This window comes from Rosa rugosa, chromosome 5 (assembly GCF_958449725.1).
Source record: "Rosa rugosa chromosome 5, drRosRugo1.1, whole genome shotgun sequence".
Classification (NCBI taxonomy): Eukaryota; Viridiplantae; Streptophyta; class Magnoliopsida; order Rosales; family Rosaceae; genus Rosa; species Rosa rugosa.
In genome coordinates this window covers 33,611,865-33,683,791 of record NC_084824.1, presented here as the reverse complement: position 1 = coordinate 33,683,791, position 71,927 = coordinate 33,611,865, and the positions used below count along the sequence as shown (strand labels likewise).

The 71,927-nt window shown below is 37.9% G+C and overlaps 4 protein-coding genes, 2 long non-coding RNA genes and 1 pseudogene across 8 annotated transcripts in view; 3 read left to right on the top strand and 4 right to left on the bottom strand.

The window, feature by feature from the left end:
• The first annotated feature begins 18,406 nt into the window (after nucleotides 1-18,406).
• LOC133708334 (uncharacterized) lies at nucleotides 18,407-19,795 on the top strand. Its single transcript, XR_009845760.1, has 3 exons — nucleotides 18,407-18,577; nucleotides 18,718-19,097; nucleotides 19,761-19,795. It is a non-coding gene; the product is annotated as an uncharacterized LOC133708334 (long non-coding RNA).
• A 1,701-nt stretch (nucleotides 19,796-21,496) lies between these two features.
• Nucleotides 21,497-22,218, top strand: LOC133708433 (uncharacterized). The gene is made up of 2 exons (XR_009845834.1): nucleotides 21,497-21,834; nucleotides 21,964-22,218. It is a non-coding gene; the product is annotated as an uncharacterized LOC133708433 (long non-coding RNA).
• Nucleotides 22,219-26,865: 4,647 nt separating this feature from the next.
• LOC133708365 (stromal processing peptidase, chloroplastic-like) lies at nucleotides 26,866-41,394 on the bottom strand. 2 transcript variants are annotated; one of them, XM_062133822.1, is made up of 26 exons: nucleotides 40,960-41,394; nucleotides 39,150-39,297; nucleotides 38,499-38,763; nucleotides 37,803-38,044; nucleotides 37,476-37,674; nucleotides 36,615-36,662; nucleotides 36,310-36,417; nucleotides 36,025-36,213; nucleotides 35,638-35,931; nucleotides 35,384-35,485; nucleotides 35,104-35,238; nucleotides 34,290-34,514; nucleotides 33,088-33,291; nucleotides 32,805-32,975; nucleotides 32,312-32,461; nucleotides 31,120-31,257; nucleotides 30,711-30,938; nucleotides 30,465-30,614; nucleotides 30,256-30,382; nucleotides 30,041-30,173; nucleotides 29,129-29,249; nucleotides 28,963-29,043; nucleotides 28,753-28,854; nucleotides 28,433-28,583; nucleotides 28,023-28,155; nucleotides 26,866-27,529 (listed from the first exon to the last, which is right to left on the bottom strand). In XM_062133822.1, exons 2-25 carry the CDS (start codon nucleotides 39,293-39,295, stop codon nucleotides 28,076-28,078), a joined length of 3,789 nt encoding a protein of 1,262 aa, XP_061989806.1. In that variant the 5' UTR covers nucleotides 39,296-39,297; nucleotides 40,960-41,394; the 3' UTR covers nucleotides 26,866-27,529; nucleotides 28,023-28,075. The 2 variants fall into 2 exon arrangements, with proteins under 2 accessions (XP_061989806.1, XP_061989805.1); XM_062133821.1 differs by having other exon boundaries at nucleotides 28,023-28,158; nucleotides 40,960-41,393.
• Nucleotides 41,395-43,569: 2,175 nt separating this feature from the next.
• Nucleotides 43,570-45,254, bottom strand: LOC133709490 (WD repeat-containing protein VIP3-like; annotated as a pseudogene).
• A 15,155-nt stretch (nucleotides 45,255-60,409) lies between these two features.
• On the bottom strand, nucleotides 60,410-64,109 carry LOC133712019 (protein FAR1-RELATED SEQUENCE 5-like). Its single transcript, XM_062138095.1, has 3 exons — nucleotides 63,826-64,109; nucleotides 60,722-62,906; nucleotides 60,410-60,614 (listed from the first exon to the last, which is right to left on the bottom strand). Exons 2-3 carry the CDS (start codon nucleotides 62,902-62,904, stop codon nucleotides 60,545-60,547), a joined length of 2,253 nt encoding a protein of 750 aa, XP_061994079.1. The 5' UTR covers nucleotides 62,905-62,906; nucleotides 63,826-64,109; the 3' UTR covers nucleotides 60,410-60,544.
• Nucleotides 64,110-69,427: 5,318 nt separating this feature from the next.
• On the top strand, nucleotides 69,428-70,108 carry LOC133713191 (non-specific lipid-transfer protein 2-like). The gene has a single exon (XM_062139313.1). It carries the CDS (start codon nucleotides 69,505-69,507, stop codon nucleotides 69,856-69,858), a length of 354 nt encoding a protein of 117 aa, XP_061995297.1. The 5' UTR covers nucleotides 69,428-69,504; the 3' UTR covers nucleotides 69,859-70,108.
• Nucleotides 70,109-70,854: 746 nt separating this feature from the next.
• LOC133712722 (uncharacterized) overlaps nucleotides 70,855-71,927 on the bottom strand; it is a 9,060-nt gene continuing 7,987 nt past the window's right edge. Inside the window, exons 12-13 of one of the 2 annotated variants that reach the window (XM_062138823.1) lie at nucleotides 71,474-71,641; nucleotides 70,855-71,344 (exon numbers count right to left, since the gene is read on the bottom strand). In XM_062138823.1, coding sequence (XP_061994807.1) covers nucleotides 71,574-71,641 — 68 coding nt within the window. In that variant the 3' untranslated portion in view covers nucleotides 70,855-71,344; nucleotides 71,474-71,573. The remainder of the gene's footprint in view (nucleotides 71,345-71,473; nucleotides 71,642-71,927) is intronic. The other variant, XM_062138824.1, reaches the window with a different exon arrangement.

Sequence of the window (71,927 nt, the reverse complement as noted above, 5' to 3'; positions counted from 1 at the left end):
CGATCTGACCGTTGGATCATCATTAAAATTAGAATCCGACCGTGGGTTTCCGTATATGTGTGCTTTTGAGTTGTTGGCTAAGTTAAGATCATTATTGGATTAGGTGATCGATGGATTTATTTGGCGGACGATTCGTGAGATTGTTAATGGAGCTGTTAAGAAGACGCAGCTGGAGTAGAGGTGAGTAAACCTCACGTGGTTCATATTACGAACCCAATATATTTAATTGCTTTATTTTGCAATCATATGAACTATTGTTGGTGTATTAGACATTCCTGTGTGAATGTCTGTATATATATTATTACGTGAAATAATATGTATTGTTGGAGTTGTGTTGAGTTTATTGTTGAGAAACAATATATTGTGAGAGGTATTGAGTTTATTGTTGAGAAACAATATATTGTGAGAGGTGTTGAGTTTTATTGTTGAGGAACAATAAATTGTTGTGATCTGTGGAGATCACTAGGTCACGAGGTGACCATGGCATCTATTAGTGAATCACGCTCTCGTACCGGGCTGGTGGTTATTAATAGTATTAAATCGTAATCACGTCTGTGGCCGGACGAGTGGTTACGTTCAGTTAGAGCTCTAGTCTGTCTGCCAAATGTGGAGTGACCTTATGAGTGAAATTGAGAGTAACTCATAAGTGTCAATATATATATGGTAACCTTATGAGGGAAATTGAGAGTAACTCATAAGGGTCTATATATATATATGAGTCTGTCTACCAAATGTTGGGAAATCTTATGAGCGAATTTGAGAGTAACTCATAAGTGTCTATATGTATATATGAGAGTGAGTGATCTTATGAGCTAAATTGAGAGTAACTCATAAGTGTCTACATATATATATGAGAGTGAGTGATCTTATGAGCTAAATTGAGAGTAACTCATAAGTGTCTATATATATATATGAGAGTGAGAAAGTAACGTGGGTTTGTGGTAGTCTTGAAATCTAATAAATCAACAGTTCTTTCTTGTTTACTCATACTGGCTGTAAAAAGCTTACCGGGTTTTGTGTTGTTGCAACTCCCGGTACACTATTCAAATTGTGTAGCGGGTAATCCTACAGGACAGGAGAACCAGGACGGTGATCGTGCGGTTAGAGCAATTGTTAGAGTTTTACAACAATTGTAAGTTGTGAGGTGTGTTATGCTCATTTGAGCTTTATAATATATTGTGAGAGTGAATTGTAATAATGAACTCGAAGTTTCGAGATTTGGTTTTTTTGTAATTGTAATTATTCAGGTTTCGGATTTGAATTTATCATTCAAAATCCGGGGCGTGACAAAAACACAAATACAAGAATGAAACGTAAGAATCAAAGATCAAAACTAAGTTTATAATTGAATTCGACTTAACCTTACAATTGTTCTTCCAAGTCATGTGATAGGAGTTGATTATGTGAAACGTTAGAAAGCAAACGATTTCCCATATTTTACTTTTCAATGCTAATTAATCTAAGTGAAAGCACAAAAACTAATCCTATTGATACGCTCAAAGCAAGCATATAATTTAACCCTATAAATATCATTAGTAATATAAGCAAGTAGGGATCGTTCTATTCCGGGGATTGAGGGTACACCTGTCAATGTAAGACAATTTAAACAATTAAAATAAAACAAAGTATAACATTTACACATATAAACATTATTTACGAAATTAAGGGAGGTTTTAGGGTTTGGTTTTCGAAAATTAAAAGAAAGAATAAAAACTAAGTATAAACAAAAACACAAATACAAGAATGAAACGTAAGAAACAAAGATCAACACTAAATTTATAATTGAATTCGAATTAACCTTACAATTGTTCTTCCAAGTCATGTGAAAGGAGTTGATCATGTGAAACATTTGAAGCAAACGATTTCCCATATTTTACTTTCAACGCTAATTAATCTAAGTGAAAGCACAAAGACTAATCCTATCAAACATGCATTCAAGCTCTAGAAAGCTAGACAATCATAACATGTTCAACGCATGAAACACATAGAAAGGCTATCAACTCAAGTGTGCAACTTAGTATGAAGAAGTCCACCTAATTGCAATCCTTTTCAATTGAATTCGATTTTTGTCCAAAACCTTTACTACTTTCGATTTAAGTTCACAACACAAAAAGTTGAATCATGTTCTTAAATCTAGCACCACTCATACATAAACCCTAAAAGTTTCGAACCAATTAGAATAAACATACAAGAGATATCAATTAAGCAAATTCAATTGAACAATCACACAAAAGCAACGTTGGAATCACAACATAAGAATCGAAATCTTCATTCAATCATAAAATTTCAGAATTTAAACCTTGTTCAAACATCAACGTTAACTAGAACAACTTCTAACGAAATCAAACAAGGAAAACCAAAAGTGATTACAAGAAAGAAGGTTGAATTACACCGTGAATGGAGATGATGATGAAGAACTCGAGTGATGAACTAATGAAACTCGAAAGCAAGCTTCAAACTTCACGGCCTCAAGGGGGAATGGGAGAGGTGCTCACGGCTTCTTCTTGCTTCTTCCTTCCTTGCTTCAAAACGCAGAAGATGAACTAGAGAATGGAGAGAGCTTTCGCGTATAAAGTGATTTCTGAATTAGGGGGTGGTCTTGACGTCTTGGGGAGAGAGATATATATAGGGGACGGCAATACTTGGTCTCCAAGCCGTGATTTTTCTGTTTATTTTCCAAGGAATTAATTTAATAATTCCACATAGCTTCCACCAATGAAAAATTGCCAAGTAAGCCCTAGTATGTCATCCAACCAATCACAAAACTCCAAGATGATTCCCTAATATATTCTTGCCGAAATTCCTTGAATATATTCTGATTTTTTTTTCTTTTATTTCGGCCAAAATACCTAGGGAATATAGGAGTGAATCTAGACACCTTTTCTTTCCTTAAACTCCTCCCTAGAAAATCTCTTGGCGTAATCTTTTATTTTCTTCTTGATTTTCACGCCAACTTCTTTCTCCCCCTTGGTATTTTCACGGCAAACATCCTTAGGGTTTAGGTTTTGCGTCACAAACCCTAATTCCATGGGCTTTTATGGGCCTTGATCCATTTTGCCGAAAATCCAAGTCAATCCATAGAGTTCTTGGGCCTTGTTGCGTCAACTTCAAGCCTTTTCATCCTCCAACGTCATGACACTTCATTTTTCCATTTCTTTTTCATGGTTGCGTTGGAAATTTGCTTGGTAAGCCTTCCTCCTTTTCGCAGGGTTTCCTGGTTGGAACAGGAAAGCTTATTTCTTCATTTCTGCTCATTTGTGTGGCCCTTTGTGTCTCATTTTTTCTCCCCTTAACGTTCGCAAGCTCCTCTTTCCATTCGTGAGTTCATTTCCACTTTTTAGCTCTGAGGTCCTGAAAATAGAAACTATCACTAAAAATAGAAACTTTCCTAAAATGAAAAATAGAAACTTTCTAAAAATGAAAAATAGAAACTTACTAAAAAAAATAGAAACTTTCCTAAACTAAGAATAGAAACTTGCTAAAAATGAGAAATAGAAACTGCAAGAAATGGAAACTTTCTACAATAAGGAACTTTCCCAATCAAAGAATGGAAACTTTCCTAAACAGAGATTTTTCAAGGAAATAACGCAGGAAATGTAGGGAAATGGTAGTTAAAACGTCGCATTAAAATGCTCCTATCACCTATCAACATGCATTCATGCTCTAGAAAGCTAGACAATCATAACATGTTTAACGCATGAAACACATAGAAAGGCTATCAACTCAAGTGTGCAACTTAGTATGAAGAAGTCCACCTAATTGCAATCATTTTCAATTGAATTCGATTTTTGTCTAAAACCTTTACTACTTTCGATTCAAGTTCACAAAACAATAAGTTGAATCATGTTCTTAAATCTAGCACCACTCATACATAAACCCTAAAAGTTTCGAACCAATTAAGATGAACATACAAGAGATATCAATTAAGCAAATTCAATCGAACAATCACACAAAAGCAACGTTGGAATCACAACATAAGAATCGAAATCTTCATTCAATCATAAAATTTCAGATTTAAACTTTGTTCAAACATCAATGTTAACTAGAACAACTTCTAACGAAATCAAACAAGGAAAATCAAAAGTGATTACAAGAAAGAAGGTTGAATTACACCGTGAATGGAGATGGTGATGAAGAACTCGAATGATGAACTAATGAAACTCGAAAGCAAGCTTCAAAACTTCACGGCTTCAAGGTGGAATGGGAGAGATGCTCACGGCTTCTTCTTGCTTCTTCCTTCCTTGCTTTAAAACGCAGAAGATGAACTAGAGAATGGAGAGAGCTTTCGCGTATAAAGTGATTTCTGAATTAGGGGATGATGTCTGAGACATCTAGGATGAAGAGTATATATAGGGGACGGCAATACTTGGTCTCCAAGCCGTGATTTTTCTTTTTATTTTCCAAGGAATTAATTTAATAATTCCACATAGCTTCCACCAATGAAAAATTGCCAAGTAAGCCCTAGTGTGTCATCCAACCAATCACAAAATTCCAAGATGATTCCCTAATATATTCTTGCCGAAATGCATGAATATATTCTGATTTTTTCTCTTTTATTTCGGCCAAAATACCTTTAGGGAATATAGGAATGAATCTAGACGCCTTTTGAGCCGTTTCTTGATGTCCACATTTTTTTCTTTCCATAAACTCCACCCTAGAAAATCTCTTGGCGTAATCTTTTATTTTCTTCTTGATTTTCTCGCCAACTTCTCTCTTCCCCTTGGTATTTCACGGCAAAACCTCTCTAGGGTTTACTCTTTGCGTCACAAACCCTAATTCCATGGGCTTTTATGGGCCTTGATCCATTTTGCCGAAAATCCAAGTCAATCCATAGAGTTCTTGGGCCTTGTTGCGTCAACTTCAAGCCTTTTCATCCTCCAACGTCATGACACTTCATTTTTCCATTTCTTTTTCATGGTTGCGTTGGAAACTTGCTTGGTAAGCCTTCCTCCTTTTCGCAGGGTTTCCTGGTTGGAACAGGAAAGCTTATTTCTTCATTTCTGCTCATTTGTGTGGCCCTTTGTGTCTCATTTTTGTTCCCCTTAACGTTCGCAAGCTCCTCTTTCCATTCGTGAGTTCATTTCCACTTTTTAGCTCCGAGGTCCTGAAAATAGAAACTATCACTAAAAATAGAAACTTTCCTAAAATGAAAAATAGAAACTTTCTAATAATGAAAAATAGAAACTTACTAAAAGTGAAAAATAGAAACTTTCCTAAACTAAAAATGGAAACTTGCTAAAAATGAGAAATAGAAACTACAAAAAATGGAAACTTTCCTAAACAGGGATTTTTCAAGGAAATAACGCAGGAAGTGTAGGGAAATGGCAGTTAAAACGTCGCATTAAAATGCTCCTATCAAATTCCCCCACACTTAGCTTTTGCTAGTCCCTTAGCACAATCATAACACAGACACAACTCAGACTGAACGAAATTTAAAGACTCTACACATAACAGACTCTATTGCCCTTTAACTTTTTGTCTCAGCAATCTCTTACTTTCACAACACCAAGATTAGCACTTCACCAAGAATCAATGTTTAGGTATTCGAGAGTTAATTAAAACACATAAGTTACATATACACAAGTAGGACTTGGTTGGAACAATGGTGATGGTTTCTGTTAAGCATGCTTCAAACAAGTATGATTCAAATCCTCACAAGGTATATCCACTCTTTCTTCTCTCAGATCATGGCAATGCTTAAAAGCTTATACACTCAAGTATATGTGAAAGATAGCAAGTATATCACATATTATATGAAACGAAAGCACATGTATAAATTTTTCTTTTAAAGATCTCATGAAAGATACCAACTACTTGCACAGATGGACCCAAGCCATAGGTTCAACTCTTGTAACTCATCTCCACATCAAGGGCTGTCCCATCTTAAGGATCAAGAAGGTCTTATCAAAGGTTGTAATGGGGCCATGGCTCAAGGTTTTAAAGAAACGAAGAGTAAGGAATTTAACAAAGTGTCCTAAAAACCTAGCAGAGCTCATGCTGGTGTAGAGAGACTTCTAGAAATCCACCAAGTATGCAAAAACGTCATAATCCCATGGGGGCGTTATAAAGGGGCCTAATGTCTTCATGTTGGGCCCAAACTTCACTCTAAACTTCCTTTGATCTCTAGTGAGTTGGACAAAGGCCAAATTTTTCTGTAGTGGGCCTTCAATTTAAAGTAAACTCCAAACTCACCAAGTATGGGAGACTAAAATCCATTGACATTTCTTTCTTTCTTTTTCTTTTTCTAGCCGTGCAATTTTTCTTTTTCACTTTTTTTTTTTTTTTTCGGCTTTTTCATACATTTTTCTTTCATGGACAAGTCTACCCCCATACTTGAACTTTCACCTCTTCTCATCCTTCATTATTGACGCCAAAAATCTTCAAGTAAAGTCTCAATTTAGCTCCACTAAGTTCTTAGAACAAAGGGTAGGGTTATAACTATACTAAGGTTCAAGTTAAAGATTTTAAGGGTGATGAAAGAAAAGGCTTAATGTAGGCTCAAAGGGGTTTATCTAAGGGAGTCCCACGACGGGCACAAATAGGGACACAGGTTCATTTGGCAATGGTGGTAATTCCTAGAGTGCCTCTATCCCTTCCAGAATCAGGGCCATGTATTGGTAAAACGTCTCAACAAGCACAAGAGCGAATTCTAGCATTCTCTAGTCCATCAAACTTAATCTATGGCAAACAGTCAATCAAGATGAAAGAATAATGAGATCATCAAAACATCGCCAAGAAAATAAGAATATATTTTTCCTTTCACTCCAAGAAAAAGGGACATGGGCTCAAATATCTCACATGGGTTTTTATGAATCAAAACTCATCCTAACATGCTCATATTCTGTACCAAAGTCACGAAATCCATATCCACTACAAGGCACATATTTTTCATATATCTCAATTAACCAAAGAATACCATTTAAAATCATCTCAATATTGTGATCCTCTTTTAGCAATAATTTCAGAGATATAGAATCATCCTAGACAGTTGAAAGGGCATCCTAAGACTCAAAACAAAATGACAAAAGACAAAGACTCAATAGACGCCAACTTTGGACTAGGGTTATTTCCTTTCTCCTTTCGGTAACTCCTTTGGGATGTGACCAGGTAAGGAAGGGAACGATTTTGGCGGAGCTCAGCTTACTTGTTTAGCAGGGGACGAGACCCTTTGCTAGAACTTCTCGTATCCAAACAAGACCTAGACATCACACCTTAATAGATGCGCCTACGATGAAGAAATTATTTCACCCAAAACATGACTCAATGACTCAATAAAGCAACGAAAATTTTGTTATTTTTGACATTTTTCAATTTTTTTGTATTTTTCAATGTATATGACTGAAGATAAAAGTATAAATCCCTTCCCCCACACTTAAATATTGCATTGTCCTCAATGTAATCAATCATAAGCATGCAATGAAACAATTAAGCATATAGGGTAGAAATTTACGAAAAGACCTACTAAATTCAAAAAGAAGACATGAAAAGAAAGAGAAATAGGGAAGGAGAAATCAAATCTGCGTGTGTAGACTCCTTCACAGCTACTTCTGAATTGGGTTGCCTCCCAAGCAGCGCTTAATGTTTATAGTCTTTCAGCCTAGACTTGTACCTCCATTTAATCCTCAGGTTGTGGGGCGTTTTGGAGGGGTACATCCTCCACTTCATTGTGGTGACCCGAAAGGGGGGTCCCACAGCGCCGCGACTCCGAGCCAATGAGGAATCGACATGTCACGAATGGCATCTCGATAGCTCATCAACCCGAAACCGCAAGGCCTTTTGAGTTTAGGTTGTTGGTTTACAAAACACTTTCTTGGACAAATCATTCTAGCAACCTAACAACACATTGTCAAAAGCGGAATTCGAAATGGGCTAAGAGTTTTGGGCTTGCAATCGGAGCCCAATTTGGAAAATAAAACGGATCACTAAGTAACTACAAGTATGGGAGACGCGCCCCAGGGTTACGGGTCTCCCGGAATTTTTTTGTAAACGAGTAGGAAATAAATAAAAAGTAAATAAACTAGCTACTACAAAATCCGATTAAGGACCAAAACCTTCTTTTGATAAAACTAAAGAGAAATGCGCCAAGCCGTGCCATGTGCCTCCCCTGTACGCTTCCCGACCACATGCTCGAAACCTACACACTATAGTAGGGGTGAGCTTTCGTCCTCGCATGCCCAGTAGGGGCCGACCCAACCATGCTAGGTTTGAAAAAATAATATACTTGAAAATATTTACTACATAATATTGTGCACGTTTATCGAAAAATGCTTTAAGAAAAGTGGCAACCACAAACATTCGTTTTCTTTCATTAAACATGTGCAGTATGCTTCACACACTTGGAGCTCCGAGATACTTACCTGCCGGCTAAAGTAAAATAAATCAGTGACCGATCTGGTTCGTCCTGAGTAAGAGAACCAGCCAACTACTTTGTAGTCCTTGTGACTACAAGTAGCGAAAGTGTCCATTTCCTGGCTCTGAGTCTCCTATGACTGGTTCACTGTCTGTACTTACCTTTCCCCGACAAACATAGGAGCACAGCCCCCTCCGGAGGTTCACGGTTATCGACACCGTGGGATCCCTAGGAATCAACGCGTCTAGGTCCCATTCACTTTCAGGTCACAAACATACAAAGGGTACAGTATCTCAACATGCAAGTCTAGCCTCGGTTTTCGCAATCAACAATTATCAGCTCTGAAAACACATGTATCACGAGGCATCGACTGATGAACAACCAAAAACGTTCTTGCAGGCAACATACTATCATAGTATAGCATTCCACATATACTGAAAAGCCTCTAACAAGGAAGGGACAGCTCACCCTACCTGGAATTGGAGTGCTTGCCCACATTCGGGTTCGTTCTCGACTTTCAACACTTTGTCCACTTCCAAATGCACACGCTCGGGTCCTTTATAATAAAATTAAACCAATAAGTAACCTGACTTCATTATAACTCAACTAACCGAGCAACCAAAACATTTACTTAATTTCCTTATAGTCCATCGGATTATCCTTTAATCGAAAAATGATCTAGAACTTGTGTTTATAGAATTTTCCTTTAGTTGATAAATTCTATTATCCATTCCCAAACAATCCAAATCCAAATGATATAGCATTTGAATCATTTAGGATATGGTGATTATACTTAGCACCTGCACCTTCATTTCTTTACCTTTTTTACCTTAAGAAAACAAATGGCAATTTCCATTCCCGAACAATTCATTTAACATAGTAAGCTCATTCGGGATATGGTGATCACACTTCTTCCCATACTAAAATTTCGGTCAACCGGTTTGACCTCATTTTATTTAGCCTTTAAACCCTAAGCTATTAAATAGCAACCACCATTCCCGAATAATTTCATTATACAATAATTCCGGGATATGGTAGGTTTGGAATATTTCTATTCACGGACCTTAAATTGAACATTCCACATATTAATTCACTTATCCAAAACCGGTCCATTCTTATTTATAATTTTTCTCATGCAATTAGCCAAATCACCGCTTTCATAATTAAATCAACAAGGACAATTTCCTATCAATTCCAATCCACTCAACAACATATCCATATCACCATTTTAACACTTTCCCATTCATGAGGCTACAAACAACAGATTACAACCACCACAGTTTCACCAACAATAGATTCAAAACCCAGACCCTTACCATTTCTTCTTCTCCAAACTGAGGGCTAAATCCAATTGCTGCAATCCAGCTCCAACAATTGCTTTGGGCACCTAACAGATATGACAAGATCAACAGTCCAACTCTTAACCAAATTCATTCCAAAACCGAGTTCTTGAATCCTTACCTTTCCTCAATACAAATGGAACTGACCCAGCACTTCTCTTCTCCGAAGGCTTACAATTTTGCAGACCTCCCTTCCTCCAAAACCTCCAGAACACATATTCCAAAATCCTCACAGATTTCAAATTAAGAAATCGAGTTAGGGTTCTCAATCTAGATCAAAGTAGAAGCCTCACTAAGAAGAAGGGATAGAATCCAGCTTACCGAACGAAGAGAATAAGCTGGTGGTGCTCACGGTGACGCTAGGTTGGCTCACGTGCCAGCGGTGGCGCGTGAGACGCGTGCGGGGGCTCTGGCCGAAATCGGAGGCTGAGGGTCTATGGCTTTGATGCATCGTGAAGCCTTGATTCCAGCTACGGAGGTTGTTTAGCTCGATCCGAGCTGGAGAGTAGAGAACGAGGGCATGCAGGGCCGAGGCCTCCGACGATGCTGGTACGGCGGTTTCCCGACATCGACGAGTGATGATGCTCACGGGTTTCGCTCTTCCTTGTCCACTGAGTCGGACGGTGGTGTCAGTGTGGCATGGTGATGGTCGGAAATCGACGAAGGAGAAAGGGCAGTGGTGTCGCAGCTTTTGGTGGTCGCGTGTGGAGGCTACCGGCGATGCATGTCGGTGATTCCGGGTGGGTTTTGGTCGGGTTCAGGTGTTGCGTCGACTGGTGGAAGTGATGTGGTGAGATGGTGGCCGGAGATGGAGTCTCCGGTGATGGCAGAGGGAGAACGAGAGAGAGAGAGCGAGAGGTCGGGGGAGAGGGAAGGAGAAGGACGCGGCTGCAAGGGAGAAATGGGACTAGGGCTTCCAATTTTTTTCTATTTATAGTTGTGTGCGTGAAATACCAATTTTGCCCTTGCGACGAATTACGAAACTCTCCTAGCTAATTTCTTTCGGGACTTTTCTTTCATTCGCTTTTCGTCTGAAACTTCCTTAATTAATTCTTGACTTCATCTTAGGCCCAAAACGAGGAACTCTGGCCCACACTTAAATCATGAGGCCCAAATCGTAATCTCGATACCAAAATAATTTCCAAAATAAATTCCTTCACTTAAATTACCTTGCGAAAATCTTATTGGCGAAAAATTACATTCTAAAAATTAAACAAAATTTTCGGGGGCTCACATTCATGCTCCACAAACGCCTCATAGTAAGGCTTCAGGCGATGGCCATTTACTTTGAACTCGTTACCTGTTTGTTCACTCTTTATCTGCACAGCTCCATGAGGGAACACATTAGTAATAATGAACGGTCCAATCCAACGAGAACGAAGCTTACCTGGGAAGAGTTTAAGACGAGAATGGAATAAAAGAACTTTCTGGCCCACAACAAAAGTCTTCCTACGAATCATCTTATCATGGAATGCCTTAGTCTTATCTTTATAGATCTTTGCACTTTCGAAAGCATCATTCCTTATCTCCTCCAACTCTTGCAATTGTAATTTCCTATGTAGCCCAGCCTCATGAAGGTCCATGTTAAACTGCTTCACAGCCCACCAAGCTTTGTGCTCCAACTCCACAGGTAAATGGCAAGGTTTGCCATAGACAATTCGATATGGGGACATACCTATGGGAGTTTTATACGCAGTTCTATAGGCCCACAAAGCATCCTCCAAACGCAAGGATCAATCCTTCCTGTTAGGATTCACAGTCTTCTCCAATATCCCCTTGATCTCACGATTTGAGACTTCAGCTTGCCCACTTGTTTGGGGATGATAAGGTGTAGAAACCTTATGTGTCACATCATATTTCTTCAAGAGAGCCTCAATCGTCCGATTGCAAAAGCGGGAGCCACCATCACTAATAAGAACTCTAGGCATTCCAAACCTGCTAAAGATGTTAGACTTGATAAAATCTGCAACAACCTTAGAGTCATTAGTTCGAGTGGCCTTGGCCTCCACCCATTTCGAAACATAGTCCAGAGCAAGCAAGATATAGAGAAATCCAAAAGATGAAGGAAAAGGGCCCATGAAATCTATACCCCAGACATCAAATATTTCAACAGTTATGATATTGGATAAAGGCATTTGATCTCTAGAACTTAGATTTCCAGTTCTTTGGCATCTATCACAAGTTAAACAATAGGCATATGCATCCTTAAATAACGTTGGCCAATAGAACCCAGACTCTAGCACCTTAAACGCAGTCTTCTTAGACCCAAAGTGACCCCCACATGCTTTAGAATGGCAAAAAGAAAGTATGGCGTTATGTTCATGTTCAGGCACACATCTCCTAATCAGTTGATCAGAGCAATATTTCCACAGATAAGGTTCATCCCAAACATATTGCTTAACAGTGTTCTTAAGCCTATCTCTATGAGCACGTGACATGGTATCAGGAATCTTTCTAGAAACAATGTAATTCACAATGTCTGCATACCATGGTTCACTTACCTGGATTCCAAAGAGCTGCTCATCTGGAAACGTCTCCACCAGAGGGAGAGGATCTTCTGCATGCACCGAACGACTCAAGTGGTCAGCTACCACGTTCTCACTACCCTTCTTGTCCTTGATTTCCACGTCAAACTCTTGTAAGAGTAGGATCCATCTAATAAGCCTTGGTTTCGCCTCCTTCTTGGTCATCAAGTATTTTAAAGCTGCATGGTCAGTATAGATAATAACTTTGGTACCAAGTAAGTAAGAACGAAATTTCTCAAGTGCAAAGACAACTGCAAGGAGCTCTTTTTCAGTCGTGGAGTAGTTCAGTTGTGCATCATTAAGAGTCCTTGAGGCGTAGTAGATGGCATATGGTCGTTTATCCTTCCTTTGCCCCAAAACAGCTCCAACTGCATAGTCAGAGGCATCACACATCAACTCAAAGGGCAAGGACCAATCTGGAGGTAGCATGATAGGGGCAGACGTCAACAACTCCTTTAGCTTGTCAAAAGCTTCTTGACACTCCTTGTCAAAGGTAAACGTCACATCCTTTTGGAGTAGTTGGCATAGAGGTCTTGAAATCTTGGAGAAATCCTTGATAAATCTCCTGTAAAACCCTGCATGGCCAAGAAAAGATCGAATCTCTCTCACAGAAGTGGGAGAGGGTAAGTAACGCACAAGGTCTACTTTACCCTTATCTACCTCTATTCCCCTAGAAGAGACAATATGCCCTAGAACTATACCTTGTCTAACCATAAAATGGCATTTTTCCCAGTTCAACACAAGGTTAGTTTCCACACAACGTTTCAAGATAATTTCAAGATTATTAAGACAATCATCATAACTTTTTCCGAAAACAGAAAAATCATCCATGAATACCTCTATGATTTTCTCAATATAATCTGAAAAAATACTTACCATGCACCTCTGAAAAGTACCTGGGGCGTTGCAAAGTCCAAAAGGCATGCGACGATAAGCAAACGTTCTAAAGGGGCAAGTGAATGTCGTCTTCTCTTGATCTTCATTGGCTATGGCAATCTGATTGTAGCCTGAGTAGCCATCCAAGAAGCAGTAGTAATCATGTCCAGCTAGTCGCTCAAGTATCTGATCAATGAATGGAAGAGGAAAGTGATCCTTCCTTGTTGTTGCGTTGAGCTTCCTGTAGTCAATGCAAACTCTATGGCCAGTAACTGTCCTTTGGGGCACCAGTTCGTTCTCAGCATTCTTGACAACAGTCACTCCTGACTTCTTAGGTACGACTTGAACTGGGGACACCCATTTGGAATCTGAAATGGGGTAGATTACGCCACAATCTAGGAGTTTGATGACCTCCTTCTTTACAACTTCCATCATTGGAGGGTTTAGACGACGTTGAGCCTCTCTAGTGGGTTTGGTCCCCTCCTCAAGAAGTATCCTATGGACGCAAGTTGTAGGGCTTATTCCCTTGATATCCGCCAATGTCCATCCTATGGCGGTCTTGTGTTGCTTTAGCATCTCCACCAATCTCTCCTCTTGTGAAGACGTAAGTGAGGAAGACACAATTACTGGTAAGGTCTCCTTGTCCCCTAAGTAGACGTACTTCAAGTGGTCTGGTAGAGGTTTAAGTTCAAGTTCTGGTGCCTGGACCACTGAAGGTAGACTCTTGTTAGCAGATAATTGAATGGACAAGGGTGGGGTAGACTTACCTACAAAGGGTGATGCCTCAAGGAAGGACACATTTGCAATGATTTTGTCCTCATAAGTTTCCTTAAGCACATCCTCTTGGATTGTGACGCCATCTTTGGTGTAGCCCACTCCTTGCTCGAGTGTAGTGACCAAAGTATCCTCATTCATGATATCAAACATTTTCTGCGCAAGATTATCCAGAATATCAATGGAAAAACAATCATGAACATCAAAAGGATACCTCATGGCTTCAAATATGTTGAAGCCAATAACATCACCATCGAATTCCATGGTGAGAGAGCCAGCATACACATCAATCTTTGTTCTAGCCGTCCTTAAGAAAGGGCGACCCAATAGTAATGGCGTTGAACTCACTGGAGAGTCCTCCATCTCCAACACATAGAAGTCAGCTGGAAAGAAAAGATGGTTGACCTGCACAAGAACATCTTCCAACAAACCTCTAGGGTATGCATTGGACCTGTCAGCTAATTGAATGATAACATTATCAGATTTAAGTTCACCTAGACCTAGGGTTTCATAAACAGAATAGGGCATGACGTTCACAGATGCCCCTAAGTCTAACATGGCATTCTTAAATCTAGAGTTACCAATGGTGCATGGAATGGTGAAACTTCCAGGATCCTTGCATTTGTGGGGTAGTTTCCTCTGAATTAAGGCAGATACGTTCTCACTTACCTTCACCACCTCCTTCTCACGGTTAATCCTCCTTGTGGTACAAAGCTCTTTAAGAAACTTAGCATATCTAGGCACTTGCTTGATGGACTCAAGGAGGGGTAGGTTCACTTGCACCTTCTTGAAAGTTTCCAAGATAGCTTGGTCACTCTCATCCTTCTTAGATTTAGCAAATCTGCGTGGAAAGGGTATACAAGAAGAAGAAGGAGGGTTAGCAATAACCGAATTTGACAAGTTAGAGTTGTTACCTTTAGGTTTCGGATTTGCTTTTGGAGGTGAGGGCGTCCTATCTTCTACCCTGGACGTTGCAGGGTCCTTCTCAAGGTTCAATTTGGACGTTTCTTGGTCTTCCTCGACTTCAATGACTACTTGAGCTTCCTTGGATTTCTTAGGGTGATCCACTAACACTCTTCCACTCCGAGTAGTCACCACAGATGCATTCTCCACATTACCCTTTGGATTTCGTATGGTGTTACTAGGGAGCTTCCCAGTCTCATGAATCTTGCTCATGAAGTCCACAACTTGGCCCATTTGCGTCTTAAGATCTGCAATATCCTTTGTATGGGCCTGTTGTCCTTGTACCAAGGCCTGAGTCGAATTGGTGAGGGCTTCAAACATCTTGTCATAATTAAGATTCGGATTTGAACTCCCTGAAGCATGTTGGTTCTGCATAAAAGGCCTTTGAAAGGATGGTCCTTGAAAGGGTGGTCCTTGAGGACGTTGAAAGTTACCTCCAAGGGGGTTCTGAGTGTTCTCATTGTTTGTCCATTTGAAGTTGGGATGGTCCCTCCATCCAGGGTTGTAGGTATTCGAATAAGGATCATATCTTGGACGTGGGGGACCCCCATGGTTCCCTTGGTATCCTCCAATGGCGTTTAAGGATTCCCATCCTCCATTATCTGTCAGTTGAGGGCATTGGTCAGTCACATGCCCTTGCATAGAGCACACCCCACAAACTTGCTTTGTTCCCTTAGCGCTCACAACTTGGTCCATGAGAAGGGTGAGTTTAGTCAGCTTTTCCTCAAGGCTAGAATTTGTGCCTATCTCATTGACCCTTCGAGTGGTGAGTCCCACACCCTCATATTGGTGGGCGTTTAGGGCACGATTAGCAATAAATTCTTTCCCAGCCGTAGGTGATTTATCAACAAAGGCTCCTCCAGCTGCAGCATCAAGCATGTCACGTTCTAGAGGCAGGAGACCTTTGTAGAAGCAAGTGAGTAGAGTTTCATCCTTCATTTGATGTTGGGGACATTGGGCGATCAAGGACTGAAACCTCTCATAATAAGTGGCATAAGATTCATCTGGTGCTTGTTGTATCCCACTTATCTTCTTCCTGAGCATGATGACATTGGATGTTGGGAAGTATTTTTCCAAGAAGGCCTTCCTCATAGCTTCCCATGACCTAATACGTCCAGCAGGAAGTTCAAATAGCCAGTCCTTGGCTCTGTCAGCTAGTGAGAAGGGAAAAGCCTTCAACTTAAGAATATCTTCATCAGCCCCTTGTGGAATCATGCTTGAACAGACAAATAGAAACTCTTGGAGATGCTTGTTGGCGTCTTCCATAGATAAGCCATGAAACACAGGAAGTCTATGCAACAATCCACTCTTCAACTCAAAATCTGCAGACCTTCCTTCAGCTGCCTCAGGAAACACAATACTCGTAGGAAGTCCTCCTTGAACCCCAGATGAAGAGAGTTCTCTAATGGATGCCATCTTTTCGTCCTCTTTTTCTTCAGGAGGTGGTGAACAAGGTGGTGTAGTCTGAGGTGAAGGTGAGTTGGAGGAGATAACAAGAGATGGAGTTCGTGAAGGAGGAGATGGAGTTGGTGTAGGTGATGCGGACTTCTCAGAAGGAAATAACCTCTTCCCTTGCTGGTTAAATATGTATTCCTTAAATGTCAAAGGAGAGGGTCTTCTGTACTCAAGTTGTGGAGGATTCTTCAAACGAGCAAGTCTTTCTTCAATCTCTTTTACAGTAGGGATTTTAGAAGGCTCGGTCATTCATGGAGATCCTGAACAACATTAAGAGTTAAAGAAGTTAGTAGGTTGTATAGTAAAGTAAATACAACTAAACGTTTTATAAAACGTCACTATTCACGATTTTTACAAGTATAAAGAGAAGTAAAATGTACAAAATGTCCACAAAAATAAAACGTCACATATATGTCCAAATTTTAGTTAGAGTGTAACATAGTTAATAAAAGCTTGAATCCCATTATAAGCCCTTAACCAAAGTTTAGACGTGCGGCCCAAGGGCTCGATCCTTAATACTAGTCGCCCTCCACAATCTTTTGGTAACTCTTTTCACATAGAGCCAGGTAGCAGAGGAACGATTTTGGCGGAGCTCAGCTCACTTGTTTAGCAGGGGACGAGACCCTTTGCTAGCACTTCTCGTATCCAATCAACCTAGACACCCTATGCTACTAAGGTGCGCCACATGAAAGAGAAGGGTGGATGACTAATGTTAAAGACAAAGTCCTTCACCTATTCCATTATGGTCAAAAACTCATAATAAAAGTCATACTCTCATAAACCATTTTTCACTATTTACGAAAATTATGTACAATTCTATCTTTTCTTTTCTTTTATTTACAATTATTTCAACACTTAGGTACGGGAACAGGGAGTCTCGATGTGCAATGGGACTGAAACAACTACCCTTTTCAAGACTATGTTTAATCCAATATACCTTAGTGCATCACAACATTTTCTTTTGTTATAAATATCATTGATATCGAATTAAATTCCAAGCGGTAAATCAAGTGGACGTGCGGCCCAAGTATAGTTGTCTAGACACAAAGTCCCTCCTACATCCTTTGGGCAACCTTACTGAAATGGCCAGGTAGGGGAGGGCGAACACAAGAGGCAGAATCCATTTTGGCATGAGCTACTCCCACAATGTGGTTTAGGCCCATTTGTAAGCACTTCTGGATCCAAAACCTGTCATGAACGTTGTCCCCTTCCTAGACACCATCTCACATAGGCTATACTTACTTAGATGAAAAAGGTCCTAAGTGTGAAGACAGTTCAATGAATGTTAATAAAGACCGCCCTCAACCTTAAAGGACCTGAACTAGATTCCAATAAGGGGTTTAGGTCAATATTAATAAACACGACTTCACCTATTCCTCTTTAATTTACAACTCACAATAAAACTCGTGTTCAATAATATAAATAACAACCTAAGTAATTAACTAAATTTCGAACAATTATAAGATATTTACGAAAACAACAATATAACCAACTATTATTCACACTTCAACAAGTGATTTTTCAATCCCCAGCAACGGCGCCAAAAATTGATACGCTCAAAGCAAGCATATAATTTAACCCTATAAATATCATTAGTAGTATAAGCAAGTAGGGATCGTTCTATTCCGGGGATTGAGGGTACACCTGTCATTGTAAGACAATTAGACAATTAAACAATTAAAATAAAAACAAAGTATAACAATTACACATATAAACACTATTTACGAATTTAGGGGGGTTTTAGGTTTTGAATTTCGAAAATTGAAAGAAAGAATGAAAACTAAGTATAAACAAAAACACAAATACAAGAATGAAACGTAAGAATCAAAGATCAAAACTAAGTTTATAATTGAATTCGACTTAACCTTACAATTGTTCTTCCAAGTCATGTGATAGGAGTTGATTATGTGAAACGTTAGAAAGCAAACGATTTCCCATATTTTACTTTTCAATGCTAATTAATCTAAGTGAAAGCACAACACTACTACAAATATTACCTATAAGGACACCCTACAAGGACATCTTTTAATTGAAGTGTCCTCAAAACCTTTTAAGGACGAGCGGGAAAAAAACAGGGCAACAGAAGCCCCTTTTTGGCCAAAATTAAACTTCCCCACACAAAGGTGCCCTTTTTTTGGGCCAAAAGTTAAACTTTTCACACTCCCGACCTCCTTTCCCTCTCCCTCTCCTTCTTTCTTTGCTCTCATCTGCCATCTCTTCCTCATCGAACAAACCAAATTGTGGAGCTCAGATTCTTTAGCTCTGAGCAAAAAAAATCCACTCACCACGGATGGGTAATTTTCTCTCCTTTCGATCTGTCTATGGCTTTTTCATTGTGCTTTTTCCAAAACAGAAGATTTGGGAAATTTATCAGAGCTGACAGTCTCATCTCTCTCTCTCTCTCTCGTTGATTTTAACACCCGTTGATCTATAGGTTTTTCCAGTCCTTCCCTTCAATTCCAGTGATTCAAAATTTTGTTGTGTGTGTGGCTGTAAATTCGATATAGGGATTTAATTGGGAAGGAGTTGTTGGAGAAGGAGGTGACGAAGGCTGCAGAGCCGCTGTTGTCTCGCACACTAACCCCATGAACCCAAGACACCCATTTCTCCAGAACGCACTCAACTTCTTCTTCACCAATCGTTCGCTGCCGCTTTAGGGCTCGCTGTCCCTTAACGACACTCCGGCCTCCGTCGTTGATTCCAAGAGCGGTGTGTTGTTTCCCTCGGTCTTGGCCAGGACTCGGCGACTTCTGGGAATTGGGTTGAGGAGAAAACGCGTGCTGGGGTTGTAGAACATCGATTTGTATTCATATGGTATCATATTTCTCTTCCCTCCTAAATTTTGTTTCTTTTTGTTGTTGAATTTTTCAAAGTTGTATTGGGTATTTGGGTAAGCTACACTATCAGCTCATTCGCTCAGTGTGTAAAGTAGTCAAATTTTGCTTGCTTATTAGATGTGTGTATATATATATATATGTGTGTGTGTGTGTGTGTGTGTGATTTTAGCTTGTGCTAACTATGTGCGTAATTGGGGAATGTCAGTAGAAATCTGTACTAGCTTTAGATCACTTAAAGTAATGTAATGGGTTGGATCACAAATTGGATCAGAGAGGGTTTTTTTGTTATGTTTGGCTTAGAAATCACAACTTCATGACCAGGAGCTGTCGGATCCATTGAAATTACCAGGAACAAGAAGTCAAATTGATTTATGGTTATTATATTGCAGACCTAAGTACCTCAGAGTTGTAAATAGACTTCAGTTTCAATATTCTCGAATTCACGTATTGTCTGTATGGTTTATTTTTATGTAAATATAGATAAAATGTGTATTGTTTGCTCATAAAATCATAAAAGACGATGAAGATTATATATTTTTATTCTCAAGTTTATATTAACTGTGGTGAATAAGTAACCTCTTAAGAGGATTTATGGGAATTGTATGGATTTTTGATTTTATGTTTATGGATTGATTGACAGGTATCTAAACAGATAGTGAAAGACATGACGACTGCGAAAGGTGGTAATGAACAAGGTGGTACTCAGATTTTTGGCCCATCCCAAAAGTACTCATCAAGGGACATTGCATCCCATACAACTCTAAAACCCAAGTTAGTTTCTGTTGTTTTTATCAGCATTGCTGCATATCATTGATTTTGAGGCACTGCATACAATTTTGAAAGCCATGTTTGCTTAACTATATACAACGCTGCATATGTTTATTCTTCTTTCTTTTTTGAAGATTGCGATATTCTGTCTGAAATGTCATCTTTGTTTCAGTTCATTTGTTAACTTTTGTGCAAGTAAGTTGTCCTTGGATGCTGAGTTTTGAACCTTTCTTTTTGATGGTTTGTACAAACAGAAAGGACCGAAAGGACATCCAGGAAGAACTGCAGAAAAGAAACCTCCAGGAAGAGTTGGAAGACCATGAGAGGAGGCATTTTTCATCAAAGGATAAATATAGTTGTATGATATCTTTCCCTTACCTTTTTTATTTTTGTTGAAGTCATGGATTTTGATCTCAACCCTTTAGTCAGGGTTTGGTGTCAGTTCAATTCTATGAGGATGTGATGTTATTTCTTCATGCTTTCTAATTGTTATGTGCATTGTGCAGATGACAGAGATCGCAGCAGGAGAGGGAGCCAGCTTTTGTTGGAAAGTGTGTATCCCAGCTCCTTAAATCATATTTTAATGTAAAAATTCCTGCAAGTAATTGCTCAGTCTAATAATACTGAAATTGTTACTAAATAGGGATAAGAAGGGACACTGAAGACCGCGTTATACCACGTAATGTAGATGCTGATGATTCTGATCTGGAAGTCAAAAGTGATGATGACAGGTTAGTATTACCAGATATATGTGAATCAGACTTTACACATGTTTCCCCTTGAATTCTTATCTTTGATATTAAATCATCACGTGAAAAAAATCAATTGGTAAATATGTCACTTGTCCTGGTGTTCTCTTCTCTTTAAAAAAACTTTTGATTTCTAAGGTGAATGGCCTTAATCTCAATAACTAGACACCTTGAAGATAATCTGGATGATTGGCTTGCAGAGGGATTGGAGGATTACCTGGATGATGACTACTTAGTTTTTGACTGCCCAGGTATGCATACGAGCATACGTGTTCCATTGTCTGTATCTATTATCATGCATCAGTTGTTGAAAGGTTAGGTATGCAATGCTAGTTGTTACATTGCAACAAAAATACCAAACTACTGGCTGATTGGTAGTTCATATGCTTTCCATAATACCTGGCAAGGGTGGTAACCAGTAACATTATATGCAATTCCTATTTAGCTCAACAGTTTTATTTCCTTTTGATTTTCTTCTTTTGATCTTAATTTCTTTCTCTCGATTTAGATATCTAATGTTTATACTCTAGAGTAGGGTGATTTACAGTACTTCTAGCAACTACAGAATGCTCTTAACTTTTAAATAAAATAAAACTAGTCCTGCGGCATGTGATTGCAATAGGTGTTGCAGATACAAACATTTTCAGTTGTTGTTGCCAGAAGCCTTTTGATTGTTGAAACATTGAATTTACACTTCTTTTTTTTTACACTGCTGAATGTGTCTATTGAGTTTGTGCTCACAAACTTCCACTTTTTTTGCAATGTGTAAATCTATGCCCTTTAACTTTTGATTAATAAAGATCATATTGAAGGATTTCAAAATTTCTCCAAAACCCCCTTTCTCAACTCACAAATATAGATGAAAAAGTGATAATGTGATTTCTTATCCATGTTGTGGATGAAGAGGAGTCATGTGAAGGCTCCTGCTTCTCTTTTATAAGGCAATTGTGTGATGCATAGAAACTTTCGGTGAATGTAATTTTGTTAGAGCTGCTTTGTGTTCGAGAAGTGTGGAAGTAATTATGTTTTGGATATGACTACTCTGACTATTAGGAGGGCTCTTCTAAGAGAGGTAATTATGATTCTATTGTCAAATTGATATGAATTGACATTGTATCTGTCTACCTTTGAACATTCTTGCTTAATTTGACTTGCAGGTTGACCCGGTAGTGTATAATATGCTTCATGAAGATCTAGGTAACGAACATTGCCTTCATTTCTTCTTCAACACTGCTAGATATAAGCTTATGTCCTAAAGATAACTTGTGGCTATTTTTGAGACATGCGTTTGTGGCTTTTTCTTTAATTATGCATATACTTGTGCAGGTTCAAAGTTTGTTAGTACTGATGGCAGTACAGGCAGCAAGGTCTCATCATTTTCAACAAGTCTTCTAGGATGGTACTTTCATTTTGGCATTTGCTTCTGGCAAATCTAAGTTTAGCATTTTCATGTAAACTGTAATTCCTCTTCAGTTCATGATTGACATATAACGTGTGTTCAGACTTTACACTTTAGAAATTTTTTTGGTATATGTATGGATATGATATTCTGGTTAAGTTAATAATGCATTTAGTGGTGTATTTTGAGCTGTGTATAATTGGAGGAAGATTTCTTTTATTAATTTTTTTTTTTGTATTCTTTACAAGTTTTAAGGACACTTTTTTAACGTCCTCTATTACCTTTATTAAGTGTCCTGTTTTAGTTTTAAGGACACATATGAGTAATTTTTTTGTGTCCTCTCAAGGATTTAAGGACACCATTTCTAGAGCTTTTAGGACACAGTTTGTGTGTCCTAGTATAGAAAAGAGGACACAGTTTCTAGAGCTTTTAGGACATTGTTTAGGTGTCCTCTTATGGATTTAAGGACACCATGTCCAGGGTTATTAGGACACATAAATTGTGTCCTCGTATAGATAAGAGGACACATTTTCAGTGTCCTTATTTGAGACTTACGATGACACCCGGATAGAGGACTCTTTTAAAGAGTCCTTGTATGTATTTAAGGACACGGTTTAGGTGTCCTTAAATCATGTTATTGTAGTAGTGAAGACTAATCCTATCAAACATGCATTCATGCTCTAGAAAGCTAGACAATCATAACATGTTTAACGCATGAAACACATAGAAAGGCTATCAACTCAAGTGTGCAACTTAGTATGAAGAAGTCCACCTAATTGCAATCCTTTTCAATTGAATTCGATTTTTGTCTAAAACCTTTACTACTTTCGATTCAAGTTCACAAAACAATAAGTTGAATCATGTTCTTAAATCTAGCACCACTCATACATAAACCCTAAAAGTTTCAAACCAATTAAGATGAACATACAAGAGATATCAATTAAGCAAATACAATCGAACAATCACACAAAAGCAACGTTGGAATCACAACATAAGAATCGAAATCTTCATTCAATCATAAAATTTCAGATTTAAACTTTGTTCAAACATCAATGTTAACTAGAACAACTTCTAACGAAATCAAACAAGGAAAATCAAAAGTGATTACAAGAAAGAAGGTTGAATTACACCGTGAATGGAGATGGTGATGAAGAACTTGAATGATGAACTAATGAAACTCGAAAGCAAGCTTCAAAACTTCACGGCTTCAAGGTGGAATGGGAGAGATGCTCACGGCTTCTTCTTGCTTCTTCATTCCTTGCTTGAAAACGCAGAAGATGAACTAGAGAATGGAGAGAGCTTTTGCGTATAAAGTGATTTCTGAATTAGGGGATGATGTCTGAGACGTCTAGGATGAAGAGTATATATAGGGGACGGCAATACTTTGTCTCCAAGCCGTGATTTTTCTTTTTATTTTCCAAGGAATTAATTTAATAATTCCACATAGCTTCCACCAATGAAAAATTGCCAAGAAAGCCCTAGTGTGTCATCCAACCAATCACAAAATTCCAAGATGATTCCCTAATATATTCTTGCCGAAATTGCATGAATATATTCTGATTTTTTCTCTTTTATTTCGGCCAAAATACCTTTAGGGAATATAGGAATGAATCTAGACGCCTTTTGAGCCGTTTCTTGATGTCCACATTTTTTTCTTTCCATAAACTCCACCCTAGAAAATCTCTTGGCGTAATCTTTTATTTTCTTCTTGATTTTCTCGCCAACTTCTCTCTTCCCCTTGGTATTTCACGGCAAAACCTCTCTAGGGTTTACTCTTTGCGTCACAAACCCTAATTCCATGGGCTTTTATGGGCCTTGATCCATTTTGCCGAAAATCCAAGTCAATCCATAGAGTTCTTGGGCCTTGTTGCGTCAACTTCAAGCCTTTTCATCCTCCAACGTCATGACACTTCATTTTTCCATTTCTTTTTCATGGTTGCGTTGGAAACTTGCTTGGTAAGCCTTCCTCCTTTTCGCAGGGTTTCCTGGTTGGAACAGGAAAGCTTATTTCTTCATTTCTGCTCATTTGTGTGGCCCTTTGTGTCTCATTTTTGTTCCCCTTAACGTTCGCAAGCTCCTCTTTCCATTCGTGAGTTCATTTCCACTTTTTAGCTCCGAGGTCCTGAAAATAGAAACTATCACTAAAAATAGAAACTTTCCTAAAATGAAAAATAGAAACTTTCTAATAATGAAAAATAGAAACTTACTAAAAGTGAAAAATAGAAACTTTCCTAAACTAAAAATGGAAACTTGCTAAAAATGAGAAATAGAAACTACAAAAAATGGAAACTTTCTACAATAAGGAACTTTCCCAATCGAAGAATGGAAACTTTCCTAAACAGGGATTTTTCAAGGAAATAACGCAGGAAGTGTAGGGAAATGGCAGTTAAAACGTCGCATTAAAATGCTCCTATCATAGCTCGCTGCTTAGGCCAATCTAGTCTGTATTATGGATGGCCTTGGTTATTTTGGTAGCAGAAGTTTGTGGTTCAGATAGAGTTTGCTAGGTTTTCATCTGCGTCTTCACTCGTGAATTTGTTGCACGACATCATCGGTCATATCTAGGTTACCAATTAGTCAAGAGTGGAGTTTGTTGTTCTTCTTGGTGGTGGCTTCTTCGATGTTCTATTCATATCACAGATGGTAAAGCAATTCTTTGGCAGTCAACTGTCGAGAGCAAGGGTGGTGTTGCAAGGTGGATTATGACCTTCTTATAGATCCGAGTGATGATCCCGATAGGTGTCTACGACGACACAATTGGCAGTTCCGATGTCAACAGTTCAAGTAAAACACAGTCTCTTTTCCCTTAGAGAAAATGTTGATTTTGGATTCATGTTACCAATATCAATTCTTGATTTAGGAGGAACAATTGACTTTAGGCTCAAGAAACTGGTGTACGATGACTAAATAGGTGTTTCGGTCAATGGCTCAAGCTACCCGCAATATTTTCTCTTAGAAGAAACATTGACTTTGGGGTCAAGTAACCAACATCAATCATTAATCTAAGAAAAACCTTTGATTTTAGGCTAAAAAGAATTTAGGTAATCCTTACCCTACGAGGAATAAATATTTTTTTCCTTGGTTGGCCCATTTCGGCTAAATTAGGCTTAACTTACCTAGATCACTACTTTGAGAGCATCGTTGTTCTGTGTTGAAATTCTTGCTACCTCAACCGCAAAACAGGTTGTTAGTCTCAAGGGTTTCAAAGAACCTTAATTTGGGCTATTGGCCTTTTTTTAATAGGTGACATAATGAAATGACACAAAAAATTACAAGCCTGAGTTCAAGGTTGTTGTAATTGTTGGTTCCAGGATGTATCCTTTCAAATACTAGTTCAATACAGAGTAGCTATAATTACTTAGATTGTCTCTTTCTATCATGTCCTTACTATACTAGTTCAATAGAGAATAACTAAGACAATGTTCACTCCGGATGCAGTATATGTCATGGGAAGGTTTCTAAAGAGAGAAAGGGTCCTCCTTCTCTCTAGAAATTTTCTCAAACCAGACACCATTTGAGAGTCTTACCTCCACCATATCCACCCAACCTTTATCTAGACCATGCACGTTCCCTCTTTCTTTTCCCTCTACTTCTTCCAATTTCCCCATCTACCTACCCTTTGCGACCATCTTGAGTTTTCTCATGGCTGGACGAGCTCTCATTTATACCATCCTCATCGCGTCTCCATCTCTACACTTCTTCACCATAACCCAAGCCCTATCTCATCTCTACATATCATCCATCATTTAGCACATAATTTTCTCTTCTATTGCTTCTGTTCTCTTTTGATGGGTTTGACCTCTTTAGCTTTCAGATCTGCTCCGTTCTCCACCACACCTAAACAAACTTTCGCTCATTGGCGAATTTTCGTTAACTTAAAAGAGGGTGTCTAGATTACCTCAGTAATCACTCTCTCTGCGGTTACTCGGTTTCTTTTGGGCGTTCTTGTCCCCGGCGTGTGTCTCAACCGGTGGAGAAGGTGGTACGTTTTGGTGCTTTGGTGGCGGATTCACGTCAAACGACGACTTGAATGTAAAGGCATAAGTTCTTTGCTGCTGGTGAAGAAGATATGGAGGCTGCGAGGATTTTTAAGGTTTCTCTTTTTTATTTATGGGCTTCTGTCTTGTAATTTTGCCAAGCCCATTATGGGTTTATTTTGTTTATACTGGCCTTTGTGCTCTTATTGTTGGGCGTATGTGCCTCTTATTGTTGGGGCCAATGTGCCACTTTTTGCTATGCTCTTTCGTACCTCTTGTATTGTGGTGGGCATTTTGGATCATTCAATACAATTTATTTTCTTTGACCAAAAAAAAAAAAACTAGACAATGTGTAATATTTGATCTTAATACATTGTTGTATTTCAATGGCAATGTATGTGTATGTTTGACTGGGCTTATGGCCAGCCAAGGATTTAAGGAAAAAAAATATTGTTCCCCAAAAAACAAAAATCATATATGTTAGCTTGTTAAGATACGAGTCGAACGATCATTCGGCTAAATTCTAAAAAACACTCGCAACAAAGATGAAAAAAACTGCCTGTTAATGAGCAACTCTTCTCTCTTGCTCTTCCTCTTTTCTTTTTTTATTTAGCTTAAAAAATGGCCCTATACACATCCTACGTAAACTTTACATCAGTCACTTGTACTTGTTTTGTTGAGAAATCAACATCAAAAATTCGTGGTCTCTTCTATTCATTTCTTTTTTGCGCGGACAAGATAACTAACATATCAAACTAAAAACCCCTTTCGCACCCTACTTCATGTTCATCAAATTGTTGCTCTATGGTTTCTATTTTTCTCATCTTAAACTTCAAATTAACACAATCTAGATGCAATAAAACCATAACATTGATTGAATAGGAAAGTTGGATATCAAAATCTACAATATTACAACCCACACACCAGCACATTTGCTTCGTAATTAACTTCCCCAAGTAAGACTTTTCCCCATCATTAAGGATCCATATACACCACACTTTCCACTAAAAAGTACAAGTTAGGCTTCGGATGGGGGATCCACACTGTCCTGTTCATTTTATGCAATAAAACCTCCATGGGCAGATGCAAATTGAATACTTGGCAGGGACATGAATATATTATCTACCAGTAATATATCAAAAGAGAAAGGCTAGGGTCTAGGTATTGGCCTAGTATTGACAGCATAAGGCAAAATTTTGGATAACTGACAAGAGGCTCATGTATTTACAATATCAAAGAATTGGCCCAGGCACTTGGTATAGCCCGTAATTTTGTACTAGACAAATCATGTTACTGTTTTCTACCTCCCAATGCTCACTGTTGAACTGGGAATGAAGCAAGTATCAGTGGTTTCCAATTGCTCCCAATGGTAATAATATGCAGGAGCATGTCAACCAAGACAGTTGATGACTTCACGTTGAATGGCATGACTATGGTGTGTGCTATAATTTGTTCTGGCGCGACTTTGGCGAGCAGGCCTTTAGCATTATCTGGTCTTAGCTTCTCGCCACTGGACCTGTTTACAAATGTGGAAGTCAGTTCACCTATAATCATAAACAGGGGTAAAGTCAAGTAACTTTTAACTTTTATGAGTCATACATATGATAAGCAAACTAATAAAGTTTCAGTCCTCTAGGCATAGAAATTTCATGAACATGTTCATTTTCTGCAATCAACCAAGGATTTTGATATTGTCCTGACCAGTTCAATACTCTACACAAATGATCTTACACTGATACAATAAGATTTTCCAATATATAATCATTGTAAGGCATGAATCTCTGTATTCATTCCATGATCCTTTTTTTGTTTCTCTAAAACATACAATGCAACAATTATTATTCGATGTCCACAATTTTTTATTGATAAAACATTAATGAAATAATTGGAATCCATTATATAAATGCATTTAATGCAGAAAAGTATAGTGGCAATTATAAAAGAAGATAGTAATGAGAAAATTCTATGCTATATTAAAAGGGAAATGAAACTTCGAGCTTGTGGAATACCTTAATGCTAGATATGTCTTTACTATATGTGAGATGGCACGTATAATCTAAGATCATGCTGTAGGCCGTGTCATTGTAGATAACCCACGCCCAACTGGGAAAACACCTGGAAAACCTTCCTCTGGTTCTTCGACTTCTAAATAAGCAGCAAATTATAGGTTGATCAGATAAAAAAGAGCAAGTAAAACACACTTTATGATGAGGCAGAAGCAGATATAACTAAAGGTACCCCAAATAAAATTAAGCCAGTTTGAAATTCCAGAAAGACAAAGAAAGGCAATATTTTTATGAGGTCTCATGGCCACTCCAACTAGTTCAATACACATCCAGAAAACCTAATCCACTGTATCTTTATAAGTTTCAGGGTATGCAGATTGAAAAAAGTTCAATGCAGCACAATATATCCTCACCAGTCAATTCATCACCAGCTTGAGCCCCAGCAATTCCAATACATGAGTACAAAGAATCGTCATCTATTTTCAATTGATCATATGCAAGGTATACGTCCTCAATAGCAGCAATTTCGTACAAAGTAGTAAGATCTTTGATGCAAGATATATCCTGAACCAAATAGCGCATTATGAGTATCTCAATCTTTACAATGGTTTTCTATGTAACACTTTCAGCATTGATAAAGTGCCAAAAAAAATCTATCCAATATTATTCTCCATGAGTATATCTGTAATCTCTAAATAAACTGGAGGACATCATTAAGAAATTTCTAGTTTACCTTCCTTGGAACAGAAGAAGCTTGCAAGTGAGCTAAAAGTCCAAGCCAGTAGCCATTTGACTTGATCTCAGCTTCATGTCTCATCAGAAGCGTCCGTTTTGCCTACAATTTCAATATTAACAAGTTAATTAGAAAGGTGGTCATGAGAATTCCACTTTATCTAAGAAAAAAAGAATTTCTATTCTAGAAGAAAAAAGCAAAGAAATTAACCCTGTCCAGCTCCCTTTGGGAAATCTTGTTGCTATGCAAACCTCTAAGGACATTCTTGCATGCATCAACAGCTTTGTGAACCTGAATGTTTATTACAGCTAAACCTGTGAGGAGACTGGAAATAACACCAACATATTTTTGCTGTATATGAATCTAAATTACGCACCTTGCCAGGAGTTGATGTTACAGATATGACATACCATCCGAGATTCAGCCTATCAAAAAGGTTCAACTCGAACGAGACATCATATGTCAAGCCAAGTGAATCTCTGACCGTCGTAAAAAGTCTGCAAAGAGCATGGAATATTACAAATAAGCGCATATAAAGAATTAAAATAAATAAATAAACATAAATAAAAGAAAACAATACCAAAAACTCAGATAACCAGAGAGAGGTGATTTGCATGCAAAAATATGTTCAATACTGATACATGTTTATGAAAAGCTAAGGTTACACATGTAATATGACTAATACCATGTCCTACTATCTTGATGCAGGACTCATCATAATGCCCTCAAATCATAGTAATCAAGTAGAGTGTCATTAGACAATCAACCTGCTTGACAAGTCCATTCCCCAAACTCAGTATCATTCACATACCTCCTATCTGTTTCAACCTAAAAGGGCTTTCCAGTTTAACTAAATGGAAGACGAGATGACCAAAAATCACTCTATCCCAGTATCAAATAAAACCTCCAACATGCACGTTCAGATAATGTTGGCTGGTACGAAATGGCTGTAACGAATCAGAGAACCTCCCACTGAAGACTTATTAATATAGGGTAAGATTTATAAATAGTCCTTAGGGTTTGGAGTGATGGTCAAAATTAACCTAGTGGTTTAAAGATGTTTAATTTTACCCCTATGGTTTGCGAAATTAATCAATGTTGGTCCAAATACTATTTTAGACAAAAAAATCCTACATGTGCAAGGATAAATTTGTAACTTTTACCCTATTAATAATAGTCGGTATACAGCATGGAAAAAAAACATATTTTGGGCACACATTGCAGAGCAGGCAGATAATGAATAAGGAAAAGCACATGCAGATAATTATCTACTCATGGAAATAATTACCTGGAATTTATAATCTCAGCCAGGAGCCCCATTGTGATGCCAAAGAAAAGCGGATGACCACGGAGTTTTCTTTGCAGATCCTTCTGAATATCCTTACCCTCCACAACTAGCTCTGCAGATTTCAGCTGCGCATCTGCATAACCAGCTTCAACACATAAAATACATCTCAAAAATATGCAAATCTGATACCTAATTCCAGATTCAATGCAACTCACCATCACTAGAAGAAATATCAGTGATTGACTCAAACAGGTCTTTACCGTCAACAGTAAAACCCCAACGATTTGGTGCAGGACCTGCAATAAATGCACATGCTCTCTCATCTGTATCCTTCAAGAACACCTGTTTGAAAAGAAATAAACTATTAGCATATGCCAAACCGTTATAGACATTCCATCATCCAAACAAATATATTACTACTCACTTGTTGAGACTGCAAATCAGAAGATGGTCGAAACACAACCGGATTATACTTCTGCTCAGTCTCAAAAAATTTTGCCGATTGTACTGTTCCCAAGTAATCAAGAATACAAGACTCGATTTCCTCCTCCGAGAAGTCCCCAACAACACTTACCTAAACATATGTATACAGCTTAAAATGAGAAATGATCATTTTTCTTACAGAAAAAAAAAATAATAAATTAAAAATCAGCAGGTAGGATATGCACACCTCCATGTTATTGCCAACAAATTGGTTCATCACTGCATCCTTCACAGATTGCAAAGTTAAATTTTGCAATGATGTTGGTGTAGGTTCTACAAAACGCTCATCCCCGTCCAACATTGCCAACATGAGTTTGTAAGCAGTTGAGCGCTCCAAGCTTTTAGGGATGGAGCGATAATATGACAAATATAATTGTCTTGCTCTATCAAATGCATCATCCAGCCAGACACTATGCTGCAAGTCAGCAAGCGTTACTGTCAATCATCTGTCCTAAAATTCATATATTCTAATGCATGCCGCTAAAATGGAGATGCCCCGTAGAAGACATAGACCAAACATGCGGACAACACACATAACAAGAAATGCCCCAACATCCAAAAATCAGCACATAGAACATAAGTCACGATGAGTTTACCTCAAGTACCATGTGAAGCAATTGGAAAGCGGCACGCATCCCATTATCTCTTAAAGTGAAACGGAATTCCATAGAAATAAATTCCTCCGTTGACTCCAATGAGCAATTAATCAAGTGATTCACACAGAACAGTTCTACCTGAGAACAATGATGCATATACATGAGGCAGTCTCAGCAGAAATGAGGGAAGCTCAGATATGCATAATATTAAAAAAAGATTACATAATACCATATTTAATGATCTATATTATCAAGTGATGTAAATGAAAACACAAACAGCAACTAAGAGTGGATCTGACACTTAGAGCTAGTTAAGATTACTCCAAACACCGTTGGAGCCTAGATTTCCAAGGGAAATCAGGGAAAGCCTTGAAGTATTTCAAAATGGAATACTTTGAATAATGGTTCAGAACTGAATTCGTACAGGTCTGGGCTAAACCCCCTTTTAAAATACTACCAGACATTCCCTAGACCTTTCTAGACATTCCCTGCTCCTTTCTAGAGCCCACAAACAACATTAAAGACTCCCAATTCCCAGATTACATTAAATGCTAAGACAGCTATCACACAACTACCCCCTTAGACTCTAAACAACATTTAATAAAGACAGTAAAGCATACAGAAACTACCAAGAACTACATCTTAATTACTTGCATCATCAAGGTTCTTATATTATTACTATGCCACATAGAAATCTCACAACTACTGTAAAGTAAGTTGGCATCAACAAATATCATAAGCATTAAGTCCCATGAAATACTACTATGTTAAACTGGAATTTAATTTTTTTTCTCGGGGTAGTTTTTTTTCTTTTTCCTATAAGAAGCACAAGTTTGTTTATATAAGGAAGAAGCTCATCAACATAAAATACAACTAGACACTAAAGCCTAAACCCAGAGCAAAGAAAACTCCGTAGTCCAAAAAAGTGAGACCAATTGAGGCATATGGAAAAATTGTAAAACAGCTCACAATAAATAGGCCAGCACTTTGCTATTTGAACAATTACTTGTGAGATGTGAAAGCTAATTCGCATAATGACCCTTTGTTATACCTAATTTATTTAACACGCCCCAATCTCAAGATATACTATAATGCATTATTCAAGATGAATGAATCTCCTATTAAATCTAATATACATAATAGATTAGGAGGGAGGGAGGGAGAGAGAGAGAGAGATAGAGAGATAACATACCTGCTCCCTTGAAAAGTTTCCAACACGACCTCCCTCGCTAAGAGTTCGTACACCCACAACAACAGAACCTTTTGATTCAGGACTTTCAGTTGCCCGTCCACCACCAACTATAAGCCTCATCACACCTCCCTGAGCCTCACTTTTAGAAATCTGTGATTGAATATAGAACAAAGACATGAATTAGTGTTAGTGGCTCACTCGTGTATATTTTCATCAATAACAGTGAAAGTAACTAAGCACAAAAAATTAGAGAAACTATAGGTGCGGCATGACAACTTAAAGTTTCAAACTGACGTCAATCCCAGCCACAATAACACTATTGCCAAGATAACCCACAATAATGTATGACATGACGTGATTAAGCTGCCCTCATTCTTTCACATATTTTTATATTTCAATCTTCTTATACAATGACGAGCAATGGAAATTTCATTTAATAGAAGAGAAACTAGAAAACAAGTATATGACCAACTAAAACATAAGCAAGAGATACCTTGTAATTTACATCAATTCCATTTGAAAGACGAGCTCTAGTGATCCCTGTTTCCTTGTCATAAATTTTTGTCATATTTGTTTCTGGGCTACAGGTGATGAAGGATGGCATGCGCTCCTGCCTCAATTCCTGCAACTGTGATGAAGATATCAATTCTTTTGGCACTTCAAGCTGCACAAACAAGACAGGAAACCAGTCAACAATGAAGTAAGTAAGAACTTTCCAGAGACATCTAAATAGTTAGGTTAAGGAGGAAGCAGGCCAAGTTTTTAAGGAAGGACACCTCTGGCTCAGGTTCAATGAGGTCCTCCAATCCAGCTCTCGTAGCAGCTGTAATCTCATCAGGGGAAATGGTGAACTCAGTTTCACCCATTCCATCAACATGCACTTTCTTTGGAACACAAGCGACAATCGCTGCAGGAAGGGGTGCAGTAGGCTTTCCAATATCAGAAACAAATTCCAACACCTTGGCGCCAATAGAGTTAACCTACACAATTACAACAAAATAAAAAACTGAAAATTAAATATTTAAACTTAAAAGATTAAAGAAAAATTTAGGGTCCTCAATTTCCAGCATTGCCTTAAAAATATAAACTTCATTATTTTTCCTATTTTGATGAGAACAATGATACTATATTTAAGGATTGCCTCAGACCCTCAAGTTGAAAGCAATCACTACGCACACTATGCACCATGATCCAGATCGTACAAACCAAAACAGAATATATTTTGTGCTCTGAACAATTAAAACGGAAGCATCCACTATATCCTTTATCTATTTATAATCAACCAAGATTTGTGGTGTACTTTAACAAATGAATTAAATTATAAAATAAAATAAAAAATGAAAAGTAGTTAATCAAGATAAATACACTTAACTAGATATATTCACGACTTCACTGAGTCACTGCCAGGATATTACACACCAGAGCAAAAGCATAAATCTGCTTTTGCCTATTCGGCCTTATCGGGAAACAGAACCCTAGCAAATAACACCCATTCTAGTACACAAAGTTATAATGTATATAATAATTATTAAATATCCCTTACCCATGTTGCTACATGAATTATACATTTAAGAGATTTGATACATTAATATATAACTATATTAATGTATATATAATTATTAAATATCCCTCATCTATGTTGCTATATGAATTATACATTTAACACATTCTTACTAAATCTAATAACCTATCCTTAACTATGTTACTAAATATATAATTCTAGTACCAAAGTGAGCCTACGCATTATTCTAATGTGTCCTGTAATTCAGAATGGTGACCTTACTAAGCCTACTTGTAACATATACCAGAGAAAACTGCCTCTAGGAAACACTAATACGCATAATTAGCATAAATAGGACTGCTAAGTAGAATACTACCATTCTACATGTTCTTGTATGTGTTTTTTATGGTTTACTTGGACACTATTACATTTACAATACCAAGTGACAATAACAAATGATTAATGATTGAACATTACCTCTTCAAGAGTAACAGTTCCAGCAACAGCAACCAGACTGTCATGTCCTTGTCTCTGATCCATTACTGTATGGCCCAGCGCATCACTCTCCATAATAAAATCCAAATTATCAACCGAAGATACATTATCTATCATAGCCGCCAGATGCTCACTATCTTTTAATAAAGCATCTATATAACGTGTCAATTCACCCTTAGTAACACCAAATTCTTTGAGCCTTCTAACCTGCAGAAAACAAGAGATATAACTGCAAAGTTTAGTAATCAACTACACAATAATCCACAGAAAACATACTAACATAGGAAGCAAAATAAAAACTGAAAAGGATGGTCAACTGAGGTTCATTAGAAATGAATGAACTGGGAAGTTTGTTTTTTCCAAGCATGAAGGGATAAGTGCAAAAAGCTTGAAGCTGCAATATCAAGAGTACTTACTAAACAATGAAGTATGTTTTCTCCATGCAAGTAGAAAAAGTAAAAAAAATTAAAAACAAATTAAAAAAGTAAAAAAAGAAGGCTTATTGTTTATAGCTTACAGACCAAGACATCAAAGTGGCCAATCATCATGCTCAGTTTTTATAACAAAAAAAGCAAAAGGAAACAAAACACATTTTTTATTGATTCATAGGTGCGAAATTCATTAAAATAAAAATGAAGAGTAAAGTTCCAAGGTCGACTTTGTAAAAGTTGCAAACTATTGTCAAGGGTCCCATCTAAACCACAGTACAGAACTTCTCTGTATTGATAGCATGCAAACTATACTCAAAACCCATAAACAGTTTTCCAATTCCAGTATGCAAGACGGAAATGCAAACCTCGTGAACAGCAACTCTTATTGCAGTTTGCCAATTCTTGGGTTCGGCAATTACAGTAAGAGTAGTGACTGTGCATCCTTCCCTTCCAGAGTCACTATGATCCAATTCAATTGAAGTAAATGGTGGGTTTGAACTCTGCAATTTTTTACAATTAGCTCAGTCAAAACGGACAGCATGGTATATCAAGAAGATACTCGCATATATAGCACATAATAGGAATTCAGCAAAGTAGCAACTTTGGTACAAACTGGAAATTTTGTGGGTAAAACTAAAAATGGACCTTGTATCTTGTATTAATTCGGAAATGCAAAGCAGAAAGAAATATTCTCTTCATTAGAACATTTCGCAAGTCACCATATGTTCGAACCCTGTTCACAGGAATCTGCAGTAGTTCCACAACACATGCTTAGAAGATAGAGAGAGCAAGATAGCGGTAAAGAAACGTATGTGATTAAAAATCAATAACCATATTAAATAAGAATTTTTCAGACCAAAAATGCTCATAGTTGGAAGAAACTCTACAGTCCCTTGTACCTTGCAGAACATATTAAATGAGAAATTCTGAATCAATTCATGCTGAAAAATCTGTGGAGGCTTCAAATGCATACTACTTCCAGGGAGTGACCAATTATGCTTCACAGGAGGACGAACAGTGTGCTTTTCCTTTTTAAGGAGTTTTGTTTGATCAATGGAATTAGACGATCTTTCAGTAGGCAAATTTCCAGTCAGGCCAACTGAAAGCTTAGGGACAAGGAAACTAGCCATTGCACCAAACGCACTAGGAGTAGGTGCTGACCCATTTTCTTGGCCAGTTTGTCCAAAGACAGCCTGCGGTAAAGAAGCTAATTTTAGTCTGTCCATGATTCTAGAAGTGAATCAATAAATACAAATAAGACATGATAAAGGTGAACTCTTGCATACCTCAATTTGGTAAATTGTTTTTGAGATGTTGTCAATATCCCCAACAATGTATAAGGTTGCATTTGCAGGGAAGTACCAACGCTCATGAAATTTTCGCACTTTATCTACATCCCACTTCTTAATCTGCTCCTCTAATCCAATCGGGAACCTTTTGCTTAGCTTGTTTTCAGAGTGCAGATGTTGTAATAACTGTACTCAAGATTAAAACATGCAGAAGTTGAGATAATGCTAGGCAATACAAATTCAATAACAAGCTAAAATATTATGAACCTCCCTAGTCCAAACCTGGCAGTCAACGCGATAATCTATTGTATTCATCATCTGTAATTCTGAAAGTATAGCCCGCCGTTCCTTCTCAACACGAGAAGAAAGGAATTTTGGGTGAAAAGCAATCTGTAGCATCAATGAAGCAGAAGTAAATGAGACCTCAGAACTACAAACGTCCTATATCAATTTTTTTTTTTTTTTTTGGTAAAACAGATCAATTCAATAATGTATGGTAAAAATGAAAGGACTGAATTGAAAGAATACAACCAAATCCATACTAAGCATGTAGTTCAAGCTCATATAGGACAATTGATCATTAATACCTCATTCAAGGCATCCAGCACATTTGGAAGGAGATCTTCATCAGAATCCTGGAAACCAACATATTGTTGTCATTATATTTATAAGACACTAGGTTCTGATCATCTTAACTACTTTTTGTTCCTTTTTGAAAACAAAGACTTTTATTGCAAGAGGTAACCAGAAGCAAGAAACAAAAGCCATGGACAAGAAGTTCTAAGTGAGCTACAGGAAACAAAACAAAGAGATAAGAAAACTACAACAGGACTAGAAAAATGGAGGAAGAAGTATAGTATTTAATTTAACTGAAACAGAACCTCACAAGGCAGACAAGAATCTAACTTCCACCCCCACTCCATTATAGTCATCAAAGATCCATCAATTCCTTTCTGCCCAAATTACAGCCGAAGCTCCGCAATCCCAAAGAGCTTTAGCCCTTTTTTCATTGCCATGGAAATTCAACTTGACAGAAAAAAGCACCCTGCTACAGATGCCCAATGCCAAGCTAACCCAAGCCTTCCTAAACAATCTCAACTTCTACCTCCCCACTGCATCTATGACTTTCACCAATCATCTTTATTGTTTTTAATACAATTTTCTTCTTTCCTATCAAAATGTACATGACTCTTTGTATTATTAATCTCTATTTTGTCCAAGGACATAATAAAGTTTTGAGTCTTTCGACAAGATATATTTATAGATTTGCTCATATTAATAAATTTAAGCATTCTGTTTGGAACATCATAACCAGAATAACTGAATACTGTATCTATTAGTTAACTTGGGTGCTGACTTAGATAAAATCACAAAATATCATAATTAAGATATAAAATAAAAAATAAAAAAGCAGTTGCTGACTGTTAGCGTAACAGAAAGGGGGAAACCTTTGTACTAAGTGGCGAATGGATGTGAAACACTGTATGATGGAAATCGGTGTAAGCATTGGATCGAGCCCCCGTCCCAAGAAGCTTCTCGCGTTTCTTACTTCCAAGGAAAGCAACATGTTCAATCATATGTGCAATCCCTTGCTCATCCTCTTCCTCGTCGATTGATCCTACATGCACTTCCATGTGTGCTTCAAACCTAAAACTCCAACAAATGTGCTCTTTGTAAGAGAAAATGTATGGAAAAAAAAAAATCTTTAATATTATCTTTCAACATAAACAGAGAAGTATAAGCCAATAAGATCTGCTCATGTAAAGAGGCTGAACCTGTTTGGCGGAACTTTATTTGGTAAAATCAGATAGCGCAGACCATTTTTTAGTTGTCCTCGATACAACTTTGGGTGAGATGGAAGTTCAGAACTTAGAAACCCCTCTACCTCTGTTTGTTCTACTCCAGGATATACTAAATCTAGCTCCTGTTTCTCAAGAATACCATCTGGCCAAGATGTACTTGCTGCATGTGGCTCATCTGGACCTACGGTTGCATATGGAATATGCAGATCCTTCACCTAAAAATTATATGGATCGGTATAAGTCAGGAAATGTCTTGAAGCATGACTAATAGTACAGTAGAATGTTTCCCATTGACATGCATCAATAAAAGTAAAGTAATAATAAAAATTGTAGAAATACAAGGCATTCAGTATTCCCATTAGACTACAGCAAAACTGTCCAAAGAAGTCACTTCCAATCAACCTACTACATTTGTGTGAAAGAAGAAAAGCCACAAGGAAAAAACACGTGTATATGTCCGTTCTGTGCAAGTTCAAAGAAAAAACACACATCGTGAAAGAATATTTTTTAGGTCAAGCAGCAGGCTACATTTCAAAGAACTCCAACAATTCTGTGATGAACATTTCTATGGCCCAGAAGGAGAGAAATTAAAGCCAATCCATGTCAAACAGTACAAAAAGATGTTGGATGTGAAATTTCAACAGAAGTAAATTTGGGTTGCCCACTTACAAAAACCTTCTCAAGTTTACGGTTGGTTAAACAGAAAGAAGTTCTGTCAGGAAAGGCACTTGGTGTGGACGTCCTGAGGCGAAGACAACTTCTACTTTGCCATGAAGAGCTTCTGCTTTGGCAAAAAGAGCTAGAAATGCCGTTATACTTTCGTGGAAAAGGTGCTCCAGTCAAAGGCTCTCCAAATATGGAGATACATTGTTCCCAACTATTCCTCTTATTTCTTGGAAAAATTGATTTACCCGAACCAACTTGAAGCAGACGTCTTTCATCCCCAAGAAAATGCCCAGAAACATGAAATTTGTCAGTCATATCCAATGCTGCTAATAATAGTCTATTAACAAATTAACCGATTAACACTTTCAGGTCAACACAAATCGATTATTGGACTTGTTAAATAGGTTGTGAGCTATATTCAAGTCAACACAACACAGCAGGAATATGAAATGATTTGATTTGTATTATGTATGAGTTTAGTTTTGTTCATGTTTTAATCAATTCTGTTTTCTCATAAAAAAATAAAAATAGTTATCTATAGCTGAAAATATATTTTAGTATACATAATTACTTGTCTAGTTAGTCAGTGCTAACCAAATTAGCAAGGAGCAAAATAATCTATTAGGATGAAACTTGAATAATAGAAGAATATACCTGGTCTGAGAAGAAAATAAGGGTAGACGGGGGCTAATAATAGAAACCACAGAATTCTTCGCCCGCCTTTTTGAATAACCATCATCTCTGCATATTGTCAGACCAATTTGGGGAATGCTTCCCACCAGAGAACTTATAGCCGCCATTGCTGTCCACAGATATGTAATCCAACATCAAACATTAGACCTAAAGATCTTGCTACTTTAACAGATAGGGATAGAATATTTCAGTCTTCAAAAAAAAAAAAAAAAAAAAGTAATGAAAGATATCTATTTTGGCTAAAAAGCACTGAAACGGGTACGAGTTTCCGGATACGATACGATCGGAAACGTGGAAACGGCAAATCTTAAATGTAATAGGAAACGAAAACGTGAAGGAAACGCCAATTAAATATATATATATATATATATATATATATATATATATATATATATATATATATTTATATATATATATATATTTAATTAGAAAAAAAATATATGAAACATAAACAAAGTACTAGTTTATGACAATCAAACATTATCAATCCAAAGGTCCCAGGAGCGGATCCAGGATTCAATTGTTGTCTAGGCTAATTAGAAGTGCATAATTTTTTTTTTTTTTTTTTGCACAACATCCTTTGCTTGCCTGATATATAAACAATCAAAGGAGAACTTTAAATCAGGTACTCTAATACAATAAATTCAATCTTAAGAATACCAGAAACATCCAGTTAACCTCTAACAAGAATTAAAGACAGAGGTTACAGCACAGGTACATGATGCCCACACAAGAGGGAGAAAAGGCATTCTCATAACAAATCAGAGTTAAATAAAACCTATAACACCTCAATTCGGTGACATCAAGGTAAAATAAACATAAAAATATGTCTTGTGTTTCTGTACACCACCGTAGCAATTAAACACAGACTTTCAACAGTTCGACTGTCCAACTAATATGTTATGGAGAAGCCTACACGAACCCTGAACACATCCTCTAAGTCCCCCAATCTGCACCTTACCCTCTCCCATGCTTACTTTACTTGTATCATAAGAATAATATAACAACGAACCATAAAACCAATCGGCAATCCCTCCAATTGTAACACATTCAGCTCTCTAATACAGACTAACCAATCCTCTTTCAAACACTGATTACCACACATCGAATCGAATAGGTTCCAATTGAGCAAATGTAGACACACAAAAGCCAAGACTAAATCGCACTGCTCGCTGCTAGATCCAAACAAAAACAACTTGTTATAAAACGTGAAATTCAAACTTTCTAGGATTCTATTCTCACATTTCCATCCATTTCACTGTTCGATCAAAATTCAACGACCATCATTATTTCTCAAAATCTCAAAATCCATATACCAGATTATCACACACATCCAACACCAAATCTGCAACACAAAATGCACATCTAAAAATAAATAAAAACTCTCCAATATAAAAACTCTCCAATCCAACACCAAATCTAAAAACTCTCCAATCTGCAACACAAAATGCACATCTATAAATAAATAAATAAATCACCACATAATCAGAAGCCAAAGAAAGCATCAAGAAATCCCAAAGCCCAACAAAATTACAAAAGCAATATTCACTTATTGTTACTTGATTTTTTCTTTTTTTTAGCTAGTAATTTATCATCAAAGACATTAGTCAAAGTGCATTCAGTCGGTAGTTCATAGTATATGCAATCATAGTAGTTAAAATACAATCATCAATTCATCAAGAACTCTAAACACATAAGAGGATCGTCTTGCTTAGTTATAACATCGCAAAGTTCTTCAGGTATAAATCAAGGCAACAACTGGGATACAGACCTTTGAAATTGGGCTTGATTAAGAGTTGGTTTTCTACTGGATATTCTCTCTCCTTCTAAGAGATCGTGATGGGGATGACCGAGTCACCGAGACCGACCATGATCAAGATTCAAGAAATCAAGAGCCTCAGTTCGGCAGTTCCTCACTCCTCAGCGGCTCAGCTAAGTAGCTAACATGGAATCTCTGTCTCTCTGTCTCTCTCCGCCACTGGTAGCACCGTAGCAAACAGAATCGGCGACGGCGATACTCTCGATCTGGGCCGACTGGGCGAGACTGCGAGAGGAGATCTGGGAATCTGGGAAAAACAGAGCAGGAAGAAGAAAAACAGAGCAGGAAGAAGAAAAACAGAGCAGGAAGAAACTCTCGATCTACTGGATATTCTATCTCCTTCTGTGAGTCAGTGAGTGCCTCACACAGGCACTGAGGCTGCGAGCGGTGAGGAGCTGCTGTGATGGATATTTTTTTTTTCTTTCTTTGGGCTGGGTATGGGCTGATATATATATACCTAAGGGTTTTTAGCCCAAAATCTTGTCTATATGGGCCCTCCATGTCGGTCCGCCCCTGAAAGGTCCTAAAACATTATCAATCCTAAAAAATACACAATTCAATTGACAAATTCACAATTCAGTGATTCACAAATTAGTGAAATTACACATGAGTGAATTCACAAATTCACAATACACGGCTATCACAATGAGCAACAATTATACTGTTAAATTGTCAACCAACAATTATACTGTATTCTAATCCCCATTCTCAGCCAAAACAATAAAGCAATATTGCTTTTAAATAGATCGATCGAGAAAAGCAAAGAGGATAAGAAATTAAGAGCAGAACGACTGAACTGGGCAGAAAAGATTGAACTGGATCGAAAAGAAAAGATTGAACGTACCCGAAGCGGCTAGAAGAGGAGAAGAGGAACGACCGACCCGAGCAGAAGAACGACCGACCGAACTGGGTCTGGGTCTCCTCCGAGAAGAAGAGGAACGACCGACCGAACTGGGTCTGGGTCTCGTCCGAGCAGAAGAGGAAGGTCCGTTCGAACTGGGTCTGGGTCTCCTCCGAGCAGAAGGGTCGTTCCTGACCGAACTGGTTCTGGGTCTCCTCCGAGCAGAAGAGGAACGTCGGTCCGAACTGGGTATGGGTCTCCTCCGAGCAGAAGAGGAACGACTGAACTGCAATTGTCGCGTCTCTCACCTCTCTCTCAATCTAGGTCTGTTGTTTTATTTATTATTATTTTTTTCTTTCAATTTTTGCAAGTAAAAAGTCAGTATTACCCCCACGTTTCCTATTTATTTACATTCTGGCGTTTCCACATTGGATACAAACGTTTCCAAACCGTTTCCAAATTCGGATACGCGTTTCTGAGCGTTTCCGACCCGTTTCCGCTTCCGAAACGGGAAACGCGAGCATTTTCGCGTTTCCGTGCATCATAGCTATCAAGTCTTTGTAATCACCAATTAGACAGTCACCGCAGGTCATCCTTATATTAGTGATTGTATAACAGTAGTCAAATATTATGTCATAGAGAGCATCTTGCATTTTAAATATTTGTGTCATATCATGACCAGAATAGGTTCACCCCTCACCAAAACTGCAGCTGTCAATTTGTATTCACATTTTACTTGACCCAAGAACACAAAATTGTTGTTTGCATTTTACTTCACCCATCCATATTACTGCACTGCCATAAAAAAAATCCTTGGATTGCGATTTAATATGATTCTATCGGCTATCTTTCAGCGACGATGTAGCATTTGCACTGAAGGAAAGCAAGGAACTACCTTGGTTGGCCAAGTATCTCTGATGCTAGACTCAGCTATTTTCTATTCTTCATTTGAGGAACAGTTTTGACCCTGATTAATTGATTATTGTCTTTATTTTCTTTCTAGTTATATTCAAAAAATATTTATTGCACTATGTACTTGACTGTTGTACTATGTATTTCTTCTTTCAACTAAAATTCTGAGGGAAAAACGTTGAAGCATATTTATTTGATGGGAAAGATATTACTAAATGTATCATTTGACGCTAATTCTTCTATGCATATTATTGAATGATTTTATCCAGGTTATATTAGCATAGGTTGTTGAAACGAGCACGTACAACTCTACTAGCTTTCTGATGGTAAATCTGTGCTATTTATTTACCAAGAATCCCAAATGTTGGTCCATCTTGCCAATTTCTCAGGGGGAATGTCTTAAGAAATCCCCTCGTTAACTTTCCATCAAAATCCGTTACTAATTTTACTTCCTCAGTAAAACTCTCATATCCATAGATGCATATAAACCCAAATATCCCAATTTACAAACGTCAACTATTGTTCCTCTGGTTATGCTTACCCAGGAAAATAATGACCTCGTTCGTATGTCAAACTGGCCAAAACGGGTCTTATCATCTTGTCATGGGATACATTATCACACCAAGATAGAATAACAAATTTGGAACAAACGACTCAACTTGAAAAATGACCATTACCTGTTATGCTAAGAGCCTGATAATACAAATTAGCAAAGGTCATTTTCAAAGGGTTCATTTTCACAAATACGATGGTAAGACAAGGAGTGCTCTCTCCCTAGGCTTTTTTGTTTGTATATAGTAGTACAAACATATACAAACATATCACAGAAAGGTGTCAAACAAACCAATGTCATGATGACAATCTGATAAAGACCACCAATATCAGTGAGTTGCAACAAACGCAAATTTCCAAAGTCCTATTTCCCCTCCCCCAAGCAACCCTTCAAGAGTAGTCATACAGTGATATGCTCTTGTCATCAGAGACACTAGCAAGTCTGCCAGGCATTCCTCCAGGTCGAAAGGCCACTCCCCAGACTTGGTCATTATGGTTGCTCATTGTCTGCACAGCTGCCTTCATGCCAATATCCCACAGCTTCACAGTTCTATCACTTGAACCAGTTGCAAGGGCTGCCCCATCTGTGCTTGCATCGACACTCAAGACCCAGCCGTTATGCCCTGACATGGACCCAACCTGGGTTTTCCCCTCAGCATCATACATGTGCACATGTTGATCGTCCGAGCCAGTGAAGAGTAACCGCGGTTCAACAGGGGAAAACACAAGAGACCTCACGGGCATGCAGTGGCCTTCCAGGTGGTGCAGGAACTTGCCGCGATCTGTGTCGAAAAAAGAAACAGTTCCATCCATGGAGCCACAAGCTATGCGTCTCCCATCAGGACTCCAGGCAACCGATAGCACAAACTTCTTGCTGCGCTTTTGTCAGCAGGCTTGGTTCCTTCTGGGCGAGGAATCGACAATGTGGCAACCAGGTTCCACGTGCTGGTGTCCCAGACCTTTACTGAGGCACTGCCACCACCAGCCGCGGCTAGCATGGTACCCTGCTCACAAGCCACAGATTAGCATCACTTTAACCTTTTGAATTTAAACAAAGGGGTATGCTGCAATACTTCAAAGTTAAAGCACATTCTTTTAGTCATTGTGTTTTGACTCGAATTTGTCAGTGTCTATTACTTCATCAGCACTTCGAGCATATTTCTTCATTTTCATCAGTTAACCATACCAATTGGTCCATGAAGATGCTCCACTAACAAAATTTAAAATTAACTCGAAAACACAAGAACCAACTTGGTAATTTGAAATTGTCTTCGAGTCGAAAGCACATACCTCCAAACTTGCTTTCAAAAACAAATGCTAGCAACTTGTAATGCTATAGAAACTAAAACCGATCTCAAACTCCAAAAGTACCAAGTGATAATTTTTCACTTGACATATTTGGTTTCCTTGTGTTCATATTCAAATTTACTAAGACATTCACTCAGCAAAGCAGTAAATAAACCAAACCCAAGCCCTAATTTTGAAAAGGGAAAATCCAAAAGGCAATGTGTACCTGGGGATTGAAGCGTAATTGCCAGACTTCGGAGGGCGGCGCCTCGAAACTGGCGATGGTGGTGTTGGAGTCAACGTCGAAGATCCTAACGAAGCTATCAAGCGAAGCAGAGGCGGCGATGAAGCCCAAGGGGTGAGCCGCCACGGAAGCCACGCCGAGGCAGTGTCCGGTCATCTTTCCCCGGTTCACCAACTCGTCCGGTTGCCATAGCCGAACGGTCTCGTCGAGTGACCCGGTTAACAACAAAGCCGGTCGGGCTTCGGTCGCCGGAACCCAGGTGACGGCCCATACTGACTCGTCGTGAGCGTCGTCGATTGATTTGAGTCCGGCGAGCTTCATCGGTGCCTAGGGTGTTCGACACTTCACCACTCTCTAGGTTTTTATTCAACTCTCTGGTAAATCTTGGACTTGGACCGCTTCAAAAATTCAGAGGATAAAGGCGAGCCCAGAGATTTTATGTCTCTAGACCTGGCCCAAATGACTGACTAATTTATTTTTACGGTTAAATTTAGAGGAATTTGAATAAAGGTCTAATTTTGTAGTTTAATAATTGACAAGTGTGCGCGGAAGGGCCGCGCTCGCGCGTGCGTATTGTCTTTCTTTTTTTGCTACGCATGTTTGAAATGTTACTTATAAGTACAATATAATTTATGTGTTGCATATCACCTAATAACTCTAACTCCATACAAATATTATAAAATATTGTAGCGCAATCCATTAGTAAAAAACATAAAACTTTGTACAAAAACATATACAGAGCTTAAGAGTATTGAAATTGGTTAACTACCACAAAATAAAAACATATTTAAAGGAAAAGAAACAGAGCTTAAGAGTACATACTGTGCATGCTTCTTTTTGTTCCACTCTTTCAAATAAGTTTACTGAGATAAGCAGTGTCTATTTTTACTGATTTTTTTCATGCACCAACCACATGAAAATATGGAAACACATCTCCTAAAGCTTCTGTCTCAACCATTCCTACAAATAGAAATAAGGGCTAAATACTGGAAGACTAACAGATTGTACCTATTAGATCAAAATTGAAACTGTAGGGGTGTTTTTAATGAAATTAGAAGTCCATGGACTGAATTAATTTTGGACCTAAACCACAGAGTAGTAACCAGTATTTAGCCCTAGAAATAATTACACAAAGTTACAAATTGTAATATAAAAAAATTCAATCAAATATGTATGTTTCTAATCAATAAAAGTGAGAATTTGAGCCATGTACCCTTTCTTTGTTGAGTGATTATTGAAAAATGAATTATACTCTTGTTTTCTTGGCGATGATTTTGTTGATCTCATTATTCTTTCATTTTGATTGATTACTTGTCATAGCTCTTTAATGGACTAGAGAATGCTAGAATTCACTTTTATGCTTGTCAAAACTTTTATCAATACATGTCCCTGATTTCGGAAAGGATTAAAGGCACTTAGGATTTTACCACCATAGCCAAATAAAGCCTGTGTCCCCATTTGTGCTCGTCGTGGGACCCCTTAGTTTAACCCCTTGAACCTACATTGAGCATTTTCTTTCATCACCCTCAAAATTCCTTAACCCTTAACCCTAGTATAGTTATATCCTTACCATTTGTTCTAAAGACTTAGTGGAGCATATTTTTGAGACTTTGCTTAGAGTTTTGGCGTCAAGGAAAATTTTTGAAGACATGAAGAAGTTCAAGTGTGGGGGTAGACTTGTCCATAAAAGAAATTGTATGTATATGCCGTGAAAAAAAAAAAGTGAAATCGTAAAAAAAATAAAAAAGAAGAGAGAATATTACGGCAAAAGAAAAAAATGTGTGTGTTATTGTTTTATGTTTATGGATTTTAGTACCCAATATTTAGTGGATTTGGAGTTTGCTTTAAACTGAAGACCCATTGTTGAAAAAATTTGGTCTTTGTCCAATTCACACTTGTTCAAAATAATGTTAGAATGAAGCATGAGTCCAACATGATGACGTTTGGCCCTTTTATAAAGCCCTTGGAGGACTTGACGTCTACAATACTTGGTGAATCTTGAAGAATGGTCTCTCTACATCAACAAGTGCTCTACTAGGTTTTTAGGATATTTTGTGATTTTCCTATCTCTTCGTTTCTTTAAACCTTAAGCCTTGGCCCCATTACAACCCTTTATAAAGACATTTTTTATCCTTAAGATAGGACATCCTTTGATCTGTGGAGATGAGTTATAACTGTTGAACTTATGGCTTGGGTCCATTTGTGCATGTAATTGATATCCTTCATGAGATCTTTATGAAAAAAAATTATATATGTGCTTTCGTTTCTTATATATGTGATATCTTTGCTATTCTTTCACATATACTTGAGTGAATAAGCTTTTAAGCATGAGCCTTGAATCTGAGAGAAGAAAGAGTGATATATATATCCATGTGAGGTTTGAATCAGGACTTGTTTGAAATATGTTGAGCTCCAACTATCACCATTGTTTACTCCCCAAGTCTTACATGCTTAAATGTGGATTATATTTTGTAATTAGCTCTTGAATATCTTGATGATGTGATTCTTGGTTAAGTGCTAATCTTTGTGACTTGAAAGTATGAGATTTCTGAGACAATATGTTAAAGGGCGTAGAGGTCATTGTTTGTGTCTTTGTTTGTGATGTTTCTGTCTTGGTTTTGTCTTAAGTCTTTAACGTTTCTGGGTTCTTTGTTTCCTTGTGTTTTCGTTTTCTTACTTAGTTGATTTTTGTAGGATTTTGTTTGTTTTTGTTATGTTGATTTTGCTAAGGGACTAGCAAAAGCTAAGTGTGGGGGAATTTAATAGGAGCATAAAATGCGATGTTTATAATGTTTAAACCCTATATTTTGCTAAGTTATTTCCTTTAACTTAGTTAGCGTTTTACAGGTAAAATGGAGTCTCAAAGTCCAAAAATGACTAAGGAAAGCACATAGGACGTGAAAATGAAGAAAAATGAAGAAATGGAAGCTCTTTGACCAGGAAAATGAATCCTAGTTGGAGTAGGAGTCTGAAGCTGACTTGGATTAGGAGTTCTACTTGGACAAGAAAACCCAATTCTACTCAGATAAGGAAACCTAGTGTGACAAGGAGTCCCCATTGGATAAGGATTACTCAAGAAGGTTCCGAAAGAGTGTGGAAGCATCTCGGAAAAGAAGTTTGTATTCAACTAGGAAACCAGATTGCATATGGATTTCTACCTACACTAGGAGTCCTGAGGAAGCTAGAAGATGACATGGAAGACTCAAGAAGCGTCTAGAACGTCCCATGAAGGTCACATGTTGTGCATACAAAGAAGAATACATAGAGGATTCGGTTTTTGGAAGAAAAATGGAGTTGGAATCCGAAATGGAAAAGGATTGGAGATTGCCGTGAATTTTATGAAGCTTCTACATAGTTCTTGACGTCAAGACTTCTACAAAGGCAAAGAGGACACGGATTGGGGGTTATGACGCCACTTTGATGATGTGGAATTATTTTATTGGTCAAGGGATGTGTCAACCAATCAGAAAATTAGAAGGAAATCCCGAATCAACACGAACTAAGAGAATCATATTGGGAACGAATTGGGAGAGCCTTGGATGTCCTTCTATATATACTTAATGTCTTTGACATTCCAAAGTGACAATCTTTCTCCACAAATTCGGTTCTCACTTGTGTGCTCTTGAGTTTTCAAGTTTTTCACATCTTCAAGTTCCTAGCCTTGCCATCCTTCATCCTTGCCGTGAATTCCACCTTGTGCCACCACCTTGGAGCTGCTTTGGATCTTTGGGATGTGACTAAGGGTTGTTCATACCATCTTCCATATGTTTTCTTCATGGTCTAGTGTTCTTTTAGATAGAAATTCTGCTTTTGATTTCTTTTGTGTAAAACTGAAACTATGAATGTACAATCTGATTTTTGGATGCAATTTTGATGTTCTTTTCAATGTTTGATGTGTTTATGTGTTCTTGATCTTGATTAGTTGCCGAAATATGGAATAATAATCTGATTTTATGCTAAACACATGTTAACTATTCTCTTGGTTGCAAACATAGGAGTACTTGCATGTAATTGAGCTAGTAATTAGGTTTTATGGTTTGTAAACCCTAATTTGAATAAGTAGTAAAGGCTTGCTTTGAGTCGAAATCAGATTATGCATGTAATGAATTGACTTGCTTTGAGTGCTTAGATTTACATGTTTATCAATTCTTTCTTGAACTTAATGATTTGAAAACGGATTTTCAACGCAGTTGCTTTGATTGTGTGATGTCTACTTTTCGAAATAGATTGTCTTGGTGCTTTGCTAATTCAATTGAGTAAAGAAAGAAAGTTAAAAGGGACATTGGTTGCTTTGATCTATGTTTCTTGGTTGATATTGTTCCATGGTGACTAATAAAGATTAAAGATTGCATGAATGGATTGATCTTTAATTGTTCTTGATGAATTGTTTTCCAAAAGTTCTTCTTTTCCCACTTATGTAAATAAAAACGTTTTCTTTATTTTATGTTTTCTGAAAATTTATATTTTGATCTTCAAAACTCCCCTTGTTCTTGCGTTTTCTTGTTCTTGTACATGTGTAAATTGGTTTTAATTTTTCAGGAAGCATGTAAACGTAAATAATAGTTAATATAATCTGAAAATAATATAAAGAAATCCTAAAATATAGCTTAGGAATTAATCTTTTGCCTAAAATTAACTTGGTGGTTTGTAGGAGTTGTTTTGGTGGTTTTTAGGAATGTGTTTTGTGTTTTTTAGGAATTGTGTTTTTTAGGGATTTTTGTTGGTGGTTTTTAGGGATTTTGTTTCCTACTTGTTTTAGGATTCCTAATTAGTGTAGAAGTAGTAATTCTTCTTGTATATGGATTCCTAATGTGGCTATGACTTGTAAAATGTATATAAGTAGGAGTAGGATTTCCAAAACCCGTTCTAACTTGTATTTCTCTCTTTAATTCGAATTGTATGCCTATATATACTTGTTATTTCGTTGCTTTCTTATTCCTTGCTCTCTAATTTTGTGTTAAATGTATGTCTTTCTCTCTAACTTTTGTTTGTTTCGAATTATGTGTGTAAATTACTTGTGATTTTCGTGTGAATGTGTAAAATATTGTAGCGAATCCATTAGTAAAAAACATAAAACTTTGTACAAAAACATATACAGAGCTTATGAGTATTGGAATTGGTTAAGTACCACAAAATAAAAACATATTTAAAGGAAAAGAAACAGAGCTTAAGAGTACATACTGTGCATGCTTCTTTTTGTTCCACTCTTTCAAAATAAGTTTACTGAGATAAGTAGTGTTCATTTATGTGTTGTGTGGTAACAATACTTGAATAAAAAGAAGAAGTAAAAGACTGTTTTAGGGAATCAGAAATTGAGAGAAATTTGCTGTGTATTCTCATTGATAATAGGGGCCTCTTTATATAGAGGATTACAATGCATAGAATCTCAATTATACAAGGAAAGTAATCGTACATTGATTAGGAATCTAGATCCTTCTAATTGAACCCTATTACCACTAGGTCAAGTAACCTAGAGTTTGGGCTAAACACAAATAGAGATATCCTTAAACACTCCCCCTTGTGTTGTCCAAACGCGGTGCTTCTCTCGTTGCCTCATTAAAAACCTTGCCGAGTAACAAAAACCCAGTGGGACAAAAATAACCTCGGTCGAAGGGGAAAAAGAGCACAACACACCCTTCACGTTTCGAGGTGAACATGTAGACATCTCCCCCTGATGTCTGCGCCTCCCCCTGATGACTACGATCATGGGAGTTCAGATAATTTCCGCAAGCCAATTCTTGCCACATGTTTCTCGATCGTGGATTTGGGCAATGTCTTAGTAAACAAGTCTGCCATATTTTCCTCAGATTGAACCTAATTCACTTTGATCTTGAGGAAAGTCTGTTGTTGCTGATTATACTTGGTGTTGTCGCTTTTGATGTAGCCTAGCTTCATTTGTTCAAAACGAACATCATTATCCTAAATGCTTGTAGGCTCATCTTGTGGTAGACTTCAAACCACAATTGTTCGAACATGTGTGATTATGGATCCACTCCATAAACACTCACGAACCACTTCGTGAAGAGCAATAATCTCTGCATGGTTCGAAGATATAGCGACGGTCTGTTTTGTAGACCTCCAAGATATCATGGTCTTTTCCCATGGTGAACACTTAACCAGTTTGGGAGTGACCTTTGTGTGGGTCAGAGAGATACCCAACATCAGCAAAACCTTCCAAAACACATGTCGTTTTGGGATGGGGATAGTGAACGCAGGCCAGTGTTGGCGGCGTACCTGGTGTGTGATGGGTCCGAATCCATCATCTCTTTGTAGAGATAGAACAAGCCCATATCAATCATATATCTCAAATATCGAAAGATATCTTTTACACCAATCCAATGACGTCGCGTTGGGGCAGAGCTATATCTAGCTAACAAGTTCACAACATATGAGATGTCCGGTCTTGTGCATTGGGATAAGTACAATAATGCGCCTATTATACTAAGTAAAGCACTTCTGCCTCTAGTACATCTTCGTCATCATCCTTTCGACGAAGAGGATCCTTTTCAGGATCAAGACTATGGACGATCATGGGGGTGCTTGAAGGCTTGACCTTGTCAAAATGCCTAAGCATCTATCGACACGATGCTCAAGTTCTAAACCGAGACATAATCGTGTTCTCCCAAAATCCTTCATCTCAAACTCAGATTTCAAGTGTTCAGCAGTTTCCCTTAACTCTTTAAGGACTTCTAATGAAGATCATGTCCAACATGAACCGCGATAGAATCCAAAACTTGTCATAGAAACGCGTGGGCATATCCCTTCCCAATCAAGTAGTCACTTTAGTGAGCGTTTCAATCTTATTGTAAACGTGCTCCGTGGTCTAGAGCCTCTTGACTTGGGTAAATGAAGTTCACCATGAACCTTCATGTATATTCCGTATCTAGATCCCCATAGAGATACGTAGTGACCACATTTGAAGCTGCATGTTCAGTTATTCGGAAACTACCAAACTGACACGATAGTGGAGTGCAATGACATCCATTTACCAGAGAATATGTCTCATCGTAGTCGATTCCAGGGCGTTTTGTGAGAAGCCTTGCGCCATAAGGCGAGATTGCCATCTCTTTTTCTCATCACGCTTTCTAACGAAGACCCATTAGTCAATAGGTTTTGTGTCAGGAGGTGTTGGCATTACTGGCTCAGAAAACCTTTCTCTTCGTTAGAGAATCCATCTTAACCTGGATCGCATCTTTCCATTTAGGCCAAATCTCTCTACGTTGGCATTCATTCATCAACGGAGCGTGGTTCGATGTCATCAGACTTAACAAACTCATGCGCAACTACATCATCAATCATGATGGAGTTTCTATCCAACGTCTCATGTACACTAGTGTAAGTTTCATAGAGCTCTATATTCTCAGGAATAGGTTCTGACGTTGAGGCGTCCCCCAACGATAACCATAACCCTGAAGATACTCATGAGACGGATTTTGAGTGTCGATGATCAAGGATTGGTTTGTGCTAATGTATCCTTCGAACCCACGGGCCTCCCACGCATCCTAGCTGGGGCCATGGCCTGTAACGCTAGAGTGCCACTCTCTTTGGCGTTGGCGTCATGCCTACCTCCGTGTAGGGTGGCGCTACGTCCTCTCGTAGGGACGTCCTTCCTTGCAGGCATGTTTGCAGCATATTTGTGTGATCTCGTCACTTTAATAGGGATCGAGATGAGACATAGTGGGGGCAGGCCATGACAATTCCTGTCGTTCCTACTGAACATCCGTGTTCTTATCTCCCCCTAACGACGGGAAGACTGTCTCATCAAAGTGACAACCCACAAAGCTAGCCGTAATGAGATCGCCGTGCAAGGGCATTACGTAGCGGACGATTGTTGGAGTCTCAAATCCAACGTAGTTGCCCATTCGTCTGTAAGGACCCATTATAGAGCGCTGTGGCGGCGCAATGGGCACATAAATGGCTCACTCAAATATGCGTAAGTACGATACCTATACCCAGTCACTAGCTGTAACGCAGAGGTACATTGAGTGGCGGTGGGTCGTAGACGAAGTAGCATAGCTGCATGCGATATTGCATCACCCCAAGCGGATAGAAGGAGATTGGTGCGCATTACCAATGTCCGGACTACCATCGTAGTCGTTTCCGCAAGACCATTTGGGTGTACATGGGAATGTGATGTCCAACATCAGTCCCATTGCAATATCCATCGAAAATCTTTCGATGTAAACTCTCTAGCATAGTCAAATCCAATTGACTGAATAGGATGATCTGGGGAGTGAGCCTATTGTCATATGATATGTGCTAGGAGTGTAGCATAAGCAGCATTTACAAGTGGACAATGGCACAACACGTGACCAGCGTGTTTGCGTGTCAACCATCATCAGGAGATATTTAAGCGTCCGCAAGTTGGTTGAATCAATCCACAGAATCCCCATGGATTCTATGTAAGAACATAATGAGTATTGTCATATCCTTTGCATAGGACGGTCTCAGTCCTAATTTCCCTAAGGAACGGGCTTTGTAAAACGAGCGAGAGGCTTTAGAAGCAACCAATGAGAATTTTGGTTGGGCCTGAGCGTCTTAAACGCTATTCGAAACAAGTTGGTAATTGCAGCATCACCTAGGGCGCCATCACAATGATGGACGCCATCCATGGCGTCATGGGTAGGGACTGCGCCAGCCCTAGGCTGGTGGTGGACGGAGGCAGTGCCCTAGGCAGCAGCCTCGGTCACACTTAGTCCAGGAATCAACTTTTGATTCATGCTTCATTTCGCTAGAGAGAAAAGATGTCCATGTGAAGTCTTTGGTAGACGGATCATCATATCATGACTAGGATGATCTATCCTGTCGTGACAAAGCCAATATGTGTCTAAATCCAAGAGATCTTCTCTCATAACTTTTATTGGATTAATAGCTCGAATAGTGACATAGAGTCCACTAGAGAGACACATAAACTTCTCTAAGATGCGTCTTTGTTCGCAATCATTAAAGGTATTGCAAAGGAACTCATTTCCGTTCTCTACATGCATTTTCGCATGGAATTCGTTGGCTATTCATAGGGTACGATTTGTCCTAAGAGCGTAGAGAGTTTCTGTGACAGCTGTAATCAAGGTGCCATTTGGCAAGTGGAACTTGGGCTATTCCATGTCCTTGAATTAATACTGATGGCCCAGCCATCCTACACAAAGTCATATGCTCATAATCAAAATTGAGTCATAATGAAAAGAACTCGAAATTTTATTTATAAGCCAACGGAGTACATCATTGTTTCTTTGATCAAAGAAAATCTAATCTAATAAACTAGTTAATGCAAAACAATGGTAGTCGTCTAACTCCTTTCGGTATTTCCAATGTAAATGTGACCAGGTGAGTAGAGAGATGTCGGTGGAGCAAAGCTCACTTAAGTACCACTTATCTCAAAACCTTCCTAGACATCACACTTACATTGAGTACGCCTACTTTGAAGAAAGACTAATATCATTGGCATCTACTACAAAAGTAATATGGCAATTGCCTACATCTCTTGGAAAATAAAAAGACTTAATCAAAATCGCCAGTTTCTGGCTCTTGATCCTTGTAGTCTTCCACCCTTAGATCGAGATCGCCATCTTGATCTTCTTGTTCCATGTAATTTGCTTCCCTTGCTTCACGATACGTCTTGTATGCGTTTGCAACATTCTGGGGTGCTGTACATGCTTTGGCCCAATGTTCAGTTGATCCACATAGAAAACAAACATCATTATGGTCAGGCTCCCTTGATCGAGGCGCCATTGGAACGCGATTTGGACGACCTATGCTCTTGGTGGCATTACCACCATGGTCGGAGTCTCCGCCTCTCTCTCTCTTCACACGTTGACCTCCACGGTTCCGTGCACGCCTCTCTTGGCGATTTCCTTCCTCTTTAGGGCGAACATATGGACCAGAATGTCCAAAATTGTCTCTACTCTTAGGGTTTCGCTCCTTGCGTCCTCCATTGGGGGCGCAACTATAGTTAGACTCCGGAATAGGCTTAGTTCCCACGGGTCTAGCATTATAGTTCTTCACAAGAATATTGTCGTGCTTTTCATCTACGTTCATGGCGCCAATGAGCTCATGAAACCTTGTGATACGTCCTGCAATTACATCAATCCGATAATTCTTTGAAATCATCAGTGCAGAGACGGGGAAGGTAGAGAGAGTCTTCTCGATCAACATCGTATCAGTTATGGCTTGGCCACAAAACTCCATCAGAGACTTGATACGAAGAGCTTCCGAGTTATAATCAAGCACAGACTTGAAATCACAAAAGCGGAGGCTATGCCATCGCACTTCTAAATCAGGAAGCAGGGAGTCACGAACGTTGCCAAATCGCTGCTCAAGTTCTACCCATAGCTTTCTTGGGTCTTCCTCATTGAGGTATTCATTTTGGAGCGTGTCATTCATGTGCCTTGTCATGAGAATTATGGCCTTAGCTTTATTTGCTTCGAAAGCACGAGCTTGCTCTATAGAGAGCACGTTCTGACTAGGCTCTTGGATGGTTTCCAGAAGTCCATCAACCTTAAGATGTTGGCGCACATCTCGGACCCATCTATGGTATCCTGCGCCAGTTGTCTCTAGTGGAACAAAGTTCAACTTGTTCAGGTAACTCATCCTGAAAAACAACACAAGATTATGGTTAGTTTCGGAGCATAAAAGGCTACCACGAAAACAATAATAATTTCTGAGCGTATTCGCTTCCAAGAAATTAGGGATTTTCTGAGCGTAGTCGCTTCCAAGAAAATCTGATTCCAAGAGGGGTTTTGGATTAGATGGAAACAACGATGTATGTGGTCGATCGTTTTCTTCTCAACAAACTCTAAGTTTGGAGGACTCTACAAGCTCCAAGCTTGGAGTGAGCACGAACCCCCACAGTTCGGCTTTTGGTCTCCCCTATGAAGAAGAAAGGGGGGTAGAAGAAGGGAGGTTGCAAGTCCCCGAAAAAGAAGAGAAATTGAATTTAAAAACTCTAAAAATGGGAACGTTTAATAAAAAAATACCTCGAAATAGGTCGCCGGAAAATTTGACCGGAAAAATTGGTGGGAAAAAATTGCCCGAAAAGTGGCCGAAAATCGGCAGGAAAAGTCGCCGGAAAGTTGTTGACCGTAGTTGACCGTTGACCTGCTGACGTGGCAGTGGGTCCCTGTTTGCTGATGTGGCAGTGGGTCCCTGTTTGCTGACGTGGCAGTGGGTCAGGGTGCTGACGTGGCGGTGGGGTCTGCGTCAGTGGGCTTGGGCTTCTGGCCTTCTAGGCTTCTTTTGCTCTCTACCTTTTTTTTTTCTTCTTCTTTTCTGCCGGTTCAAGATGCAGCAGCTCAAGTGGCCGGTTCACGCCTTTTTAGGCCAGTTTTTGTACTTTTTCTTCCGGTTCCTGAAACTTCAGATCAATGGGCTTTTGCTACCAAAATTTGGTGGAAATTAGAGGTCTGGAAGATGGTGAACCGGTGGAATATTTGCTGCGAGTTGTATGGAGCTTCCGGTGGCCTGTTCGGTAAGTTTCCGGCCGGTTCTTGGGGTGGGGCCGCCGGTTCTGGACTCCTGGGATCGAGTTCTTCAATGTGTGAGGTGGAGGCAGAAAAGGGTTCAAGGTTTTGTATTCGGATTCAAGGTTTTTAGCTTCTTGAATCAGGGTTTGGCTATTTGTTTCAGGGCTAGGGCTTCGTGCTGATAACGTGTTTTAGGGAATTAGAAATTGAGAGAAATTTGCTGTGTATTCTCATTGATAATAGGGGCCTCTTTATATAGAGGATTACAATGCATAGAATCTCAATTATACAAAGAAAGTAATCGTACATTGATTAGGAATCTAGATCCTTCTAATTTAACCCTATTACCACTAGGTCAAGTAACCTAGAGTTTGGGCTAAACACAAATAGAGATATCCTTAAACAAAGACAAATTAATTTAATTACTTTAGATTTGTTAAACTTACCCCTTGTTCGACCGAACCGATGAACATACCAATTTCACCCTTTTTTAGTTGTAGAATATACTCATAGGCTGACTTTGCCATCTTGTACACGGACCTATCTCTTGGGTTCATGTTGGCATACTTGTCCATGTGCCGCCATACATCATAGCATTGCTTAACTTCGCCGCACATTGTGACAAAGAATCGAAACTTACGAAAATCTTCATTCGCTGTGAATTCAGACATTAATCAGATTTCAAAAAATTAAATTTTCAGACTGTGAAAACTATAAAGTAATTCGAAGAGGAAACCCTTACTTATTTTAAACTTTGGCTCATACGAATCAACTCCTACTATTAGCAGACCAGGCAAGCGAACGCATATGTTGGTTGAGCCTATACCAGGTATCTCGAGAAGGCAAAGTTCCATGGGCCGCTTCTTTGAGACATCTTCCACTGTGATTTTCCAGCAAACGATAGGAAAGCATATATCATTGATACATTCAGAACGAGTGCCAATTTAAACCCTGAAAAGAAACATTGTTAGTATAGAATAAGCAGGGATCGTTCAAACCGGGGATTGAGGATACAACATGCAATAAACGAAATCAAGAGATAAAGAATATACATCACACAAAATTTATTAGAAACCACATACAAATTCACACGAAAATCACAAGTAATTTACTATTTTACACACATTTAACAAATCTAAAGACTTTTACTGGAAAGAATCAAGACTTCTTCTTGTTATTCAATTATTGTTATTGTATTTTTTTTCCTCTCTCTCTCTTGTAGCATGTAGCTGTATATCAGTTGGATAATGACAACAGAGAAAATGATTATCATCTTTTCCTCTTTTGTAGGATGCAACCGAGAAAATGATTATCACAGAAGAAGGTTGAAATGTGTGAAGGCCTCATATGTTGTCATGGGCACAGGATCCGAGTATGCTTTAGAAGAATTAGGGAAGTGAGATAAGATCTTACCGAAGGATGCCGTGACTTGTACATGGAGAGGGCTGCCCTTGAAGACCCATACACAGGTGGATTTTTTTGTTTGTCTGGGATTTATTAAGCAAGAGCTTCCACATAGAACCTACACGCAAAGTTATGGATGCTTATAAGGACTACTATCAAACTCGGATTGTTGACCTGCAAAAAGCAGTTTTCATCCTCTATGCTGAGGATGTCGATGAAAGTGATATAAGGTACTGGTTTATATAAATACGATGTAGCATTTATTTAGGAATCTATATGATCTTCAAGCACTCTCTTTTCAGCTGACCTTTCTTTCTAGTTTTCACTCTTTGGATTTCATTTGCACGCACTGCAGTAGTTTTATTCAAAAAGCTTCCGCTTCCAGTTTTCATTTTTACGTTCCAGTTTCGCTTTTGAATTTTTCTATAATGTTCAATAGCGGGGAATAATTCATGATCGTGTTGCTTGATATGACCATATATCTGGAATTTTTGTGTTACTCACTACAGTCATTACTCTATAAAATTATTGAGTAAGATCATTCATAAGTAATAAACTCACAGAAATTAATGCATCATTCAAGATTCAGTAGCGTGTAAACGCATTTTGCATAGGGATTACGGGACAATGGTATATATTTATATATATATATATATAGGAACTTTCTCAGGAACGGATTTCCAGTTTTTTCCCAGTTTTCGATCACACATTCACATCTTAACCGTTCAGTTTTTGGTCCTAATGTATAGATCACTTCTACAATTTTACGCCAAATTGATGATCGTTAAGGCATCCAAAACTGCAATTTACACGAACGAACTAAATCTGTCGAACCGGAACCGTTCATGTACATTGTTGTAAATTGCAGTTTTGAATGCCTTAACGATAATCAATTTGGCTGAAATTTTGCAGAGATGATCTATACATTAGGACCTAAAAAATGAACGGTTAAGATGTGAATATGTGATCGAAAAGTGAGAAAAAAAACTGGAAATATATATATATATATATATACAGATCCTATCCAGAGCGATGCCTCGCTCTGAAATTAAAGTGCGAGGCTCCTTTCCTAGCCCTTGGATCAATTTACTTAAATCTAATGGACCATAACTCATCTCTCTTAACCAAGGTTAAAACCCACGGGTTAACAAATAAGAAAAAAAAAAAAAAAAAAAAAAAACCAAACGCACAATTCTAGGTTTTCCACGCTCAAGACGTCTCATCCTCTTCTCCTCTACCGTGGTCGATCTTCTCCTCTGCTGTGCTCTTCTCATTCAAGACGTCTCAATAACAGGTACATAGATGTGTGTTCTCTTTCATATTTTAAGTAAATTTCGCTCTCCATCTCTCTCTCTCTCTCTAGTTTCAGTTAGATTAACATGTGATCTTCTTCTATCGATCATCATATTTAATCAGCTATATGTTAGAACTCTTGCTGTTTATTAATGAATTGAAGCAGTGATCATAATCGGGTTGCTTATGTTCTTTATTATTAGGCATGTTTTTTGTTTTCTTTTTCCTTTCCGACTTCACAGCTATGAGAACAATACCATCCATAGAAGGACTGCAGAACCTGAAATTATTAGCTCTATGTGGCGTCGAATCTTTATCTCTGCAATCATCTCCTTTGTTACAGGGATTTTGTTATTTAAGAGAATTATATCTTAGAGACTGCAAATTAATTAACTGATGATGCTATATTTCCAAAGGATCTTAGGAGTACTCCATCTTCATTAGAAGTTTTACATCTGAGAGGAAATAATTTTCATACCCTTCCGAGCTTAGGAGGCCTTTCCATGCTTCAAATGCTATCATTGGAAAACTGCAATTTAACTGATGATGCAATTCCAAAGGATCTTGGGAGTCTATTTTCTTTAAGAGAATTAGCTATAGGAGGAAATAGATTTTTGCGGCTTCCATGCCTAAGGGACCTTTCTAATCTTGAGAGTCTACTATTGAATTAGATTTAGACTTCGGAGGCTGCTTGAAATTTTCTTTTCATCATAATTGTTATGCACTTCTCAAACTTCATGAAAGGGTGAAGAGTGGGGTGATATAGGTCCAGGGCTGGGAGCGTAACAAATTTATTAGAAAATTGAAGTGTCTATAAAAGCCTAGATCAGAAAATTGAAGTGTCTATAAAAGCCTAGATCAAGGAGAGGTCTGGGGATTTTTTAAATATAATTTGGTAAATTTATGATCCTAACAGATATCCAAGTTTATATTCTATGACTTCTATGATTTCTATGACCCATATATCTTTTTGTAAAGATATTCCATACCTTTTAACTATTAGGGACTTACGATCATTGCATTCAATGGAAGTTTTGATTACTCTTTTGCATTCTTGCATAAGCATAGAGTCCGCTCTTGTGTTTTTCTCCCATATATTGTTCCTGTTTCAAATATGATGTTATCCAAAGCCTAATTTGAATTAGTATTATGACAAAAAAAAAAAATTTGAATTAGTATTGTATATTGCTCTGGTAGCTGCTGCTTATGCTTATATGTTTATGTTTTCTGCATTTGTATTGAATGCAAGCAACTAAAGGAGCTAATGCTTTTAGTGCCTAGTTTATATCTCTACTCAAATAGCTTGCTAAATCAAGTTTTATATTGACCCTTATTCTACTGCAATGCATATATAATTATGACTTGTCTTCGCAAGGAAAAGGCATAACAATGGACTTGCAATAGATTCAGCATCTCTGAACAGTAACAATAGTTACAAATTAAACAATCCTACATGAGAAAATTGTTTAGCATTGCAGATGAGTGCATAATCAAACAAAATCGACAAGGGATGACAAATAATTTTGGACAATCATGCTCGGCTTGCTACGCAGACTCATCAACTCCTGTGTTGGAATACTCTTCCTCATCCGTACTTGGGTCACTTGTATCCTCTCTGTAAATCAAAAACGAGAAACCAAAAAAACAATCAGGGATTGATATAAGTATGTCGTTTGAGGGATAATGCAATATAAGTATTAGATACAACAACTAAATGCTTACCCAGTTTGAGGACTTGATATGTCATTTTTATTCTTCAACTCAGGACAATTTCTTTTATCATGTTGCTGGTCATTTTTTTTACATCCATGACAAAATCTACCTTTACCATTTGCCTTCTTTGCAGCTTTCAATCTGCCCTTCTCTTTCCCTGCCTTCAATCTTTTCCCACATCCTTTGGCCCTTACTTGAATAGGTTCATTATAAATGTGTTGAGAAGGAAGACTTTTTTGTTCAGCTGGCACTATTGCAGACTTAACAGTCTCACCATCAGACATCATGGAATTATACATCTCCAGAACACTCTCTAATGAATCTACAAACAAATCACTTGCTTCTTCGCTACCCATAATCTTATCAATTACATCTACAGCATATTGGCATAACCGACTCCGCCTGGCAAGCAAATCTCTATTATCTGTTATCTCCACACCGACATCATCAAGAACTGTCTCAGCTTTTCTTGATTTCGTCCACCTCTTTAAGATGTATTGATCTGGCAATCTATCAACAAGTCGTATAAATATGAGAAATGCCAAAATATGTCTACATGGTATCCCGCCCGTCTCAAATTTTTTGCAGCTGCATGATACAAAATCTGACTCTTTAGCATAAATAATTTCACGACCCTTGGGGTTCTCCATTTTTTTTCTCAGTGCAACATACACCATATACGTATCATTCTCATGTGAGAGCTCAAATCTATAATTGCAACATTGCGACAACTGATCATAAAATTGTTTAAAGCATTCATGTGTATAAACACGAGCCATTTGGTCTGCCATCTCAAAGGGTGAGTGAAAATTTGGCTTCTCATTGATGTCAACATGGTCCTCCATTAATTCCATATGTCGTTGACGTGTGACAGCCCGATTAAACTGAACCATAAAATCTAACAATGTGTTTTCTTTAGAAACAAACCTCTTGTAAAAAGCATGCCCACTTTCTGCTCGCTGACTACTTGACATCCCAGCTGAAAAGATATGATTTACATATGCAGGCACCCATGTTGACCGAATATCATACATAGTCTTTAACCATCCATTGTCACTTAAACCACTACTCACAACAATCGATGTCCACCTTGCATCAAACTCATCTCTATTTTCTGAATTCCATATGCAATCTTGAAATTCATCATAATAACGAGTATATTTTCCTGGGTCTATTTTTTCAGAGAATTTATTTAGAATATGCCAACTACAATACCTGTGAAATGTCTGTGGGAGTACTTCAGAGATAGCTTTCGTCATTGCTGGATCTTGATCAGTAATAATCATCCTCGGAGCATCACCTGGCATTGCATCTAAAAATTCTTTAAAGAACCAAACAAAAGAATCAGTTGTCTCATTGCTTAAGAATGCACAAGCCAAAATTATTGTCTGCCCATGATTATTTACTCCCACCAAAGGTGCAAAGATCAACGAATACATATTGGTATTGTAAGTTGTGTCAAATATTACAACATCACCATAAAACTTGTAAGATCGTCTAGAAATTGCATCAGCCCAAAAGATATGTGTGATCCTGTTCTCGTTATCAGCCTCTATTTTGAAAATTAATGAAGGATCTTTTTCTTTCTCCAACAGGAAGTACTCATGCAACATATCTCCATCATGTCCCTTCACCTCTTTGCGACAATCCCTTTTGTAGTTATAAATATCTTGTTGCAAGCACCCAATGTTTTCTACTCCTCCTGAATGCACTCCAAGAAAGTCAAATTGTGTACATGTTGGCACATTGACTGCAGTCAGTTGTTTCGTTAATGATTTATGAATCGATGAAACCTCACGATGGATCTTTGTCAGATGTTTTCTTCGTGGGGTAGTTAAAGGATGGCTGTGACCCTCATCAAAAATAGTGACAACATATTTGCCGATCGTAGCACGTCTTACAACTACTATTCTTGCCTTGCAATTTACTCTTGTTCGATTCCTATTTCTTTTCTTTCCTGTTACCTTTGATGTTCCTTGTTTAGAGCACACATACGCCTTTCTTACAATCACATCATTCTTCTTCTCGCTAGTAAAACTTTTGACATCAAACCCTGATTCTTTTGCATAGCTTTTGTAAAACGTCTCAACGTCTTCTAGTGTATGAAATTCTTGGTTCTTTACAGGAATCAGATCAACCTTCACTTGAGGACAATAGATAGCAGTGTCATCGAAACTTTGTTGTGACTCCATTCCTGAATTAAGGCACAGACAGAAATGTTACCTTTGTTTAACAACATCAGAAGAGAGGGGGAAAAAAGAAGATAAATAAAATAAAAAAAACTAAACATAAGAGCAGACGATATGCTTATGCAAGAATGTGGGACATAGAATATCTTTACAAGAAGAAATATGGGTCATAGAAGTCATAGAATATAAACTTTCATATCTGTTGGGATCATAAATTTACAATCATTCAATAGCTATGCACGAAGGTTTTTACAATCATTCAATAGTAGACTCTCAAGATTAGAAAGGTCCCTTAGGCATGGAAGCCGCAAAAATCTATTTCCTCCTATAGCTAATTCTCTTAAAGAAAATAGACTCCCAAGATCCTTTGGAATTGCATCATCAGTTAAATTGCAGTTTTCCAATGATAGCATTTGAAGCATGGAAAGGCCTCCTAAGCTCGGAAGGGTATGAAAATTATTTCCTCTCAGATGTAAAACTTCTAATGAAGATGGAGTACTCCTAAGATCCTTTGGAAATATAGCATCATCAGTTAATTAATTTGCAGTCTCTAAGATATAATTCTCTTAAATAACAAAATCCCTGTAACAAAGGAGATGATTGCAGAGATAAAGATTCGACGCCACATAGAGCTAATAATTTCAGGTTCTGCAGTCCTTCTATGGATGGTATTGTTCTCATAGCTGTGAAGTCGGAAAGGAAAAAGAAAACAAAAAACATGCCTAATAATAAAGAACATAAGCAACCCGATTATGATCACTGCTTCAATTCATTAATAAACAGCAAGAGTTCTAACATATAGCTGATTAAATATGATGATCGATAGAAGAAGATCACATGTTAATCTAACTGAAACTAGAGAGAGAGAGAGAGATGGAGAGCGAAATTTACTTAAAATATGAAAGAGAACACACATCTATGTACCTGTTATTGAGACGTCTTGAATGAGAAGAGCACAGCAGAGGAGAAGATCGACCACGGTAGAGGAGAAGAGGATGAGACGTCTTGAGCGTGGAAAACCTAGAATTGTGCGTTTGGTTTTTTTTTTTTTTTTTTTTTTTCTTATTTGTTAACCCGTGGGTTTTAACCTTGGTTAAGAGAGATGAGTTATGGTCCATTAGATTTAAGTAAATTGATCCAAGGGCTAGGAAAGGAGCCTCGCACTTTAATTTCAGAGCGAGGCATCGCTCTGGATAGGATCTATATATATATATATATATATATATATATATATATGCACCTTCTCTTACATCATAATGATTTGTTTCTCTTTGTTTGATTTTCAATTGTATAACAACCATTGTATATATACTGTTGATTGCTTGTATTTGATTGTTTACAAGTTCAATTTGATTAATTTTGTAAGTCCAAGATTTTTTTTTTAGGAAAGGAAAATTCATTAAACTAGCGATAGAAATCGCTCATGAGGGCATCCCAATGGGGAGCATACAAAGGCCAAGACAGACTTAACCCTAGAGCTAAAGTAGAACAAATTAGAAGGTGTACTACACCAATAACTTGTCCATGTACAATAGAACATTGCTATGAAACACTTGTAGGAAACCTAGCAGAAACTAAAGGTAAATCCTCAGCCTCCTCAAGATAATTACCAACAATATAACTATTGTCACGACCTTGAGATTTGTAGATCAAACCATCAGAATCTGCAATCTGAGCATGCAAGAAATCGGTCAACCAATCAAATCTAGACTCGTCCCAGCCTAAAACACACTGCTTGCCAAGGCACGCAATTGTGGTACTCACAGCGTGAATGTACTTGACTCTTTATAGAATGTAGAAACGAACAGTCTACCGGAAAGTAAAACCAGCAGCCCCAGCGAAAAGAAAACAGGAAAATTGAACAACATCATCGCATCTCCTGGGTCCCAAATCCACCCCCCTGGAGAGGTTAAGCCCATTGAATGGATTCTGATCTGAACCCAACAGCAGCCCAAAGCCTTTGCCAGATTTGATCTGGACACCCAACTTCTGTTTGGCATCCAATCACGCCATCTCCGCGCGACCATCAGCACTGACCGCATCGGCATCTCCGACGTAGCTACCATCACCATCAATGACAGAGCTGCAAGGAAATAGCGAAACCACCATCTAGGACCCGGATCCCAGAGCCATATTAGATCCCTTGAGCTGACAATCCTGCCCAAACAGCGATCAACGCTCACTTGATCCCGATAAAAGAAAATAGATCCATCTGATCGTCTGTCGAATTGATGATATAAGGGCAGTGCGCTACCCTTTGTCGCAGTCACGGCGGGCTTCACTGGAATCGAGAGCCTGAGCGCTCGGTGTTGGGGAAGCCTCAAGTGCTTCCATGGCTGAGATATGCCGCTGGCGGTGGTAGGCAAGCGAGAGGGGTTCTCGTTCATAGGGTTTTTTGTTCGAGAAAACCTTAGTTCATGACAGACCATGAGCCGTTTTAATTTTAGAATAACAAAAAATTTTGTAAGTCCAAGATTTGTTATAGCTGTCCAGATTTTATCTTACCACTATTTTGCTTTTATATTTCTTCATAGTGAGATATTCATCTCTGGAAGGTATATTGTGGATGTGAGTCACTATGGCCATCAGTTGGCGAAAACAACATCCGGGTTGTTCGTGAGAAGGTTGGTGTTCAAGCAGGAAACAAATAGGGACCAATTCTTCAATGCAGCGAAGAAGGTCAAACGTTTCCCCAAATTATTCTACGACAGAGGAAAGCTTCTACAAAAATACGAATGTTTGAAGCATATGCGATACATGCGTGTAAATGGCAAGCTTCTTTTTGTAGCAAAGCCCTCAAAGAACTTTGTGGAAGCTTTAGAGACCATTTTTGTCACTTCTACTACTAATTTCCCTATGCATCTGCTTACTTGGTGATTAAATTTCTGTATTTACATTTTTTGAAAAAGAGGGTATGTTCTTTATACACAGATTGCAAAAGTTTTTAGAAGATTAAAACAACCAAGTAAAAGGCGAATCCATGCTCTGTTATCAGTCTTTTTAGCATTACCGTATACTACTATGTGCTTGCGTTCAGATGTGCACAGCTTCAATCACATGATATATTTTGATAACAGCAGATTCTTATATTTTGAGAGCAGCAGATTCTCAAAATCATAGAAAATGACTATAATCTGTGCTCTGTGCCAATTTGGATAGAAAAATCTAATTTGAAGGGTGGCATCTTAGCTTCATAGCTTCATAGCTTCATGACTATAATCTGTGCTCTGTACCAATTTCCATCCGTCATCACTTGACCTAATTCTTAGAGCTAAAGTAGGTTATCTCTATAAAAAGATGAACACATGAAAAATCACAATTTTATTTTATTTTATGTTTTTTTTCATCAGTAAGGCAATTAATTGTTTGTAGGTCATATAAAGTAGATCACAATGTATTACAAGTCACCACCAACGAGAAAAAGCTTTAAATCTCGCTCACAATAGCTTCGTCGAAACTTAATAAACATGGTTTGGCATTATTACTCAATTCTGATAGTTTCCAAGGTCATACGTGTTGTAAAAAATATAGGACGGAATTCCTGTAAAATAAAAACACAGAATAATATGATAATATCTTGGGAAATAAAAATAATGATATAGATGAGAAAATAAAATAAAGTAAGAAAATAATATAATATATAGGTTTTATATAGGAAAACTTATCGAGTCGAGGCGTGCAAGCGCACTGTCCTAAGAGAAGATTCGTTCCCTACTGCACAGGGTTGAATGACGAACTTCCCCCAAGATACAACAACTCTTCGAGCTCCGTCGTGCAGCTAAGAAGCCCCATTGAACCTTAATCACCCGTGCACTCAAAACGGTGTATAAGTAAAGTATGTATATGTATAGTTTGTAAGAATATCTTTGGTAGAGGTATTTGGCTAGAGTGGTTGCATTATGGTGGATTATACCTGATACGCTCAAAGCAAGCGCATAATTTAACCCTGAAAAGATCGTTAGTAGTATAAGCAAATAGGGATCGTTCTATTCCGGGGATTGAGGGTACACCTGTCATTGTCAAACAATTAAACAATTAAAATTAAAACAAAGTATAATATTCACAAATGTATTCACAAAATATAAACATTTTACACGAAAAGGGGGGATTTTGTTTTTGGTTTTTTCGAAAATGAAACTAAGTTAACAAAAACAATTAAAATGCAAAAACATAAAAATACGAATGGAATGAAGGAACAAAGATCAAAACCGAAACTTATGATTAAAATTGATTCAAACCCTAATATTGTTCATCTAAGTCATGAGAAAGGAGTTGATCATGTGAAACATTCGAAAGCAAATGAATTCCCATTTTTTACTTTTCAATGCTAATTAACCTAAGCGAAAGCACCTAGATTAATCCTATCAAACATGCAATCAAACCCTAGAAAGCTAGTCAATCATGTCATGTTTAACGCATTACACATAGAGAAAGGCTATCAACTCAAGTGTACAACTTAGTATGGAAAAGTCCACCTAATTGCAATTCTCTTTAATTAAATTCGATCTTTGTACAAAACCTTTACTACTTTGATTCAAGTTTACACAAAACGAAAAGTCGATTTCATGTCCTTAAACCTAGCACCATTCATATCGAAACCCTAAGTGTTTGCAACCACATAAGATTAAAATACAAAAGTTATCTATAACGCAAATTTAATTAAACAAACCCACATAAGCAACTCTCGAATCACAATATATGAATCTGAAAATTCTCAATTAATCATAAAAATTCCAGAAATAATACTTTGTTCAAACATATATGTCAACTAGTTCATAACCAACGAAATTCAAAGCAAAGGTTACAAAGGAGAATAGGATTACACCGTGGATGAAGATGAGATGGATGATTCACGTTGTGGATTCTTGAAACTCGAAAGCAAGCTTCAAGGATGGCTATGGATGGAAGTGCTCACGGCTTCTCTTCTTCTTCTTTGGCCTTGCTTGAACTCGTGGAGATGACTAAACGTGAAACTAGAGGATGGAAAGGAAAATGGAAAGGAAATGGAGAGACAAAGAAAATGGAATGGATGAAGGAATGTCCTTTCTTCTTTGTTGTAGCCTCTATTTATAGGCTACCAAGCAAAACTATTTGGATTTAAACAAATGATGATATGTTAGGTTTGAGCATTTAAACATTAATGGAATTTATTAGGTTTGAATATTTAAACACTAATGGAATTTGTTAGGTTTGAGTCACTTTCTACTCATTTTTCCTTCAATTAATTCTCCACCAAGACTTCAGATTTTGCCCGTGACTTCTTCATATGAAATGATCCATCATGAGTGTAGATCATTCTGTAAAATTTTCAGAATTTATCTCCATGTGTTTGGGCCGGAATTTCTGCTGGACTCCTTACAGGTCCAGTTTTCCAGTTTTGCTTCTGCAGAAAATTGGGCTGACTGTTTGAAGGCCTTCCACTTCTTTTTGGCTCTTGCACTCTTCATAAGAAATGTTTCTTAGGATGTCTAGAATGGATCTGGAAGGTTTCAGCTCATTTGAAGTTCATTTGGTCAGGTGGTCGCTCCTTCTTCCTTGCTTGGCTTGGTTTCTCCTAGCCGGAGTAGGAAAATGTGTAAAGTTGACCTTTTTAGTGCATTTCCATTTTTCTCCATCATTTTATGGACCTAACACTTATTTCATCATCATCTACTCCAATGTACCTAAAAATAAAAATTGAATTAAAAATCGATTCGTTAAGGAATTAACTAAGCAAAATGTGAGGAATTAACTATTAAAATATCACATTAAAATGCTTCTATCAATACCGTCATGTATACCCTCATTATCCGACAATCTAAACTCCCACACATGTGCATGTTTCATGTCTCACCATATGCCTTCCAACCATAGCCACGTACCCTTATATAGGGCACACTTACCATACCATCAATAGCCTCATTAACCATATAATAGTCAAATAATAATCATATATTTAAAACATAAAACCGTTAAACCATAAATAGAAAAATAAACACAAATGAAAATAACCCCCAAAATAAATAAAGAAATAAATAAAATATATTTTATTTTTAAATCATAAAATTTCCAACAATACGTAGTACGTAGATCACAATGTATTACAAGTCACCACCAACCAGAAAAAGCAAGTAAACAAATCTCACAATCGCGTCGTCGAAACTTAATAAATTAAGATGGTTTGGCATTACTCAATTCTGATAGTTTCCAAGCTGTTATGGTTTTGGAGTCACGTGACATGGAGGACTCTTTTCTTCGGGGGATCACAAAATCTGCCATCGCATTCTGTCTTTAAGTCTGAGAATATGGCATGACAGTATAGTAGACGCTACCATCCTCCTCCATTAATTTAGCAATGTAGAAGTTCTTCCATGCATGCATCACTAACTTCTTTAATTGCGCAAAGATTTCAATGCATGAAAACTGCAAGACGGTAAGAGGTTTTATCTTTTCTCTATTATGGTTTGGTTTACCTAGTCATTTTACTCACGCAAGGCAATCTTAAGTCTATATAAACTGTGGGGTGGCTCCCCTAGTATACATATCTGAGTTAATCCTTCTCTGTTTTCCATTACAGCTAGCTTCCATTTCTCTGATTGTAATATAGATCGACAGAAGAAGAAGATGAAGTTGTCAACTAGCAGCGGTGTGTCGGTTTTGGTACTTGTATTCATCATCTTCATGAGTAGTGCCACTACAGACTTGGTGATGGTCGCAGCAGGTCGAGTACCGGAGCTTGCACACCAGGCAGCTGAGGCAGATACGACATGCAATCCGGTGCAGTTGAGTCCATGTTTAGATCCAATCCAGCATGGTTCGAAGCCGTCGAGTACCTGTTGCCAGAAGCTCAAGGAGCAGATTCCAATCATTCCATGCCTCTGTGGATACATCAAGAACCCAGCCTTCAAGCAATATGTCACCGGTCCCAACGCCGAAAAACTCTCTTCCAACTGTGGTGTTCCCTACCCTCGCTGTTAAGGGCTTTATTATCATAATAGTTATAACTACATACAAGTATATAACCAAGTAATAAGAATGATCCATTCATAATGTTCATCATTACTCGTACCGCTACTATCAACTACTTAAAATAAACTAATGGATCTGCACTTACTTGTGGAGTTGCGATATGTTGTTTAAAGAATAAAGATATATGTTGTTTTACTTTTACATTCATTTGTAGTGTGCTTTTCAAATTAATAGATTCTATTTTTTTTGCTTGCGCTTATTTATGATGATTGGATCTATCATTAGGACATATAATTACCACGATTCAAAGTATCAATTTATCTTATTTCTCAAATCTCCGTCAAAGTTGACGCCCTCTGGAGAAGTTGAAGACAAGAACTTGTAAAGATTTTAAGTAGATATAGCATATACAGTTGAGACTTAATTGAGAGAGAAGATTTTTGTTTTTTTTTTTCTGATGAGAGAAGATTTGTTGGTGGGTTGTGCTTTGGAGGAAAGAATGATAGGTACTTTCACGTTTATCCGTCATCATCTTCAGGCATATTTATAGTTCGTTGTGCTCCCTTTCTGTTTAAAGGTTCAGAGAAATCCATTCTTGGAAATCTTTCTGGTTTGGCATCTACATATTAATAAGGAGAGAGTGGCATTTGTTCTTGCCACAGCCCACAAGCACAACTGAATGCCGTCAAAGATCTTGTGACCTGCAATTTCGTTTTTTTTTTTTTTTTTTTTTCGGGGTATTTATTTCTCATCAACTTTGAAGCAAATGGCTCACCATATCGATGGGTCTTTTGCTGTACGTTCTAAATTGAGAACTCGCCCGTGCACAAATCGGTGGTAGTTGTTAGCAACACACCGTAAAAGCCAATGAGCAAACTTTATCTTTTTTTGGTTCCTCTTAATTTAATTCTATTGTGTAACTTGTTCGTAGTTCCATTTAGCTTTAAAACATGAGCTAATATTATATATATATATATATATATATATACGGTTTGAAATTCATAGTAGGGGCAAAAATTTGCATAGATTCAAGTCCTTTGAGCATTTCAAAACAGTTGCCCATTCATCTGATGGCACAAAGGAAAGTATTATCTTATGGTGGTTCTCCATCCCCCCCATCAGTCACCATACACGTCAAAGGGAGTCAAAGGATGGACTTTCATATAAACTTGATCTAGTGACTAGTACCATCACCGGAATGGGTTCATCCCCTTTCCCAAAACTGCAGCTGCTGATTTCTACTAGAAACAACTTCTTGTTACTTCAAGTGAGCATTAACATTTGAAAACAAAGGCCGAGACCTGAAACTGTGGTCCACGTTATCATAATATGTTCATGCCAACCACTTAAAATTCCAGAAAGTGATCATCTTCCATAAAAAAGCTTGAGATGATCTTTTCCTGCTGCAAATCCCTGACTTTAACATGGCTTGCACATGATCCAGCTTAAAATTTTCGCCCAACCTCAGCCAAATATTATGTATAATCAGTCAAACCTATGACAAGTCATAATTTATATATATATCAGGAATTATCTACCGGCCAACCAAAATGCAAATGCAGATTTTGATCATTAACAGGAAAAAAAAAAATTAATGATTAATTGATAGGATTGATAAACTTACTCGCTTTTACATGGTTATCTTCAATGTCTGATAACTAGGACGTACTGCATGCACAACAAAACTAGTCACCGGTTCAGAGATACCTAAACATTCCCCATCTTCATGTAGCTAATTCCAATTTTTTGTCACGTGGCACAAGATTCCCTTTTGTCCTTGTTGTAGCTCTCCCTGTAAACATATGATCTAGAGCCCTTTAAATTGATCTTGGGCATCCAAACATCAAGCATATTGAAAATTCATGAAGGCAAGATAGTCCAGGGTTCATGAGAAATCATCACCAAAAATTGGGGAAAAACGAAAGTGGTACAAACAAGTTTTGCATACGCATCAATACATAACATGAGCATGAGAGTTCGTCCTAAGAAACTTTGGTGCAATAGAAAGGGCCTGTTTTAATATTTGACACAGACAGCACTATTTACCTAGTTGGTAACATAGGCAGCTGTTTAAATAC

Bases quoted from the DNA above. Each gene is read 5' to 3' on its own strand.
- LOC133708365 (XM_062133821.1), bottom strand. From the start codon at position 39,295: ATGGCGGCTATAAGTTCTCTGGTGGGAAGCATTCCCCAAATTGGTCTG. The intron at 34,515-35,103 runs GTTTGCATTTCC...TGTTTTCTGCAG, and splicing joins TAAGAGTTGCTGTTCACGAG to GTTAGAAGGCTCAAAGAATT. The intron at 29,250-30,040 runs GTAATTATTTCC...TGCTCTTTGCAG, and splicing joins GCTGAGATTATAAATTCCAG to ACTTTTTACGACGGTCAGAG.
- LOC133712019 (XM_062138095.1), bottom strand. From the start codon at position 62,904: ATGGAGTCACAACAAAGTTTCGATGACACTGCTATCTATTGTCCTCAA. The intron at 60,615-60,721 runs GTAAGCATTTAG...TTTGATTTACAG, and splicing joins ATATCAAGTCCTCAAACTGG to AGAGGATACAAGTGACCCAA.
- LOC133713191 (XM_062139313.1), top strand. From the start codon at position 69,505: ATGAAGTTGTCAACTAGCAGCGGTGTGTCGGTTTTGGTACTTGTATTC.